The sequence below is a fragment of the Humulus lupulus genome, chromosome 4, assembly GCF_963169125.1.
Source record: "Humulus lupulus chromosome 4, drHumLupu1.1, whole genome shotgun sequence".
In the NCBI taxonomy this organism is placed as follows: Eukaryota; Viridiplantae; Streptophyta; class Magnoliopsida; order Rosales; family Cannabaceae; genus Humulus; species Humulus lupulus.
This window is the reverse complement of record NC_084796.1, coordinates 246035831-246107919: the sequence shown is the minus strand read 5'-3', so window position 1 is coordinate 246107919 and position 72089 is coordinate 246035831. Positions and strand designations below refer to the sequence as shown.

General features: G+C 32.3%; 6 protein-coding genes across 9 annotated transcripts; 2 read left to right on the top strand and 4 right to left on the bottom strand.

Moving 5' to 3' along the window:
* The first annotated feature begins 12264 nt into the window (after positions 1 to 12264).
* On the top strand, positions 12265 to 16840 carry LOC133831559 (DNA-(apurinic or apyrimidinic site) endonuclease, chloroplastic). 2 transcript variants are annotated; one of them, XM_062261919.1, is made up of 12 exons: positions 12265 to 12447; positions 12584 to 12768; positions 12890 to 12990; positions 13161 to 13237; positions 13337 to 13543; positions 13627 to 13946; positions 14041 to 14148; positions 14549 to 14686; positions 14784 to 14831; positions 15575 to 15655; positions 16042 to 16201; positions 16505 to 16840. In XM_062261919.1, exons 1-12 carry the CDS (start codon positions 12399 to 12401, stop codon positions 16624 to 16626), a joined length of 1596 nt encoding a protein of 531 aa, XP_062117903.1. In that variant the 5' UTR covers positions 12265 to 12398; the 3' UTR covers positions 16627 to 16840. The 2 variants fall into 2 exon arrangements, with proteins under 2 accessions (XP_062117903.1, XP_062117902.1); XM_062261918.1 differs by having other exon boundaries at positions 12267 to 12447; positions 12581 to 12768.
* Positions 16841 to 24143: 7303 nt separating this feature from the next.
* Positions 24144 to 28757, top strand: LOC133831558 (uncharacterized). Its single transcript, XM_062261917.1, has 11 exons — positions 24144 to 24547; positions 25397 to 25481; positions 26220 to 26311; positions 26437 to 26555; positions 26762 to 26877; positions 26951 to 27078; positions 27172 to 27258; positions 27635 to 27695; positions 27817 to 27857; positions 27943 to 28063; positions 28319 to 28757. Exons 1-11 carry the CDS (start codon positions 24189 to 24191, stop codon positions 28376 to 28378), a joined length of 1269 nt encoding a protein of 422 aa, XP_062117901.1. The 5' UTR covers positions 24144 to 24188; the 3' UTR covers positions 28379 to 28757.
* A 421-nt stretch (positions 28758 to 29178) lies between these two features.
* LOC133831556 (U4/U6 small nuclear ribonucleoprotein PRP4-like protein) lies at positions 29179 to 34512 on the bottom strand. Of its 3 annotated transcripts, XM_062261914.1 has the most exons (8): positions 34292 to 34512; positions 34108 to 34169; positions 32671 to 32696; positions 31281 to 32247; positions 30414 to 30867; positions 30098 to 30295; positions 29923 to 30004; positions 29179 to 29707 (listed from the first exon to the last, which is right to left on the bottom strand). In XM_062261914.1, the coding sequence occupies exons 4-8, from the start codon at positions 32234 to 32236 to the stop codon at positions 29607 to 29609; spliced, it is 1791 nt and encodes a 596-aa protein (XP_062117898.1). In that variant the 5' UTR covers positions 32237 to 32247; positions 32671 to 32696; positions 34108 to 34169; positions 34292 to 34512; the 3' UTR covers positions 29179 to 29606. The 3 variants fall into 3 exon arrangements, with proteins under 3 accessions (XP_062117898.1, XP_062117897.1, XP_062117900.1); XM_062261913.1 differs by lacking the exon at positions 32671 to 32696 and having other exon boundaries at positions 34292 to 34510; XM_062261916.1 differs by lacking the exons at positions 34108 to 34169; positions 34292 to 34512 and having other exon boundaries at positions 32671 to 34074.
* Positions 34513 to 41577: 7065 nt separating this feature from the next.
* LOC133831555 (uncharacterized) lies at positions 41578 to 43926 on the bottom strand. The gene is made up of 2 exons (XM_062261912.1): positions 43538 to 43926; positions 41578 to 42551 (listed from the first exon to the last, which is right to left on the bottom strand). The coding sequence occupies exons 1-2, from the start codon at positions 43614 to 43616 to the stop codon at positions 41881 to 41883; spliced, it is 750 nt and encodes a 249-aa protein (XP_062117896.1). The 5' UTR covers positions 43617 to 43926; the 3' UTR covers positions 41578 to 41880.
* Positions 43927 to 52751: 8825 nt separating this feature from the next.
* Positions 52752 to 55320, bottom strand: LOC133831553 (uncharacterized). Its single transcript, XM_062261911.1, has 2 exons — positions 54866 to 55320; positions 52752 to 53830 (listed from the first exon to the last, which is right to left on the bottom strand). Exons 1-2 carry the CDS (start codon positions 54951 to 54953, stop codon positions 53064 to 53066), a joined length of 855 nt encoding a protein of 284 aa, XP_062117895.1. The 5' UTR covers positions 54954 to 55320; the 3' UTR covers positions 52752 to 53063.
* An 8718-nt stretch (positions 55321 to 64038) lies between these two features.
* Positions 64039 to 67478, bottom strand: LOC133833127 (uncharacterized). Its single transcript, XM_062263384.1, has 3 exons — positions 65314 to 67478; positions 64921 to 65014; positions 64039 to 64842 (listed from the first exon to the last, which is right to left on the bottom strand). Exons 1-3 carry the CDS (start codon positions 67476 to 67478, stop codon positions 64039 to 64041), a joined length of 3063 nt encoding a protein of 1020 aa, XP_062119368.1.
* Between the last annotated feature and the right edge of the window lie 4611 nt (positions 67479 to 72089).

Sequence of the window (72089 nt, the reverse complement as noted above, 5' to 3'; positions counted from 1 at the left end):
TGGTCACACTCATAGGATATTAAGGGGGCATCATTGGTATACATACCACGAGCTTAAAAAATAAAAAATATATATAAAGTATTTGGATGTAACCGAGTACGCGATTTAGATAGTTCGGACATAACCGAATTATCAAAAACATAATGTATTTGGATGTAACCAAATACGCGATTTTAGATAGTTCGGACATAACCGAATTATCAAAAACATAATGTATTTGGATGTAACAAAATACGCGATCTTAGATAGTTCGGACATAACCGAATTATCAAAAACAAAGTATTTGGATATGACCAAATACGCGAGCTTAGATAGATCGGATATAACCGACCATCAAGAACCTAAAACATTTGGAGTTAACCAGATGTGCAAACACAACAGGTTTGGAACAAACCAGCCAAATTATCGATCGATGATAAATGGGAGCCTAAACCTATTGCGAAATATGTCGAGATCGAGGCTGGAATATCTTAAAGGAAAATAGTTTCGAACTTATAACCTCGGAGGCAAAATACTGAGGATAAGGAAAAGTGACTAAAAAGATAACCAAATCATTCATATTACATACCATATAAGTACTTTCGAGTTCATGGTTAAAGTAATATCCGACCTTGATAAGTAACGAGGTCGGAAGCGGATAATTCGAATACACTATGCATGAATGCATCGAATTTCGAGCCCAAATCTAAACTATGTTTGTATGAATTAAATAAACATAACCGGTTCATCCATTTAAAAATATGCAAAATATTTCGAGCAATGTAAAGCATATAAAAAAAAATGGTAAAAGAAATTGTATCAGCCCCGTGGGCATATATTAAAATAGTTACAGAAATAAGGGGACGCAGCCCCGATAACTGATCTCCCCGAGGTCAGATTCAAGAGAGAGGAGTATCCTTGGCCTTCTCAGCATCAGTGGCACCGGACCCCTCAGGACGAATAGCATGGCTATCCTCCTGAGCTTCCTCCGAAACGGTGCCCGGAGCAGCCTTTTCCTTCTCGAGCTGCTCAGCCTTCTCCTTCTCAAGCCGTTCGGCCTCCTCCTTCTCGAGCCGAGCGTTCCATCGTTCAAGAAACGGCGCCTCGTGGGGACCCAAGAAGCTGGTGTCCAGCTCTTCGTTATAAGCCCACATCCGGTACATGGCTGAGTCGACCGCCTTTTCCTTCTTGTCTTTGAACTCGGCGGTAAGGCGAGCTTTGACATCCTCTATGAAGTCGAAGGTGGCGGCCTTGTCCTCTTCGAGCTTCTTGTTGGTCTCCCGAAGCTGGATGTTATCTCTCTTCTGCTCCTCGAGTTCAGTTTTCAGCTTTCCAAGCTCCTTGGCCATTTCCTCACGCTCCTTAACCACTGACTCGAGCTTAGTATTCGCCGCCTTCAGATCGTCGTTTGCTCTAAGGTGGAGGTCCCTCTCTTCTTGAGCATGAGTCTTGCTCGAATGGATCTCGTTGTTCAGCTCGTAATTGAGCTGGGCAGTGAAGGCAAGAGCCTGAAAAAAGGAAGAAACCACCATTAGTCTCAGGACAGTATGAATGTAAGCAAAAGGAATAAAGAAGGATACTTACCGTGGCAGTGTGTTCGATACCCTTCTCGTACAGGACAGTGCAGTCTCGGGTGCCAGTTAGGCACTGCCACTGAGGAGCCTCGAAACTGCCATAGCTCTGGCCGATCCGGGACATGACATCCGAAATCAGCGTAGATCCATGAGGTCCGGCAGCGTTATCCACCACATATGAGTCCATATGGGTGGAGATGGTTAGCTTCTGAGCTCGAGAAGCAGAGGGTCTCTTGGCGAGCTGAGCAGAAGACGTTTGACCCGCCACAGGAGGTTGGGATTCGACCACGACAGGGATACCAGCTAGCAAGGCCGGTGCCACCGCAGAGACGACAGCTTGCGAGGTCGTGGGGGCGCTGATCTGGCCAGTCGACGTAGCAGCAGAGCTCGAAGCCGGCGGGGGAGGAGGAGGCGCTTTCTTAGATCTCTTGGAGCCTTTCCCCGGCTGGCTGGTCTTCACCGACCCTGCCCTGGGGCGTTTGCTCCTCTTGGCGCCTGCATTGTCGATAAGGGCGTCGAGGTCGGAGTCCATCTCGCCTGCACAAGTCACAACACTGAGTCAGTAAAAGAGAAATTTACAGCAAGTAATTTCGGTATCAGACACAGAGTGATATGGAGGAAACCTAACTGGAACTCTCCCCCGAGCTCGAACTTGGGGACCATGAAATTCCCTTGTCTTCAGAGGAGGCGGGGGGAGTGCCTTCCCTATAAGTAGGGGATAACCTCGAGAGGTCCCTATAGTCATTGGTCCCGTACTGCACCGATATCCCATTCCACACCTCGTCTGTGGTGTACATGGTATCATATTTCCCGAGCCCACTATCGAACCTATGGACACAGTCGTCTACCCAACTCCATATGTAGAAGTGGTATCTATCCTGTGGGCACGAGACTAACCTATTGGGCTTGTGTTCTAGTACTGTGGGGGACCACATCCTCGAGGTAGGGAAGACTTTACCTTCATCTGAGTCCGAGCTCGAGGCTTCATCGTTGGCCTCATTCCCGGACCGCGGACTCCTCAAACGAACTGGGAGTGTTGGCCTCCTCTCTCTCCTCGGAGGAAGGGCGCCTGTAAGCAGGGGCACCTCCTCCCAACGTTCGTATTTTTTATTAGACCAGTCAGAGGTTGACTGGCCTTCTCCCAATAACCCACAGGCTCGGAGCTTGCCCTCTTGAAGAAGATACGAAAGAGACCTCCTGCCATAAGGAAGTCGGAGCAAGGCCTCTCTGTGCTCCCCCATTGCCTTGGTAGGGGAGGGACGCTTAAAATTAGCTGAAAAGCGAAACACATTTCAGCTAAGTACGGTCTTAAGGGCTAAAATTCCGAGCTCAAAAAAAAAAAAAAAAAAAAAGTAACAAGAGTACTTACGAATCCGCCTGAACGATCGATGTCGAGACAGGGACAAACCGTCTGTCCAGAAAAAAGCCTTTTTGGAGTCAGGAGGGTGGTTTGGAAGATCTTCAAAAATCTTCGTCTCTTTGGGGTAGCTCGAAAGATAATAAAAACCATCTCCTCCCCGAGCTCGGAAGGGGTTACTTTTCAAACAAAAGAGATATAAGATCTCTTGAGGTGAAGGTCCTTCCCACCCCAGCTCGTGGAACAAGGACCTCAGGGCAGACAGCACCCTGTATGAATTGGTGTTGAGTTGGAATGGAGCCAACCCAACGAAATCAGCGAAGTCTCTGAAAAAGGACTTCAAGGGCAGCAGAGCTCCTGCCCTCATATGTTCCTGGCTCCAGGCCGAATATTTCACGCTGACGTCGCGGCCCCCAGGGGCAAAACAGCTCCGTTCATGACTGGCTGGAGCTCGACATTTCAGGGTGTCCAAGGAACTAAGGCCATGGAGGGCCAAAATGTCAGTTATTTGGTCGGTGGTGGTAACCGAGCTCTGGTAGAGCTCGGCTTCGAACATCTCTCTCCGAGGCTGCAAGGACGAAGGTTCCGCCATTAAAGAAAATTTGAGTTCCCCTAGATGATATGCAACCGTGACTTTTAACGCAGGGTCGAGGGGAATTGGCCTAGGTCCTGGGTTGGGCTCCGGATAGATGGCCTTCCGAAGAACTCTTCTCTTCTTTTCAATGACCTCGTCTATCTGACGGCGATAGTGGGCTCGAGTGTCCTCTTGCTTGCACGCAAGCTCGTATTCTTGTATCCGACGCTGATTCCGGACGAACAGTGATTCTGGGCTTGGAGATTTGGGCTCGTAAGGGATGGCTCGCAATGACCCCCACCGTCTTTCCAGATTCTATGACATCTAACGAGAAAGAAAAAATGGTGAGGGCCATGCATGCAAGAATCACGAGCTCGATGGTATGAGCTCGGGGATTTAGGAATAAGAAATTAAATATTGAGACCCTTACTAAAGAGTCAGAGCGTGTGTTCCACGGGAGAGAAAAGGAGCGTGGAAGATTTTTTGAAAATCCCAAAATTCAAGGGAAAGAAAGTTGGCGGTTAGCCAGGAAGGGCATTCTCGGTTTTCGTGCATTTGTCAAGGACAAGGGTTTTTACTCGAAAACTTATTAGACAAGAAACATGGCCTAAAATTTTCAAAACCCAGAAAATTGAAACTTTGCTCAAACGTTAAAACTGGATATAAACCAGTGATGCGAAATCCAGCAGGGGAAGTCTAGGAAACTTGAAAGCCTATTGAAACGAAACCCCCTATCTTATTATGCTAAGAACGTAAACTAGTATACACAGCAAAAACAGTAAAAAAAAAAAAACAACAGAAATGGCATACTTACACAGTGATGGTGATTGCAGAGAAATCGTCGACTGAAGAAGAGGTTGCAAGAAAGAACTCACTGACTCGAACAGACCAGGATTTCTTTGTTTCTTGGGTCGAGAAAACATGCGCAGGACAGAAGCTTCTTAGGAGAGTTTGGTTTTCTGGTTGTTTTTCTTTTCTTGCTTACGATGGACAAACGTAAAGAAGAAGATGAAGAGGGGGGGTCTTGTATATATAGGTGGAAAAATGAAATTAATCAGGAGCGTCAAATGAAATCCTCACTAGATCGAACGGATGGGGATCAATGACAAGAAGGCGCCGAAAAGTTGTCAGACGGACGATCGTGGGCATGTTTCCAAGGTACTCAAGTGCCTAAAGTGAGCAATACCCGGCTGACGCGTGTCCATTTTCAAGAGTGTGACGGTACGGTCTCCCAGAGGAAGTAGTTCAAAAGTTTCCTTCTCTTAGGATTCGAACAAATACTTTTGAGGGGGCAAGATGTTATACCCAGATTTCGAGCTATAGTAAATATGACCTCGAAAGCTGAGTTTGCAATAAATGGTCTCGTGAGGGTTAGGGTATGCTCTAGGATTGTAAATCGAGCCTACAAAGTACGATACACGACCTCGAGTATCGTGACCTCGAAATGATCTTGATCTCGAAAGGTAGTTCTGAGAGCACCCTCATCTTCAGGAACAACTTCGGAGCAGGGGTCTTGAGCTCGACGTACTATCTCGAAAGCCACGTTAGCTCGGGAGATGTCACTGGCTCGGGCAATGATGGGAAACTTGGGAGGCAAGAGCCTTAGAGATACGTGATTGCCGCTTTGAATATCAACAAGTATTATAAACATGAGATGTAATCCTTATTTATTAATGTAAATCCCCAAGAATCGTGGGATATTATTTAATCAGTTATGCGTTTCCTGGTCTTCAGGGACGTTTCCTTTTTTATCTGATTATAGGCATTTAAAGCCATTTATTTTATTCACAAAAGAGTAACTACCCAAAATATGTGGGATAGTATTCTGCATCCTTCTCTATAAATAGAGAAGCCATGCACCATTGTAAATGACCGAAATTCTGATCCTTGAGAGAAAACTCTGGAGAATTCATACTAAAGAATTTTACAGAGATAATCTTGAGATTAATAGCAGAGACTCGTGGACTAGGCAGATTTAACTGCTGAACCACGTAAAAAATCGTGTGTTTGATTTGTTTGTTCCGTTTGGCCATTGTCATTTATTGTTTTTGTGCTCTTCTTTTATCTGTTAACGAAAAACGGCGTCAACAATATATATATTTTAAATTGTAACTAACATTTACGAAAATATTTTATAGTTAAGAGATCATAACCAAAATATACATAAAAATATTATAATTTTCCATATTGTTACAATATTGTACCAAAAAATTACAAGAACCTTCATATTTATGCTATATAACTTAAAAATATAAATTTAAGATATTCATTATTTCTAAAAATACTTTATTAAATATATATGTATATATATAATGGTGAAATACAATATTTTTTTAAACAAGTTTTACATTTTTATAACAACAATTTACAAAACTAATTTCACAACCAAAAAATTTATTTTTGTAACTATCATTTACATAAATATTTATAAATTGATTTAACATGATTGTTACAAAGATTTATAAATTTAAGTTTAATTTCAATTAATTCGATATTAACTTGTATAAATATTTATTTATTTTGAGTAATTGTATAAATATTTATTTTAATATTAATAAATATATTCATTTTAAATAAAAATAAATCAATCTACTTTATTGAAGGTAGTATTATTATATTATTTGGTACACCTGAATTCTCATTAAGAATGGAGACAAAAAAGCAACAAAAAAAAATTAAAAAGAGATCAGTGAGAGAGAATAATTTTTACATATATTATATTTTATAGTCAAAGCGTATGGATATAAATACATAAATATAATTTAATTGAAATTATGCATCAACCACACAGAGAAAAAAAGAGCCAACATATATACGGTGGGGGGAGATCCGTATTTTTGTAATTAATGTAATATACTGTATAAAACGATTTTTTTTTAAAATTACAGCGGGACATGTAATTTTTCCAAAAAAAAATTAGACACAATAGAAGAAATAAAAATAAAAAATCAGTCATTTAAAAAAATCAATTTAAGAGTTGATCCCACCATAACTGAAAGAATCAAACACACAGTTGAGTTCTTGATATTGAAAAGATTAAAACTCAGACATGGAAAGAGTTCAAACATTCTTTAAATTATCGAATCTCATTTAATCAATATGTACTTTTTATTTATATAAACATTACTTTTATAATCTACCAATTTATGTAACTATTAGTTTCAAAATAGTATAAATAAATTTAACAATTAGTTCTGTAACCCAATAAAAAGATTATTAGTTTTGTACCTATCACTATATATTAGTAGATACTTTCTACACTACCATCACCGTATTTTTTTTTTGTAAATATTCTCTATTACCGTCAATACTATGTATGAAATTATAAGTAATATATAGTTTTTTTTAAAGGATTTATACTTTTTTGGCCCTGAATTTTTTCTCATTACCTGTTTAGACTCTGTGTTTTGATAAATTACTTTTTTGATCCTATGTTTTGTAAAATGGTTAAAATAAAATCTTAAACCCGATTTTGGTCAATGTTTTCTCAACTAAAATCACAAATAATTTACCAAACTAACAATTCAAAACAAAAATAAAATCATTCTGTTTAAAAATTGTGTTGTTATATTCAATTTTTTCTTCATCAAAATTGAGTTTAGGGTTCTATTTTAACAATTTTACAAAATATAGGATCTAAAAAGTAATTTGTCAAAACACATGATCCAAACAGGTAATGAGACAAAACATAAGGTCCAAAAAGGTATAAACCCTTTTTTAAAAGGAAAATTTACACAAACCGACAAAACTGTCACATTTATTACAAAAATACTGTGAGGGAGGACTTTTATCTATTTTACTATCTGGGGTTTACTTATATATACTTTGGTAAGTTTTTATATTACAATAAGATGGTTTATATTATAATTGAAACCCACATAGGTTTGTAGTCATTTTTTTTCAATATCTCTCTTTAGTCACATCATTCTCTCTTTTCAATAACTTTATTCTTTCTCTACTATTAGACACTTCTAATTTATTGTTTCCCAAACCACTTCTTTCAACTTTACCCTCTCTACTATTATTTTTTTTCCCTAAAAACTTGTGCAGCTTTATTAGTTGCACTACATATTTGGTCATTATATTTTTTTATTGTTTTTTAATTTGTTTGGGTTGCTTTTCAATAAAAGAAAAAAGAATGTCAGTGGAATCATTTTTTTAATTTTTTTTTATATATATTTTTTTCAATACTTATTCATAAAAGTCGGATGTAGATCTTTTTTGTCATTCTTGCATTAAAAATGGCAAAAGTTTACATTTTTATCTCTTTCTTTCTTTTATTGAACCTCCAAAAGTTCATAAATGTCCATGTATATATCATCTCTCATGAAAACTTGTTGATTTAAAAAATAAATCATAAACACGAATAGGCTTAAAGGAAACACAAGAGCTAATGTGAGCAAAACTAATTTCTTATTTTCTCATCTGTTGTTGGACTGATGTTGCGTTGTTTATGTATAATTGTTGTGTGATTTCTTATTTTCTTTTCTGTTGTTGAATTGTTATTGTTCTAGTGTTACTTATGTTGATTTGGGTATTATGACTCAATGAATTTTTCTCTAGATCTTTAATGGTTATGTTAATCTATAGTAGTTTATAAGTTGTTTTGTTGATGCTTTCATCTTTTGATTTATTTTTGTTATTGTTGTTGCATTTTGATTTTATTTATTTTGTTATTTTTTTAGTTTCCCTATTGTTTTCGTGTTGATCTCTTGCTGATGATTCCTTTTATGTTTTTGTTTTGTTGGTTAAGTCTTGTTTTAGGATTTATGTTGGGTTTTTTGATCATTTATCTAACATTTGCAACATAAACTCTCTCTCTCCATCTCTTTCTTTCGTTATTTTTTCTTCTTATTCTTCTTCAAATTTTCATAGCAACAACACCATCATCATTAGAGATCGTTGTTGACTTGATGTTGATTTTGTGTTGTCTACTTGTCTGTGCATGTTGTATGCTAGGATCATTGACAACAACGTCAACACAACATGCCAACAACCCAAAAGCAACATTGTTTTAGATTTTGCTGTTGTTGCTGTCAGATCTAGATCGCCGATAGCTATGGTGTTTAGACGTTGTTTTTTTCTCAGATTGAGATCGGGTTGTAGTTGTGATTTTTTTTTCTTCAGATCGAGATCAGTTGTCTTTGTGGTGTTGCTTTTTAGATCTAGATCATTTGTAGTTGAGGTGTTGTTTCATAACGAAATGTTTTGTAGTTTTGTTGTTGTTTCAGGTTGAGTTTGGCTATTGTTTGAAATCAAAATCGTCGTGGGTCACCCGAGAGAGGTCTGGTCTGTGGTTTTTTTTTGTTTGAGGTTGAATTTGGATGTTGTGCCACCTGAGAGAGGACGAGTTACAACCTGTGAGAGAGAGAGAAAGAGCAAGTGGTATTTCTATAATTTTGAAGTTTTGTTCCGTACAAATGTAAAAAGTTTTGTGCTATAGTAAAAATGATATTTTTTTATTACTTATTGTTTATTTCAGAAGGGAAATTTGAGAAATTATGCATTAAATGGGGTCCTATAACAAAATTATTCCAGCCACTCTATTCATGTCATATTGGTCCTATTGTTTCTTTTAGTTTCCAAAATACCCCTGTCATTTGTTTCCCACAATTTCTCTGTTCTCTCGGTCTCTCTCTATTCTCTCTCTCACTTTCTTAGTCCCGGAAAAAAACCCACATCTAATTTGATTTGTCAGAACCCAAGAAAATTGGAGAAGCATTGTCTTCCACGACCACGACCAAGACCAAGCATCTGTGGCTCGGATATTGTCGGAGTTGACGATCGGAGAAGGCAAAGGAGAAGAATGTCGAGCAAACAGGAGGAAACAACCCCAAAGAAAGTGAAGGTGAGGGATTTCCTTTTCAATTTGCAATACGTGTATGTGTCTGGTTTTTTTGTTAATTTTTATTCATAGGATAGATCAAGGCTGGGGAATGAAGAAATCTGGGTTTTTTTTCGAGATTTTTATGCACCTCGATAATATATGTTAGATTATGGATTTGATTGTGCCTTGATATGACTCAATGATATTTTAGGCATATAACTGATTTTAGCATCTATCTCGATAAGACTCGATAGGACTCGTGATATTAGACTTATGGCTGATTTTAGCATCTGCCTCGATAGGAATCGATAGAACTCGATGATATTAGACTTATGGCTGATTTTAGCATCTACCTCGATAGAACTCGATGATATTAGACTTATGGCTGATTTTAGCATCTACCTCGATAGGACTCGATGATATTAGGCATATGACTGATTTTAGCACCTGTCTCGATAGGACTCGATAGTTACTAGATTGTTTAACATTTTTTTTTTTGTTTTTTTCTTCAAATGCAATATCATCGAGTCATATCGAGTCCTATCGAGGCAGATGCTAAATCAATCATATGCCAAATATCATCGAGTCCTATCGAGACAGATGTCAAAATTCAGCCATAAGTCTAATATCATTGAGTCTTATCGAGGCAGATGCTAAAATCAGCCATAAGTCTAATATCATCGAGTCCTATCGAGGTAGATGCTAAAATCAGCTTTGATCTATCTTATGAATAAAAATCAACAAAAAAAAAACCAGGCACATACACATATTGCAAATTAAAAAAGAAATATCTCACCTTCACTTTCTTTGGGGTTCTCCTTTGCCTTCTCCGATCGTCAACTCCGACAATATCCGAGCCACAAATGCTTGGTCTTGGTCGTGGTCGTGGTCGTGGTCGTGGAAGACAATGCTTCTCCAATTTGCTTGGGTTCTGACGGATTAAATTGAGTTTGAGGGTTTTTTTCTTTTGGGACTAAGAAAGTGAGAGAGAGAATAAAGAGAGACCGAGAGAACAGAGAGACTGTGTGAAACAAATGCCAGGAGTATTTTGGGAACTAAGGGAAACAATAGGACCAATATAACATGAATAGAGTGGCTAGAATAATTTTGTTATAGGACCCCATTTAATGCATCATTTCTCAAATTTCCCTTTCAGAAAAAATCCCTTTTTAAAATTTGCTCTCTAATAATTCATTATAACTTTTGAAAAATTCTAGAGTGCACTCCATGTCTTTAGGAGCACCGATGCACTCTTTTTTTGTTTTTGGTACTGGAATAATTTTCGGCAAATTTTTTTTTTATAATCGCGTACATTGTAGTTATTTAGAACATCCTGCAAATGTTTAGGAAATTCCAAATAATTTACAATATTGAAAATATAGTTCAAACATGTTATCTTCCACGCATATAAGAAAAAACAATCACGCATGCAATTAACTATTTGAACATTGTCTTCTGCACTGTAAACTATTCGGAATTTCCCGAAAATTTACAGGATGTTTTAAATAATTATAATATACATAGTCATAAAAAAACTCACCGAAAATCATCCTGGTATCAAAAAATAGGAGTGGGTGCACCGATATGCCTATTTATAGGGGTGCACCCTAGACGTATCCTTTTTTTATGTGGGATATTGTAAAGCTAAACATTTTTTTTTTAATACTTGGGGATTAGGACCTGCACAACACAGCCAATACATTGCACAAAGAACAAAAACAAAGAAAAACAAGTAATAAAGGCAATTAATCAAACACAAAGTAATCAAAAGTAAAACACAAAAGAAAGAACTCCAAGGAATACTTAGTTCGGATACAACTAGTATAGTTGATCATACATCCAAGGCTATGCAACAATGCTTAAGTCAAATCCACTATATCAGAAAAAATTACACCTTCCAAGCTCTCAAGATTACAACAACACTCATCCAACTTCTCTTGAAACACTCTCACACTTGAATATTACAATGCAGTTCTTGCTCTTAGCTAAAACTCTCATAAATTGAATAGCCTAAGTTGATCAGGTCTAAAACTATATATATGGACGATATATAAGAACTAAAGAGTCTAACAGAAACTAACATCAACTAACAACAATCTATTATTCTGTTATGAACTACTGGTGTCCACGCAGATGCAAATAGAATCTACACAGTTGCAACTGAAACTATAAACTATTGTGAATTGTCATTTGAGTAATATTTTGATTGGTAGAGAAAAGAAGTCGCAATCTTCACATATTTGTATATATATATATATGGTGGTGTTGTTGTTGTCTTCTCTCTAATGTTGTATCAAGGATCAACAGCTAGTATTGCAGATTAAGATTATATATATAGAGAGTGACTACAACACATCCATTTTTTTGCAACACCGATGTATCATTTTTCTATTTCGGCACCTGAATAGTTATAATCTCAATTTTTTTTATATGATAGTGTACATTATAGCTATCTAGAACATCCTACAAATTTTCAAGAAATTCTGAATAAATTATAGTACCGAAACATGATCTAAACTCTCTGTTGCACGCGCGCCTGTTGTTTTATGTAAGCGTGTAAAATTTTACCGTTTGAACTATGTTTTCGGCTTCGTAAACTATTCAGAATTTCTTGAAAATTTGCAGGATATTCGAAATACCTACCATGTACACCGTCATATAAAAAAATTAGGATTATATCTATCTAGGTGTCAAAATAGGAAAAAAATGCACCGGTATTATAAAAAAAAATACATTATAATCATTCCATGTATATATAGTAAATAAAATTGGGTATCATCGACATATGTTTATGCTGCAATGTATAGACATTATTAATTGATTGCAGAATTTAATGATATAGATATATTTTTTTTATATTATCCTTAACAAGCTTTGTCAAAAAATATTTCTAAATTCTTCATAACAAGCCAGCCTAAGAGAATTCATGGGCCTCGAAAGCCCAAGCCTTGACTATTGGGACGTACGTTGTCTTGTGAAGTCCATCATTCGCATGGGAACCTTGTCTTCCTCCTCAACTTCTATGGCTGTTTTCTCTTCCCAAGCCATGCTGATGCTGACACTCAAACAATTCCCTACTCTTCTCCCATGAACCAAATTCAAGCTCTGCAATTTGGGTTCAAGAATTTCCTCAAAGGTTTTGCTTCTTTCTTCTCTACTTGTTTCCACATTTGCTTATATGCCTCATTTTCATTTTAATGGCGGAGGCACACTGTGTTGTTATTTATAAACATTTTTTTATAACGTAATTTATGGATATTATTCTACAGTAGTTCCTTGGATTTTGAGACCTGGGCCACTGGTTTCTTTGAGATTAAGTGCGAGTTCAATGAGTTCTAAACGAACCATTTCGAGTTCTTCAAAACCCATTTCGGCAATGGCTGAAGAGAAGACTGAGGGTAAAAGATTGAAGGCTTTAGTGGATAGTACACCAGATTGTGTGAAGCCTGTTCTCAAGGTTGGAACTTGGAACCATCCATAACCTGAGTAGATTTTGTAAAGTTTTAGTCTTTGATAACCATTTTCTGTTTCTTTTGGTTTGGTATTGTGAAGTTTATTTATTAATGTTTGGCTCACAGGAAAATGGGATGGAGAGCGTTTCAGTTGGAATTGCAAGTTTTAAGGATAACCCTGAAACAATAGAGAAAATGACTGTTCAGGAGCTTAGAACAACATTGAGGTAAAATATAATCATACCCTCCTAGAAAAGATACATTTTTTCTTGTGTTTGATATATTATTTTATTTTTGTTATATGTAAAGAGTGGTATTACCCTAGTTTGTATAGTTTTAAAAATAGAAAATTGCTTTGGAGTTCTTGATCTTACTGTAAATGGTCTTGAAATATCAGGAGCAATGGGCTTTCTGCTAAAGGTCGTAAATCTGAGCTCGTATCTGCCTTGAAGTTGTTTGTGGAGAAGATAAATGGTATAAAGTTTCATACTGTCTTACATGATATTTTGTACTGCATATAATATTCTCTTTGTTCCCTGCAATCTCTAAGTTGAAATTCCCTTGGATGTTTAGGTGAAAGTTCTCAGAAAGAAGAAGAGGCTGAATGTTTACATGAAGAAAACCAGGTTCAAAATGTTAGTATTGTTTCAGAGGTCCACGAACTTAGAAAAAGTAATAGAGCTTCAAAACAATCAGGAGTTGAGGCCAATGCTGTCCAGTTTGATCTTATAGCTGTTACAACAAAGCAGAACTCTTCAGTCGAATCTGTTGAGGTTTCAGGTGCTGATCAATTGTAGTAGTTTTTTTTGGAACTAATGTTTCTCAGATTTGTTTGTGCTTTATTTATTATGTTGTCTTGCTAGGTGGAAAGCTCTCTAAGAAAAAGAGAACTATGTCTTCAGAAACTATTTCTGCTAAAGCTGATCGCAAAGACGAAACGTCCATGATGCAAAATGAGCCATGGACAATGCTTGCACACAAGAAGCCTCAGAAAGATTGGATTCCCTATAATCCTAGAACCATGAGGCCTCCTTTTATTTCTAGCGATACGAAGTCTGTGAAGCTTCTGTCTTGGAATGTCAACGGATTAAGAGCATTGTTAAAGTTAGATGGGTTTTCAGCACTGGAACTTGCTCAAAGGGAGGATTTTGATATATTATGCTTGCAGGAGACCAAACTACAGGCACTTTTTCTGATGTATTAAATTTTCTAATATCTAGTCTATACCTGTAACTCTCTTTAATTTTTTTTTGAAATTCATACACCATTGGGAGCAGGAAAAGGATGTTGAAAAGATTGCTTGTTTGATAGACGGTTATCATAATAGCTTCTGGACGTGTAGTACTTCAAAGCTTGGTTATTCTGGAGCTGCGATTATTTCCCGGGTATTCTTATCTTACTATGTGATTGCACTTGTATTCACACATTTTCTTTGACTGAAGTGTACTGCAACCAGCCTGACTTGTTAATTGATAAAGTACCATGGCTGATATATGGCTGCAATAATGTTTAGTTTTTGGTCAGCTTAAAGTTGTTGAGATTATCATTACATCCATTCTTTTTTTGTCATAGCACAAAGTGGAGCCATTTCTCTTTCTTATACAATATAATCCCATTTTTAAACATACTTCTATAGATGATAGCTGGTTTGGTGATAACTATGAATAGCATTCTAGTTGGCTTAAATACCACTGCCATTGGATAGGAATTTGGATCATTCTGTAGTTTGACATGTTTTTCAAGAATAATACAGTTTGGCTAGTTTTTTAACCACTTACATTGCAGATAAAGCCACTTTCTGTCAAATATGGGCTTGGTATGGAAGATCATGATAGCGAGGGCCGATTAGTGACAGCTGAATTTGATTCATTTTATCTAGTTTGTGGATATGTTCCTAATTCTGGAGATGGCTTGAAAAGACTGGTAATTGATGGCAAACTAGTTGCTTGTTGTAGTTAGATTATGTCATTTTGGAATTCCCTCTCCTTTCTTTTGACTAATAACTTTGTTTAAATTTTAGTCATACAGGACCACAGAATGGGATCCATCCCTCAGCAATTACATAAAAGTATGTATTTTCTCTTGTCCTCGCAATTTTTACAAAAACACCCTTAAGTCTATTATTTTACAAAAATAAGGTTGGTTTCTGACATTCGACGTAGTACAACTTAATGAAAACTTTAAAATTGTTCTAGCTTGGTTACAAATTTGGTTTCTCGCCTTGTGAAAATGACCCTAACACGTGCTTAAAATTTAACAAATGGCCCCAATTTTTAAAGGTTGAAATATCTTACTATTTCGTCTTAAAATTTTAAGAAAAAATATCATTTGGATGGTCTCCTCTGAGCCAGCTTAGGAACTAGTCTGTAGAGTTTTAAAAATAGTTTCTTATCCTTTTTCTAGCTAGGGTTCTTAACACACATATCAAATTCTCTACTCTGTAAGATATTCCAAAGTAATTTCCAGCTTTCATAGTCATGCTTTAGCAATATAAACCATCATCTAATCAATCACCAAGCCTTAACTTTATCGTGCAATCGCTAAACTAAGGTTGTGGGATGTAGCTACTATTTCTATTTGTTGGGTGGTCTGGTTAGAGTTGAACAAAGGCTTTTTTAAGACATTGGGGACTAGGAAATCTATGGGATAAAGTTATATTTTTGGTAGTTATTTGGTTACACACAATGTGACTAGCTTACAGGATTCTTTAGGACTGATCACAAAAGCACAGCCACCCAGAGTACTTAAAATACAGATGTAATTTTACTTTAGTGGAGACTATGCTTATGACTCTTTTCTTTCTTGATACAGGAGCTGGAAAAGTCTAAGCCTGTAATTTTAACTGGTGATCTGAACTGTGCTCATCAAGAAATAGACATATATAATCCTGCAGTAAGTGTGATATGTCTTGTAACTCCTTTCATTATCATCTGGTAGATAATTTAACCTTGGGAAGTGTACAAGCTAAGAAATTCGAAAACTTATTAAATAAAGTTAATGACTTTCTGGTCTCCAGAGAAAAAAAAAGTATTTTGTATCTAAATTTGCATTTTCAGTGGCTCTGTTTCATGAATTATCTCCATTTGTTCTTGCATTTATCTGTATTTGTAATTGTAATTAATTACAGATATGTCCTATGCAAAAGTTATTTTTACTTGATTTTTAAATACTTTTCTCGAGCACTCGGAGGGAGAGACATTGGGAATGTTTAAAGGGGTAAAGTAAGCTGTTAATATGATTTGAATCTTTTCTTTTTTCTTCTTGATGCAATTCATTAGGGAAATAAAAGAAGTGCTGGCTTTACGATCGAAGAAAGGCAATCATTTGAGACAAACTTTTTATCTAAAGGCTTTGTGGATACCTTCAGAAGACAACACCCTGGTGTTGTCGGCTATACTTACTGGGGTTTTAGGCACGGCGGACGCAAAACTAACAAAGGTACTTCCCGCCCTTGTTTCTAAAACGGATCCTCACTCTTTCACGGTCAATTGCAATACATAAATGTATGGTTTGCTTGTAGGCATGTTTACGTGAATTTGGATAGAATCAGATCAGTGATCCATTCTGAAGCATAGTGTTTTAGTAGCATTGTGTTAATCAGTAGTTTCTCAAGATACTTAACTAGTGTTATTATCACATTCGTTTTCCTCGGCACGACAAATGATTCAATTTGTCACCATCTGAACTCGTCTTTTGATTTGATTCTTCGATTCTATCGCTTATTTGGGTAAATTGAAACAGGGTGGCGACTTGACTACTTCCTCGTCTCAGAATCCATAGCTGACCAGGTTCACGATTCGTACATTCTCCCTGACGTGCATGGTAGTGATCATTGTCCCATTGGTCTTGTTCTAAAGTTGTAGCATGGAAAAGCATCAACACTGATACTCGAAATTACGATTCCCTTTTTTGGGTGATAATTAGGATATCTTCAGGGCCAAACCTCCTTATTTCCTGGATGTTTTGTTGTGTATCACCTTGAGAAACTTTCTCAGCTGTGAAAACTGAAAAAGGCAAGCACTTTACAGGGTCCCTTTTTGTAGATTTAACTTAGCCAAAAGCATATTGCCTTTGTTATTCTCTTAGCTGTCCTTAGTTCTAAACACTTTCAGATCTCCACTAGTACAAATTTAAAACAGACTATCACGTAAGAAGAAATTGTTAGTAACACATTTTCGACTTCACTGTGATATTTGAACTACCAACGACATAAAATTACTATGCAAATGTATTAACTGAAGTACTATAGTGCTTGATCAGTTCTTTCCATTTAGTGTATTTTGAGGTGAAATTAACTCGAGGACCATGAAGAAGATGAATAAGAATGCTTTCAAGAATATACAAGACAAATTGGAGCTTTTTTCTCTTGAATGTTTGGTCTATAAATTATACCTGTTCTAGAGACATAAGTGAATATATGTATACTAGTTTTATGATCCCCGTGAATCGAACAACAAATTTTATATATCTATGGTTCTACTAAAAAAAATTATCAAATTCAAATGATTAATAAATTATTTGTTGCCAATCTTTTCTAAAATGTAGAATAAAATATTACTTGTTCTGATTATATGTATAACTAATCTTTTATTTATAAAGCTATTTTGACTTTTTTTAATGAATATTGTTAGATTTATTTATATTTTTACTTTATTTTAGTTACTGTAATATTCCATTTATATTAGTTTTTTTGCCCAATTTCAACATTGAAATGTGATATGTACGTATTAAAGCAATATTATATTTAAAAGACTAATGATTAAAACATATTTAAATTGTATAATAGTAATTATAATTAATTGCAATTATACCATTAAAATGATGTGATCTCCACTTAAAATATTTATAGTTGTAAAATATGTATATACATAAAATTGTCACCACCAATATTAATGATTGGAAGATTAGACGGTTTAGATTAAATGACTTTTCTTATTATTATTATTAGTACATTTTGTAAGTACTTATATAATTTTATTTAAATTTAATTTTTATATTATTAAATGAAATTGTAATATCTAAATATATATATTTAATGTTAGTTTAGTGTGTTTGCATGGTTTATTCTCAAGGCTTCACTTACGTTACTCATTTTTTATTATTAAAAAAAAAAGAATCAAAGAAATAATGAAAAAACACTTAAGTATATTTCTCATCAGGATTTTACATTATAGTAAGAAAATATAATATAACTTAAATTTCTTGAAAGAAAGTACAAAAATATAGATAATTGAAAGTTTGGGTAACAAAAAAAAGTAATTATCACTAAAAATAATAATAATAAACAAATGAGAAGAACAAAAATTTGATAGAAAAGAAAAAAAAGGTTTTGTATAAAAAGATAAATAGTTAATATAATTTTATATATTAATTAATAAATATAATAAATATAGTTTTTTCTAGTGAGTAACTATGAAAATGAATAGCAAATATAAAAGAAAATCCAAATAAAATAAATTACACTATAAAATAGAGAATATACCGATAAAAAGTATAAATAAGATTTTTGTCCTTATTATCATTAAAATAAATATATATATATATATATTACAATCATAATTATATAATTTATAATTTGACAGTTGTACAAATAAATAATATGTGTGATATATATATTTTAGGTTAGATACTTGTGATATTTTGACCCGTCAATCTTTTAAATTATAATAAATAAAACAAATTAAAATTACATATAAAACAAAATAATCGAATCAACACTCATATCCACACTCCTATATATTTAATAAATATATATTTATATATTACGTTTGACCACAACAACACAAATATTTTTAAAAAATTAAATACTACTACAAACAGAGTTAGAAGAAAAAAAACCAATATCATAATTGGCACAAGACTAATAAAAGAATAGGTTGATAAGAGATCAAAATACATTTACAATCTTATATATCTTTTTTCTTTTGGTTTTTAGCACCATTGCCCCTTCAGTTATACCTCAATTGTCACTTTAGTCCTTGAGTTATTTTTTTGAGCAATTACATTCTTATGTTTGTCAAATAGTAGCAATTTAGTCCAATAGTTAAACTACCGTTTAAATTATAATATATATTATATAATATTACATAAATTATCTAATAAAAAAATAAAAAAAATAAAACCCTATATTTTTAACAATAAATTTATAATGTAATATTTTTAAGCTTGAAAGATATATATTATACTTTTAATTTATTAGATTTGATTATTTGAAAACAAAAAAAATATTAAAAATAAGTTTAAACAGGTTAACCCAATCAAACTGCCAAAATTATTGGGAGGGTTAAATTTTTTTTTTCTTATTTGGATGTGTTACAGTTAGTTGTTTGCAACCCAATATTTACATTGAGTTACTTAAAATATGCTATAACCCTGTAAAATCAACCAATGTATAGCCCTACCAAGAACCCAGGAAGGCTCCCAAAATTAAAAAAAATTATATATAGAGAAAAAAAAGAGAATATATATTTGGAACCCTTGTTAGTGTACCTTTTTTTTAAGCTAATATTTAAAAGAAGGAAGAAATTTAGTCATTTAAATTGTACTTGACTGATAGCACAAGTGGTGAAGAAAAGTGTGTGTCCTATAGAGGTAAGGGTACGAAGAACAAATGTGTAAAATTTTAATTTGATAATATATTAATATTTTAAAATTTATTTTTTATAATAAAAAATGTCATTTTTTTAAATTTCGTCCCAGACCCCATAGGGGCATCTGTTATAAATTGGGTTAATTGCAAAATGCATGGTGTTTGAACAAAAAAATCTAAATATACAGTTATATAAAATAATTACAAATTTACGGTATTAACTTTCAAGCTAACACGCTTACTTGCTAACACACCTACACAATTATGCATCACTTCACATTTCCTCAAACTAATATTATATATATATAGATAGATGTTTACATATATATATATATTTATACAATTATAAATCTTACACGCAATTTTTTTAAACTGAAAAATAAATATTTATTTATATATATATATGATAATATTTTACTCTTTTTTTTCTATTCTCTATACTTTAATTTTATTTTTTTTGTCTTTTTCTCTTTAGTAATTTTTTTTTTGGGTGAATAAGAGCATTGTATTGCTCAAAACCAATTTATGTACAAATTCCATATATGATTCCAATTCTATAACTCCCCACTATACCTGTCTTCTATACATCAGCCAGATATTTTGACAAATAGCATGAAACCAATCTCTATCTAAATGATTTGTTTTGTTTGGAATTATAGTGTATATCCGCAAACTAATATCTCTTTGTATTGCTTGGACCGTATGAGTTGTAGACCAAACCTTTTGTGACCATAGCATGTCATTCCTCACTCTCCAAATGTGATAAATCAAGGAAGCAACAACAGCTGTCAAGATACTTTTTCGAAATCTGCTCCATCTCCTTGTTTTCAATATCCATTGTAGCAAGTTATCATAATCCTCTGCTTTTACTTTCCAACTCAGCCATTTTTTCACCTGTAATAGACATTGCTTGCTATATTTACACTGAAAAAAGAGATGATGAATATCTTCATTATGTTCTCACATAATAGACAAGATGGATCCATAGTTGAGTTGTAATTGCGGATGAAGACCCTGGTACGTAATCTCTGAAGCATAACTAACAAAAGTATAAACCTGTGCTTTGGTATAGAAAATCTCTCCCAAACAAACTTTGCCCAATGCACTTTGAGAGGTGAAGCAGACAACAAGTCATGACCTGTTTTAATACTGAATTTCATAGCTGAAAAATATGCCAAATCTATTTTTGCTTTAAAAAGATCCTTAACAGCCACCATTTTCCTCCAATAACAGCTGCAAGCCGAGGGAACTTTATATTCCCTTCAGTAATTAATTCATACATACTTTTAGTGTGCTAATAATAATAATATCAACTATCTTCTACTTTTTTTATTTTATTATCTTAGTATCATACATAAAATTTCTAATTAAATATGTCATTTTTCACTTTTTTTTTCTCCCTTAATATTACTTTTTATATTTAATTTATTTACAGTCCTATTTTTATTTAAATTGATATAAATGATCTTTCAATTTTATTATATATATATATTCATAAATTTTTGTAACATATGTTAATAGTAGTAGGAGGGATAGTGATAAAAAATATTATATTGTTTTGAAAATCATAGCTAGTCAAATCTCAACACTCAATGTTAAACTAAAATCTTAATCTAGTCAAAGTTTAAGCTTTGTTGTAAAAATATATTTTAAAGTTAAAAAATTAATTTTGTAAATTTTTGTAACAATCATGTTAAATAAATTTATAAATATTTATGTAAATGTTAGTTACAAAAATAAACTTCTTGATTGTGAAATTAGTTTTGCAAACTGTTGTTACAAAAATGTAAAACTTGTATATAAAATTATTGTAATTCACTACTCTCTAACTGTATTTATATATATATATAATAAAGTGTTTTATAAATAATGAATATCTTAAATTTATATTTTTAAGTTGTATAATATAAATTTAACGTTTACTGTAATTTTTTGGTACAATATTGTAACATATGGAAAATTATAATATTTTTATTTAAATTTTGGTTACGATTTCTTAACTATAAATTATTTTTGTAAATGTTGGTTACAAAAATATCTTTCCTAGTTATGAAACTAGATTTGTAAACTATTGTTACAAAAATAAAAAAATTAGTTACGATTTTGTTCGTAAGTTTTATACACAAAATAATACAATTCTAAAACTAATTTTTGTAAATATTATTTACAAGTACGTAAAAGATATTTACAATTTTGTAACAGGTATTTACAAGTTTGTAAACGTTGATCACAAAAAATTGTATTTTACCACTTTTATTTAAGATTTAAAAGCCACTCCGTATTTACACTTTTGCCACTCTGTGTTTTTATCCAAAAATTCCGTATTTTTTTAATATACCGTATTTTTCATATTTTTTTTTAACTTTTAGTGCATTTTTGTAGATTTCCCTTATAAGTTTTGGGTGTTATGACAATGTGTGACAAGGGTTCACATGTGGGGTAATCTAAAATTCACCATTTCAAAAGTGGTATCCATGGTACCACTAAAACGTTGTGGGACCCACCACATTCTCACCTAAAAAATGACTCCAGGGTTACTGGTTATCCATTCAGGGTTACAAGGGTTTATATCTATTTTTTTCTTTCTAATTTGGATATTCCTGTTAGGGTTACTGGTTATCCATTCAAGTTTTCATATCTATTTTTTTTCTTCCAAATTTGGATGTTCCCACTAGGGTAATTGGTTACCCATTCACATTTTCATCTGATTTTTTTTCTTCGGATTTGAATGTTTGATGGGTAACTGGTTACCTATTCACGTTTTCATATCTATTTTTTCTTTCCGAATTTGGATGTTTCTATTTGGGTTACTAGTTACCTCATTCAAGTTTTCATATTTTTTTTCCAGATTTGGATATTGCCACTAGGATAACTAGTTACCCATTCACATTTTCATATAATTTTTTTTCTAGATTTGAATGTTTCCATCAGGGTAACTGGTTACCTATTCATGTTTTCACATCTATTTTTTTTTCTTTCCGAATTTGGATATTTCTATCAGGGTTACTAGATATCCATTCAAATTTTCATATTTGTTTTTCCATATTTGGATGTTGCCACTAGGATAACTGGTTACTCATTCACATTTTCATATTATATTTTTTTTTCTAGATTTGAATGTTTCCATTAGGGTAACTGGTTACTCATTCATGTTTTCATATTTTTATTAGTTTTCTTTCTAAATTTGAGTGTTCCTATAAGAGTTACAGTAAAAAGAAAATGCTGAAAAAATTGATTTGATTTTTTTTACATATAGTGGAAAAATATAAAAAAAAATTACAATAATAAAAGATAAAAGATAAAAAAATAGAAAAATAATTATGTAATGTTAAAATATATGTGTTAAAAAAAGGAAAAAAATGGAACGAGAAAAGAATAAGTACAAAAAATGAAGAAAAAAGAAGGAATTAAAATGTTGGAAAGAAAACTAAAAAAATATGAAAAAAAAACAAAACAAAAGAAATGATGAATGAGTAAAAATCAAAAGAAATGATGAATGAGTAAAAATGAAAAGAAAAAAAAAGATGAATAAAAAAATTGGTAGAAAAAAAATGAAAAAATGGAAGAAGAAGAAAAGAAAGAAAAAAAGTTCATAAGTGTGAAAAAAGAAAAAAATGGAAGGAGAAAAAAATAAATACAAAAAAGAAGAAAAAATAAAAGGAAAAAAAAAAGAAAACTGAAAAAATATGAAAAAAAAACAATACAATACAAATGAAATAAAAAAAAAAGATAAATGAATAAAAATGAAAAGAAGAAGAAGAATGGAAAAATGGAAAGAAAAAAAATGATGAAGGAAAAAATTGGTAGAAAAAAAAAAGAAAAAGGAAAAAATAGAAGAAAAAATAAGCAAGGAATAAAAGAAAGAAACAAAAATATGAAAAAGACTAATTAAAAATAAAGGAAAAAAAATTATCTTCAAAATCAAAGAAAACATAACTACAATAAAAAATATGACATAATTATATATTTTTTCAAATTTGTAGGAAAAAAATCCCATAAATATGAATTTACAAATAAAAAAGTCATACAAAAGTAGAAAAATTAAATATTCATATTTTTGTAAACCCACCTTAAAAATTCCATAAATATGAAAAAATCTCTACAAAAAAAGTTAGGGGTCATGGTTGCTCCTCCAAGCCTCTAGCTCTATTATTGGTTAAATGTGAAGCAAATTATGAGAATATACTTATGGGAAAATCTTGGATGCACCCCTAAAAAAGTCATCATAGTAAATCTCTTCTTTAGGTTTTGGTCTGGAAAATATTTTTGGCATAATTTTTGTATGATCGTGTATATTATAGTTATTTAGAGTATCTTGTAAATTTTAAGGAAATTTCAAATAATTTAAGGTGTCGAAAAACAAAGTTTAAATAGTTTGTTGCACTCGTTGATTTTTTTTATGTGCGTGGAAAATAACTTATTTAAATATTATTTTCAGTACGGTAAATTATTTAGAATTTTTTGAAATTTTGCAGTATACTCTAAATAACTACAATATATTATACTATAAAAGTTTTCATACCTAAAATACTACTAAGCCAAAAAATAAAGAGGGGTGTACCGATATGCCCCTCTTTTAGTGCAGCAGAGAACTAATCTATTATTAAGCGTATTTTCCCTAATTTCCATCCAGTTATCCATGTGCCACGTGTAATTTTTAATTACGTGGTTTGCTGAGTTGGCACTTTCTAATTGGTTTAATTGACGAAGGAAGTGAAAATCACACGTCAAAAAGATGGTACAAAACGCTGCGTTTTATTACATACAAAAATTCATTTCATTACATTCCAAAAGGTTTTGGAGAGAGAGAGAGAGAGAAAGAGAGAGAGACCCGCCATGGCAACTCGGAGGAGAGCTTCACCAAGCTCAACCACAGAACCAGCACGGCCAACTGAGAACACAAAGAATACACCCAAAGAACCCACTTCGAATGAGTCTCTAATTGCACCACCCAAATCAGGTGTAATCCTCTTGCTTTCACTTTTCTTCTTACTCCCTTACTTTTACCTGATCTTCCACCATTACAAGATCGAGCGAGAGTTCAAGAATTCCATTTTGATTAATGCGGCCCTTAGCCTTCTCGGGTACTTCATCACCGTTAAGTTGATCCCTGTGGCTTCGAGATACGTTCTCAGGGCCAATCTCTTTGGTCGTGATATCAATAAGAAGGGTACTCCTCAAGGCGATGTCAAAGTGTGAGTCTTTATGTTATAATTTTATTCGTGTTTATGGTTTTGGGGTCCAAATTATGAATTGGGTCTTTATAATTTTGAACTTTTAGCTGATTTTCAGTAGGTAATATAGGCTAGATTTGAGTTTTGAACTAACTAAGGTGTAAGCTGAGTTCCCTGATCTTATTCTATACCTAAGATTTCTAATCTTGTTATTCTAAATTTTGATTTTACCATAATTTTGATATTATTTCGATTTTTTCCCTTTTTTTTAATTCACTTTCTTATAAGAAAAAGCTTGCTGAATTCCAAGTTTCATGTCAATTTGAAACGTACCATTTTTTTTTCTTTATTTTCATATACCCAAAGCGCTTAATTTTACGATAGCTTGTTACTACTACGATACATGCATATTCTACTTCTGAAAATCATTTTGTGTTTAATTTATTTGATGAAATACACTTTAAAACATTACGACTGTTTTAAGGTAATTGTCCAAAATTATCTGGAATTAGTTTGTAGTTTAAATATGACGGTTAATCCTTTAAATGATATCTCATGTCATCAACTCAATCAAGTTCTAAAAGTGATCAATATTATGTTCATGTAAGTACTGTTATTGTGGTAAGGAATGTCATATATTAGGTTCTCTTTCACTGAACTTCCTATTTATGACGTTTCATCTGATTTTTGTGTACAATAAAACTAAAATTCTTCCTCAATAACTTGTCGTAGATATACTGTTGTCCATGGCCAATCAACAGAATGTTTTGTAGGTGGATGCTGATCTTTACCATTTGATTGCTTTAAATCTGATGTTTATTATCTCGTGATTCTTTTATCTTGCTTAACAGTGTCACTTGTGCTTATCAGGCCAGAGTCGTTGGGTGTTGTTGTTGGAACTGTTTTCTTGGTCTTGGCAGTCGCATTTCAGTATTTTTTTACAGTAGATTCAGATGTAAGTGTTATTTTACACACCTCACAGACATTTACTTTGTTTTATTCTTTCAAATTGGATGAAAAGCTTGGATGTCATTTTTTTAATGAGGCTTAGAAGTCAATTATAAGGTGCTTACCTAATCAGTGAAGAAACTATTGCTACTAATTGTAGAAATGAAGGTCACTTTTGGGGAAGAATGTTGTAGAAGAAATACTTTTAGGGTAAAAAATGTAGTAAATTATGTTTGTGCTGTAAAGGTGTGCATTCACTTTCACATGTTAGAAGGTTCTTCTCGCCCTGTAGGCGAGAAAAGAAGGTTTGGTAACCTCCTGCAAGGAGGTTGTTCATTCTGTTCAGATGTGGAAGAGTGGTAACCAATTGGCATAAGTTGGATATTATAGGTTTGAAAATGTGATGAAGAAATGTTTGCAGTACTGGTATGATGATCTAATCTGGTCTGATGAAGAAATGTAAATTAGGTGGAAAATTGAGAGCAGAAAGAGGAATGAATTGCCAGTTGGAAATTAGTGTAACAATTAATCATGTTACATGAAATATAGGTAGATATAGAAAAGAGGATGATTGGACTACTTTTTCTTTTTCTATCTTCTATAATTAGATTAAACTCTCTATGCATTATATTCCATGGCTCATTTAGTTCCACTCTTCAGTTTTTAGTTTTTATATTTTATTATTTGTTGTATCTATATTTTTTTATATGTGGTGGACTAAATTATAAATATTTTGATCATGCAGTGGCTTGTTGAGTACAATGCAGCATTAGCGTCCATTTGTTTTATGTTGTTTCTTGGATTTCTTGATGATGTCCTTGATCTACCTTGGAGGGTGTGAGTATTCAGTATAAAAAAATTTATTCACCTTTTGTATGCTCATTTTATTTTGTGGGACTTGTCTTGTTTTGGCGTGGATTTTTGTATTAATGGAAGAATCTTCTGGAAATTGTGAAGAACAGGAAATTAATACTACCATCATTTGCTGCTCTTGTTCTGCTTATGGCCTATGCTGGACATACAACTATAATTGTTCCAAAGCCTTTTATTCCATACTTTGGACAGGAGGTTTTGCATCTAGGTATTTTTCTTGATGTGAAAAATTCCATAATTTTCATCTTTCTTTTTATTATTAGTGTCATCTATCAATGTGACTAGAAAATAAGCCATCCTCTAGTGTCTATACTAACATCTTAAACTATCATCCATGTTTATATTGGATTATTAGTTATTGGTTTGATAATTAATTTACCTAATTAAGCCTTACAAGCAAGTTTTGATGTGCAGGGTGGATATATAAACTATACATGTTCCTTTTGGCGGTCTTTTGTACTAACTCTATCAATATACATGCCGGTATAAATGGTCTTGAAGTCGGGCAGACAGTTGTCATCTCATCTGCTGTAAGTACAATGGATTTTAAAACATTTGCATTTAGTTTACAACTGTTGTTTACTAACACAATGTATGATTCAGGTTGTAATTCATAATATCATGCAAATTGGGGCATCTGCAGATATCGAGTATAAGCAGGCACATGTATTCTCTATTTTCCTTGTTCAACCACTACTCGCCACCTCCTTGGCTTTGCTCTCTTACAACTGGTGAATTGCTTCACTTTAACTACTCTGTTTGGAATTTTGTCTGTTCTTCTTTCATGGATGTGTACTTAAAGGCTACATTGTTCATGGTTTCAGGTATCCTTCTTCAGTTTTTGTTGGAGATACATACACATACTTTGCTGGAATGACTATGGCTGTAGCTGGGATTTTAGGCCATTTCAGGTAATCCTTATCTTTCATATTCCACTAAATCATTGTCATGTCTGCAGGGAGGTTGATGGGATGGGGTAGATGACTTTCTCTTAGAATGAAAAACAGTATTAAAAGATCCAAATAGAAAAAGAGGACAGTATACAGGGAAGCAACTGATTGCAAACTACAGTAATAAAAAGGGAGAAAGTAGCACAAGAAACTGAGAAAGCAATTTGAAGATAACATCTGGTGACATTAAGCAATATTATGAGATGCCTCTTGAAAAAACACAAAGCTTTCATGTTGTGGCTTGTATTACCAATATAGTTTTGTAGTTTTGTATGAATGTACATATATCAATGCTCATCTCTCAATATACTTTTTCTCCGATTTTTGTTTGTGACAGTGAGACGCTCCTAATTTTCTTTCTTCCTCAAGTTTTGAACTTCCTCTTATCACTTCCTCAGGTTTATTATCTCTCTCTCTCAACCACCCTAGCTTGTTCTCCTTCTATCTGCCTGCATGCTTAGTTGATCAGAATGCTCTGTATGTAAGCATTTTAATTTCTCTGCTGTTATCTTTTGTCAGCTTGCTGGCTTTATTCCATGTCCACGACACCGTCTACCTCGGTAAGTGTCAGTTAAGATTATGCTTAGAACTGTCATTATGTGTAGTGTCTTTTATTAAGATTCTCCATATTCTTTTACTTTCCAGGTACGATCCTACAACAGGACAACTGACTGGTACCAAAGACGGGACACTGGTTAACGTCTTTCTGAGGATTTTTGGCAGCATGACAGAGAAGTCGCTCTGCATTTATCTTCTTGTTTTCCAGGTGTGTTACTTTCTCTTATAACCTGAGCATAACATTTGAGCCCTTTATGTAGCAATATTATGTCCATGTCTTATCAAACCATGTAAGCGGAATTGCTTGGGTTTAAAGATTGAGTTATGGCCTCTTTCGTTTGAGGTCAAGTTCTTTCGGTGCCAAGCTAAACCCAGAAAATTCTAAAACCTGTTTCTAATCTATGATGAGTCGCGTGTTATTCTCCTTTTTGGTGACTCTGTGATCTTTATTTCATTCAAACAGGCTCTTGCATGCTGCTTTTGCTTCCTCCTGAGGTACCTTCTCGCCGGTTGGTACAAATAAGAGAGCAAGAACAGAAACAAGTTTATATATCTTCAATTCAGGCAAGCATTAGAAAGAAGCTTAATGAGCTAAGATCATTGCTTATTGAGTATTTTCTTCTTTACACAATTCTTGGTGTTGAAAGAGCAGCTTAATGCCTGGAAAATAGAAATGATTTCTTATTGAGAGGTGGAGATTATTTTAGAATTTCAGAAGAAATAAAACAATTGAGATACATTGAGTTACGTTTAGAATTTCATTTTGACTATTGAAGTTAAGAAAAGTTGATGAGTATTTAACCATTTTGGAATCTAGAATGTGTCAAAACTTGAAATCTACCATGTACTTTTTCTAATGTAACAATGTAGTTATGAAATGATTATAGATGATTTTGCTTGTACCCTCTTTTATAAGTGCTTTTTTTTTATTGCTTTCAAGCTTGACAAGGATTTGAATTTGGTTGGAACATTTTGGCTAAAATTGCTTATAAAATCCATACCAAACAAACCAAATATAATCTTAAAAAACGGGTTTTAACAGTCTCCAAAGTTTTTTTTTTGGTGCAATTGTTTCTTAAAAATATGGTATAAATAAATATATTTGCTGAGTTTTAAAACATGAGTAATCTGTTAATTAATTGAATTTTTTCAGCAAATATTCAGCATTTTAATGATAAGGTCTGTGGTACACTATCGAATATTCTGTCAAAAAATTTAAGTACTTTATAAATTGGATTTAATTGTTGCTTTTATTTTAAAAGAAAAAAACAAGGCTTTACAGCGAAAATACTAAATATTTAGAAGCATTAACACAATCGTAGATAAAACATAATACAAGGAATTTTTTTCCATTTTAGTAAAAAAATGTTTAATTAGTACTTCTTCGATCACAAAATAAATTCGAGAAATACACGTAATCAGTACAAAATTCAATTTAAAACGACAAGATGCCAACAAATTGCACAGCTTTTTTACTTCACAATCTCTGATCTAAAACAGAGGAACTACTTGTACTTGTTTGTCACCATGGATTTCATAAAAAAAAAAAGGTGTTAAATTATTTGGTCTGTGTTAGTAGCTAAAATGGGAATGGTAACTCACTAACTCAGCATCGAATAGAGAAGTCCTAGCAGGCACGATCAACTTTCATGTCTCTAAAATGCTGTTCTTGAGTCAAAACTTCAGTCTTCAATGATTAGGACGAACCCAAAATTTTATAATCTCTTCAAAGAGGTCAAAACATTTGATATCTAGTCAACCTCCATTTCAGGACGATCGTCCTCTCCGGTGCCACTGCTGGACCAAAGCTTGATTGTCCGGTCATGCGACACGGTAGCAATGCAATTTCCATCTGCCATCAACAACAATATTCCTTTTACTTAAACAAACTCAGCTAAAAGCAAAGCAATTGAAGAAGCTTTTTAAATAAAACCAAGTGTGGACAGAAGGTGATATATAGGTAACAGAAATTTTGGGAGTATGAATGAATCTTTCTAAGCAATAAATTATAGGTCACTACAGTAGAAAGCTAGAAATGTAAAAAATTTCACTATATAATGTACTTACCTCCCGATACATCTAATGAAGTAACTTTAGCTTCATGTCCAGAAAGTGTTTTCACAGGCTTAAAATCTCGTGCTGACCAAATCTGGCACATGTACATGCAACATATAGTAGTTTAGAAACAAAATATGAAATAAAACCACATAAATTTTTTTGTAGTTTAGAAAGCAAAAGTTACCTTGGCTGTCATATCATATGAGGCCGTTACCAGAAAGTATCCTTCTTGAGGCTCAAATTTGACCTGAGAAATGAGGTTCGAGTGGGCTGGAATGGTGTACAAAGATTTTTTCTTTCTTAAATCCCATATGCGACATGTGTTATCTTCTCCCCCTGATGCTAAATAATAGCCATTTCCTGAGAAACTTAAGGCAAGAACCTGAAATGATAAGAAAAGCGTGAAAATGAGAGGCCGGAGACTTACTTAAAACTAAATCTATTATCCTAACTATTAAATCAAGAAGAAAAAAATGAGAAGTTTAAGTTCCAAGTCTCACTGGCTTAACATGGCCTTCCAAGGCAAGAATACTTCGGCCAGTTCTGAGATCCCAAACACGTGCAAGGGAATCCAGACCACAAGATGCTGCCAGGGATCCATCTTGGTTAAAGGCTAGTCCGTAGACACTTCTGCTGTGGCCTTCTTGAAGAAGCAACTCCACACCAGTATCTACATCCCACAATCTCCACGTCTTATCAAAGCTAGTTGTGCCCAAGTACTTTCCAGATGGATGGAAATTGATCCGTGCAAGACGGTCTAGATGGCCCTCAAATGTTTTCAAGAGAGATCCGTCAGTGTTCCACAGCCTCGCAGTCCGGTCAGCAGAGGCAGTTGCTACAATATTGTCCGTTGGAGAAAATATGACATCAGTCAGTCGCTCTGTGTGTCCCTTTAAGGTGGCAACCTTTGTCACTTGGGGCATGCTCCACAGCTTAGCAACTCCACTCAAAGCACTATTAAAAAGCAAATGGAAATAAAAATGACACTTTTAAAGAATGAACTTGTGAACACCAAACACTAATAAATTCAAATATTACACCCATCAAACCAAAATTTCGTTAGCAGTTCAACTAGGAAAAGGTTATGTCCAAAATTTTCCATCTCAACAGGTGCCTATTTCTTTAAACTAGGAATTGAAAAGAGATCTATCAACTAATTATACAAATAGCATTTATAACCTTAAAACACAGAAATTATCATGACCAGTTAAGTTCCTTGACCAACCAACATAGCATGTTACACTAGCAAAAGACACCAGAATTAGTGAAGAGTTCTAATCATTTTACACTATGAATGGGGCTAAGAATTGACCAAACAATTAAAATAAATCTGGATGGTAGTTAAAACTAACGAAGTGTATCCTTACCAGGTGGCAAGTAGTTTTCCATCTTGCGAGAAGGAGCAACCAGAAAGTGGACGATCATCCCCAATCTCACTGCAATCAAGGGCTAAGGTCCTTGCCTGATTCAGAACCCAATCCATCTCTGCATCCATGTCCTCATCAGGATCTTCTCTTCTCCTCCGTGCACGTTGAAGACGTGAGGCTGCCCTCACTATTGAATACTTTGCAATATCAATTCTAGCATCCAAAAGAGCTTTAGATCCTTCAGTGTAAAAAGGGTATTGAAGCATTTCTTCTTCAGTATCTTCCATTGCAGCAGAAGCTGCAGCCTCCTCTTCCTCGTGAGCTTTCATCAGCTTCTCCAGCTGCCCTTCAGCATCTAACTTTGCCATGATCATTCTCAGCCTATCCCGTCGTTCCATCTCTCTTTCTCCAAATAGTGTAATGGGTTCGCCAAGCCGGCGTAGACGTGCACGAACAGACGCATCGTTAGTAGGAACTGCGAGGGCAGAAGCACGTCGCTTCATCATCAGTTCTTGCATTGCTTTTTCCTGCCGCTCTCTTATTTGTTTGCTCTCCTCTGATATCTCATACTCCATAGTTGAACCAGGAGCAGAGCGGGAAGGGCCTGAGTCGTCGTCTGAATCTGAGTCACTTGTTACCACCTCACCATTTTGTGGTACGGGGGGCCTAATAACAGGAGGGCGGACTGGTAAAGGTGCTAATGGACGAAGAATGGGGGGAGCTGGAACCGTAGGAATTGGAGCCATTGCAGGAACCGTAGGAATTGGAGCCATTGCAGGGACCATGGGAGGTACAACTGGAGGCACAATTGGGGGAGGGATTACTGGTGGAATAATAGAGAAGACTGGTTGAACTGGAATAGTATTTGCAGCAGATGTTAGAGATTCATCATCAGGAATTGGAGAAGAAGATTCCATTGGAGTTGGTGAAGGGCTGGTTTCCTCTTCCGCCGCCATGTTATCTTACCCTAACAAATTTAAGAGGTCAACAAAGTAAAAAAAAAAAAAGCATAAAAGAATAATGTTACACACCAAAGTAAAAATATTAAACATAATATTGAAGAAAAAAAATGCAGCAGCCATAACTCTTCATTTTGCAAGCTTAAAAAAAAAATCAATTATGATTCCAAATAACAAAAAAAAAAGTTAATTTTTTTTAGATAATATAATATTTTACAATCTTATAATTTGCTTAAATTCCCTGTTGGACCTTTTTGTATTAATTAATTACCAAATAGCCCCTCTGTTTTGCAAAACAAACAAAAATATTCCCTTATATTACCATACACGGCCAAAGGTTTTCTGAAAAGTAAAGTTATCCTATGAAAATAACAGTGAAAATTCTAGCTAGAGTATTAGTGTTAAAAAAAAACTAGTACAAGAAGTTGTACCTGTACAGCAAACAATGTGTTTGCCCCTGCTCATGAATCGGAACAAAAGATTGAGCTCTCAGTCTCATCAAACATCAACTCAAATAAAACCATAGCACTTGCAACTTAAGGAAGTTGAAAATGCACAACACCGGTCTGTGTTCTAATAGTGGATTTAATGATACAAATAATATTAAAAGAAGTCAAAATTTTAAGGCCAGGTGGATAAGGATAACGCCAAGACTTGCATTTGGGAAAAAGCCAAATGGTGGCTTTACAGAGCAACAATAAGAATAACAATACAACTACATATTTGGACAAATTGATTATCAATATTACTACTATAAGTACTAAGGATCCCATCTTCAGGAAGTAAAGGGTACAAATTAAAAAATAAACGGCAATTGAAATCAATACTGGTCAAGAAACATATTGGAGAAAGAGAGAGAGTCTCATAATCATACCAAATATTTGGATCAGTTTCTCACCTTTAAGTTGAATTTTAGTATATTTAGCTAGCTTAAGAAATATGCTTTTGGTGTTATATTGTTCAATAGTTGTAGACTATTGGAGAAGAGAAGCTCGCAGAAAGAACACATTGGCATGAATGCTAGCTTATTTTTTCACAGCTGGAGGCTCTAAGAGCAATAGTTCGTGATTCTGCAGCATTCTACATGGTTGAATCTTCTAGTAGTAGTTTATGGGATCGCTAATATCAAAATTGTAGAGCAAAAATTTGTTTATCACACATGATACAAACAGAGTTTAGCCTACTCGTAGAAAGATAAAATGAAGTTTAGTTTAGGAATTTCATCAAACACATGGATTGCACGAAAACAAGTAAGGAAAGATGAAGACCTAAATGTCCATCCCAAATCACCAATATATCAAAAAAAAAAAAATCTTCTTTTTATTTGTATATATATTTTTGGAATATTAATTTCAATTCAATTGTTTCATATTTACTAGGAACTTGCCTCAACACCTTTGGCTGACCCAACTATTACCAAATTACAATGGATATGAAGATTTCCTCAGATGAGTGTTTCCATTTACGAAATCTCTGGTGCCAAAGTTTGCTTCTTGGGCAAACTCTTACATATAACTTTATCTATAGTTTTCCTATTTCAAGTTTTCATTTTTGTCCAATTTAAAAAGCAACAAAAAGAAAACCCCTAATGCAGTTCAGTTGCCATAGGTCAACAATCTGGCACTAAGATGAAGGCAATTGAAAACACATAGCTATATCGTCACAAAAGTTCGTAAAGAAAATCAATACAGTTGAAAATTTTGAAAAGTAAACAGATACCAAAAGAAAATGATTGGAGAATAACCCAGTCAGAGATTGAATCTCTCCACGAACACTAAAGCAGTTTCCAAAATGATAAGCTAAAATAAACATAAACTAAACCAGAGCAAAATTAGAGTACTTCTCAACGAAGAATTAAAAAAACTTACTGAGAGAGAAAGAGGAGAAGATTCAGGATTAGAGAGGAAGAAGTTGAGCTCGAATCGAAGTACTGTTAAGAAAAGAAAAACCCAAAATCAATATGCAATTAGTAGAGTGATATATATAAATATATGTATATATATATATAGTAGCCGAAGAGAAGAGACTCTAAAGCAAATGGTAGAGTCTAACCTAGAATTGAAAGGGATCAAACGAGGTGAAATCAGTACATGAAGATTCAAGGAGAAAGCCCTGAGACAATGGCGCCAGAAATCTTGAGTAGAAAATTTTGGTGTGAGTAGGGGATATCGTGAGCGAAAGAACGCAAAATGGGACTGATCAGTGAAGAAAATGGAAAAGGGCAGAATCGGTAATTTGAGTAAAAAATATTAATACACCATTTTAGAAAAAAAAAATTTTAATTAATTAATAATAATAATACTAGTCGTGGTTCAGTGATTTGCCAGAAAAGTTTATTAACAGTTTTGCATGTTGTTCACTTCATATAGCAATACAATAGCAACTGGCTGATGCAGAAGAGTGTGGAGGATCTTTACTATTTAGAGTAAGGAGATAGTGAAACTCTAATGGCAGTTCTTACAAAATCCATACATAGTTCACCAGATCCACAATGTAGACTTATGTGTGGCAACATCAGGACTGACTTCGAATTGGCCCGATTCTTGGCATAGACGGGTCAGGCCTGTGTCTATTGTCACGGGCCGGCTATTTGGGGATTCCAACTAGACGGAACGTGCGGCACTTGCAGACTCTTCAAGCTAGCAAGTCAGCCTACAACACACACCTACAGGCAAACAAACTCAGCGGTTAGCCACATACACATCTCGGACATGCAACGGGCAATAACGAAGTATGAGCAAGCACAAAGCAAGTCATTCCTAGGAACGTCCACACAACACAAAGCACACAACAAGGCAAGTGGCACACAAAGGCCCAACGAAGGTAACAAACAAGTAACACATAAGCAACAAGGAAGTACACAGGGGCAAATATGGATAAATGTTATTTCATTAATATATAGCCTTGATAGGGCAAGGGAGTACACAGCTTTGGCCCCTATCTGCTGATGGCCATGGTGCTTCCCTAAGTCACCAGGTCACCTCCCCCTAAGGAGCCTTCTAGGGAAATAAAGTCTTCCCAGGAACATATATGATTTTTGTCTGGGAGACATATGCAATATTACAAAACTGCCACTACCCTATCCCATGAGGTTGCTTGGTGCAAGACTTGACTAATAATCAAGCACCAAGGCATGCTCATTACAAAATGGCCCCATGTGGGTGTGCCAAAGGGGCAGCACGCCACATCTATGACCCCACCCACATAATAGAATTCAATTATTTTGAAAAATACTACTTTTTTACATGTATAAAGGCCGCCAAAATTTAAAAAATATCATTTTATATATATCTTTTAAAAACAACAAATTTTGTATAGGCCCCCCTACCACTCAGGTCCGACCCTGCTTCGAATCAGCTACATGATATGATTACATTCAGATTATGGGAGAAGGTGTGTTCAGAGCCATGGAAAGTATATTATTTATATAATATAATGTTTTAGATTAAATAATGTGACAAAGTATTTGTCACACATTGTAATATAAAAATACATGAGAGTTACAAATTGGATAGTGTGTATATCAAAGTGTGTAACATATTTTGTAGTTATGAAATTAGTTATAAATTTATAACTCCTAAATATTACTCAATAATGTGTAGATTGAGAGTTACACATTTGTATTTGAATTTCATAGACATTTTGTGATATGGTTGTTGAAGATATGTTTTTAACTTCCATTATGTATATAGAGGTTACAAAATCATGTGAGAAGGGATTTAGACAATTTGGAGAAAACTGAAAAATTGGGAGGCTGAAAAAGGTCACTGGTCGCGGCCTGGTGGCACTGACAGCCAAATTCCATTTTTCATTTTCTTCAATTTTGAACGTTTTAACATCCCAACTAACTCTCAATTCTTCATTTTAATTCCATAAACATCCAATTAAATATTGGTAACATCAAAGAGTTAGTGTTATTTAAAATTCAAAATGTGTCTTAAAACTCTATAAATAAGAGCCTAATGCTCACTTATAAGGCATACTATTTCTATCTACTAGAGTACTTTGCTAGAAATTCACCATAGACTTGATTATTCCAGATAGCTATTTCTTGTGAGGTCTCTTAGTGCTTGAGATAGGGGAAATAAACTTTTGGGCAAATGTCTTGAACCTTGTTCAAGTTGGTGATCTCCAATGCTCTTCACTTTGGTTGTATGAGTGATAGAGTTCTTTGCTTTGTTCTTATCTTATTTCTTCTATTACTTTTGTTTCATCTTTCAACTTCTTCTTTATATATTTAGTTGTATCTTTCGCTATAGAGTTGTATTTTCTATTTACCTCTTTTATTCTACATCTCTCTTGTTTATTTGTATCTTTTGCTATAGAGTTGTATTTTCTATTTACCTATTTTATTCTACATCTCTCTAGTTTACTAATATCTTTTGCTATTGAATTGTATCTACTCATCTATATCTTTCTCTATTTACTTGCATTTTTTGTAATAGAGTTATAATTTTTTTTTATCCTTTTTATATCAAAAGTTGTACATGTCTTTCTTATTTCTATCAAGGCAATATTATTATCTCTAACAGAAAATGATGGCTCTGATCACACTTTCAGCTACATGCAACCTATTGAAGAAGGAGAAGGGGAAGGAACCAACCTCCCAAGCCCAAGACAAGAAAAGACATTCGATTTTCTTGTGTTCGAATATATAGTGCTTGTATAGATAATTTACTAAGAAAACAAAGACAAACCAATCTGGAGGGAACCGTTCAAGATTACTACAACCATGAAAATGGGGGATAAGAAGAGATCTTCCACAATGGTATAGGTCATATAACCACAGAGTGCAAAAGCTTCAATAATCAAATTCAACTCACGATTAGGAATGAAGGTTTGGCACAGTACATCAAGAAAGTACATGAAGCTACTTCACATGTGCAGATCCCCACAGCCCCAGCTCTTCTGGAAGTGGGCAACATGCCTTGAAAATGTTCCAATGATCTATTGCTCAAGAAAATAAAAATAAAATTGGGAAGATAATGGAAGAAAAGGTGAAAAGATATAAGACTTTGGGACTGTGGATCTACCACACAAAGATCCGTTTGTCATCAAGTTTCAACTTGAAAATTTCCAGTTGGTCAGAGTGAAGCATACATTTTCTTCTAGCATGCCTTTCAAAAGATGGGGATTACATGTAAATTTTCCAAAATAATAATCTTTTAAGAAGAAAATGCTTAATTGAGATAGAATAAAGGGTTTATACTTTTTTGGACACTGTGTTTTTTCTCATTACTTGTTTGGACCCTGTGTTTTGACAAATTACTTTTTGGACCCTATGTTTTGTAAAATGGTTAAAATAGAACCCTAAACCCGATTTTGGTCAATGTTTTCTCAACTAAAATCACAAATAATTTACCAAACTAACAATTCAGAATAAAAATAAAATCATTCTACTTAAAAACTGTGTTGTTATATTCAATTTTTTCTTCATCAAAATTAAGTTTAGGGTTCTAGTTTAACCATTTTATAAAACATAGGGTCCAAAAAGTAATTTGTTAAAACACAGGGTCCAAACAAGTAATAGGAAAAAACACAGGGTCCAAAAATGTATAAACCCTAGAATAAATTTGATTTTTTTTTTCTACTTTAATTGGTAGCTTTAAAGATTTGACATGATTTAAATTACTAAGTCTTAGTTTAATTTTGTTAAATTATGTCCAAGGTAGCTTACCGTATATTGACGCGGCACTTCGGACACTGATGTGGTATTTACACATGTGTAATTCAAAATATAAATAAATTTAAAAGATTATTGAAAAGCCAAATTTTTGTATAAATTTATTTCTAACTTGAAAAAATATAAAAAGAACATTTAAAATTCAATTTCCTTGAGAATACTAAATCCGTAACTATTCTTTCTCCTTTATCATTTTTGTTATTGAATATACATACACAACATCACCAGATTAAATAAAAATTACATTTATCCATGGATCTGACCTATGCCAAAATCACAATTGCAACAAAATCAAAATCACAAAACTCATTAATTTATGAACCTAGAACAAGATTATTGTCTACCATTCTCATTCTTACTTTAAACAGTGGAAAGTTTATTCAAAAGAAGCAATTAAACTGAACTTTGTAGCTGCTTATAGGACGTTAGAAATTGACTTCACAATCATTGATTCGTACTCTAGCCATAATGCAATCATGGGCAAATGCTGGATCCACAAAATGAAAGGTGTTGTTTCAACTTTGCATCAAGTAATGAGATGTAGTTCTTGGATGAAAAGTATATATGATTGATATTGAAGGATGTCAAAAGCAAGCCAAATAGGGTTGTGTGATTTTAAAAGAAGTAAATGTCGTCCGAGAAGGAGGTTTTTCCTAGACAGAAGAGGAGAAATAACAATTGGAGGACAAGCTATCAACATACTTGAGGACACTAGAAGAAGGTGATGAATTAGAAAAGCCTCAAGTGACCATTGATCCTTTAGAAGAAGTGGTTATGGACTCGGCCAAACCTAATTAAGTCATGTTGGCATGTGCCTTAATGTCGCCTATGAAGAAAAAGGAATTGATATAATTTCTTAAACATAATAGAAGACCTTTTTTAACTAGGGTTCGATTTGATCCGAGTGTGATGACCAACAAGCTTAATCTGGATTGCAAAACCAAAGAAGGTGCCCCACAAGTCAAGGAGTGTCAATACTCATATGGATTGCAAATCCTGTGGTGGTATCAAAGAATAATGGCAAGAAGAAGGTCTGGATTGATTTTACGAACCTTAAATTTTTTTTTCCGAAGGATAGTTTTCTTTTACCAAAAATTGATCAGATAGTAGATGCCACATCTCAGTATGAAATGATGAGCTCTATGACGCTTATTCTTCCCATGACAGAAGAAGATTGGAATTACACATCATTCACAATAGATGCATGTTGTATTGCTAGGTGATGTCATTTGGTTTGAAGAATGCATGAGTTACTTATTAGAGGCTAATGAAGAGAATATTTTCAGAATAGCTTTCCGAGATTATAGAAGTATGTATAAATGACATGGTGTTCAATTCGAAGCATGTAGGAATCATTTAAAGCATTTAGAAAAGTGTCATCGTTTTGAATAAATATCATATGAAGACTTTGCATTTGGAGTAGCTTTTGGACAATTTTTCGGACATGTGGTAAACAAAAGGAGGATCAAAGCAAACCATACATAGGTTACGTCATTTTCAAAAGTGAGAGAGTCAAGAACTGTCCGAGATGTGTAGAGGATCACTAAAAATATAGTTGCCCTCAGTAGGTTTATTTCCAAAATATTCGATAAATGTCAATCGTTCTACCTCCAGTGTACCAAGAAAAAGTCACAAGTCATGTGAGGGAGATGAGCATAAGCAAGCATGGGTGGAGCTAGACTCAAAAGCCAAAGGATATATAAATATATATATATATATATATATTAATAAATTTCCATGCAAAAGAAGAATATTATAATAAGGGTATTACGCATAACCATTTAAATGATGTTCTCTATCATGCATGGATAATATTAGGTTGTAGAAAGGCAAGTTTAAATAATTTTCCATTTGGCAAAGGACTTATTTATGGTGCCCTTATAATTTCTATGAGTAGCAAAATAAAAATTGATCTGGCATGGTTTTTTAATTTTTTTTTCGAATTTTTCCAGATCTAAAATTTTGAAATATGTAGAAAATTGACATTGCTTGATGATGGTTCGATGGTGCTCGATGCCAGCTCGATGGGGCCTTCAAAATCAAGATTTTCATGAAAAAGACAACTTTGCTTGATGGTGGTTCGACGGTACTCGATGCCAACTCAATGCAAGCTCGATGGACATGATGCGATTTTTGCAAAAGATATAATTTTTTACTCGAGTTTCCGTTTATGGTGATTTTCTTTTTTTGTATTTTTTTAAGATCTACATGTTTGACATGCTCATATGCACATTTGTGAAGTGTAACACTTTAAAAAATACAAAAATGCAAACATACCTCATGTTTAAGACATGTTTTAGTATGCTTTCAAGTTTTAAACTTCACAAATGTGAATATGAGTCTGTCAAACATGTAGATCTTAAAAAAAATACCAACATAAAAAAAATTACCCCAAATGGATATCCGAGTGAAAAATTATGTATCTTACAAGAATCGCATCGAGTCCATCAAACTTGCATCAAGCACCATCGAACCATCATTGAACCACCATCAAACAAAATCATTTTTTTAATTAAAATCTTGATTTTGAAGGCCCCATCGAACCACCATCGAGCAATATTGATTTTTTATAGATTTCAGATTTTTAGATAAAAAAAAATTGAAAAAAAATCCAAAAATCTGTTCGAAATATAATATTTAATGTAGTAGTGATGCCACGATGTGAACCGAGAGAAAGAAGGAAGAGAGGATAATATTTTTGATAGAGTGTCAAAAATTAATATTATTTTGAAATCTTTAATATGCCTAACATATTTTAATTAACACCTAATATTAAGCATCCAATGTGAAATTTCACTAAACAAATGTGAGATTTGTCCCCACGAGTACATCGTACCCAATTGCTAATTAATATGTTGGTCATTAATGCTGATAATACCAACAAACGTGATTTATGACTATAAAAATAAGATAACATCTTGTCATGTAGACCAAACCTTTGATTTTCTGTTCTTTGAATAGCAATTATACCTTAGTCGGTATACAGTCTTGACTTTTCTTTTAGTCCTCTTTAGTGGCTTAAAAGTTTTTAAAACCAAAATAGACATACTTTATTTATCACATGTGCTATTACTGGCCTACAAAATTAATATTCAATTATCTTTGTAAAAAAATAATATGAGAAAGAAGAACTTCCAAGATTCCCTTCACAAGACAGATTAGTAATCAGAACATCCATCATTTCAAAAGCAACAATAATATATATATATATATATATAGTGCGGAGTTCTCCAATCCGGCTTCATTTTAAGTCCTACCGGTAGCGCTTTTAGTGTTTACAATCCATGAACAGTTTTCGGTGCGATTTTTTTTATGACTGTGTATATCGTAACTATTTAGATCATCTGCAAATTTTCAGAAAATTCTACAGTACCGAAAACTAGGTTCAAACATGTTGTTGCACGCGTGACTAATTTTTTTTATGCGCGTGGAAAACATGTTTGAACCTAATTTTCGATACGGTAAACTATTCAGAATTTTCTGAAAATTTGCAAGATGCTCTAAATAGCTACAATATACACAGTTATAAAAAAAAGTCGCGCCGAAAACTGTTCACGGATCGAAAAACACTGAAAGCCCTACCGGTAGGGCTTAAAGTGAAGCTCCTATAGAAGAATTGTCCTATATATACATATAAAATAAAAAAGCAAAGATGTATATGCAAAATATGTTTATTGTTCAGTAAAATATCCTAGTAAACAAATTTACCAAGAAACTAATAATAGGAATTATTCAAGAGCTCAAAAAAAGTAGTAATGTCTTCCTCAACCAATGTGAAATTGGAACCAAAACTAACTGCCCCAGTATATACTGCCCTGAGGCTTATGTATATACCCTTCATATGTATATTCTTTTTTACTTTCTATATACTATAAAAAATATAGTAAAACTCTTGTTATAGCTATAATACTTTTGAATAGCCAAAAAATATGAATGAAATAGCTCTTGATGACTCTATTTACCAAATTTGTTTTTCCCAACCCCAAGCATTTCCTCCTCTGCCGGATCCACTTTGGTTGTTAACTGGTGTGCAGTTCCACTGCCTCCTCCTTCCTCTGTACCCTTGATCTCTCTGCTGCTGCTGCTGATAGCGATTGCTGGAAAATCTTGATTTTCGATATCCGGAGTTCTGCCAACCAGGGTCATCATTTTTCCAGCCGTTCGTACCCCATGTCTGGCTGCATTCCCTGGAAGTATCGGCCTTAAAATCTTCTTCAGCATCGCCCCATCCAGTGGGGGAAATGTGGTCAAGGCTCAGGTCAATATGGTTGAGGTTATGAGAATCACCAAGAATCAGAACCTTTCCATCATGATTAGTGTAATCAGATGGTTCTGGTTTTCTTTCCAAATCCAGAAATAGCTCAGGATCAATCTCAGAGTTCCAATCTACTTCATCAATGTAGATATCTGGATCAGGCAATACTACTTCAGATGCAAGGCCATTAATGTGTGCCCAAAATCTGTTTTTTGCTCGTCTGAACGCCTCTTCTGAGGCAGAATCGTTCCATTTGACGATATTTTCGTGCAGATGAATGTATTTCTTTGTGTCTAATATTTTCCTCCATGGAACTAAACCCACGGTCGAACAGAAATCTTTCTCCCATTTCGGGATAGTTGACTGCCAAATCTCTGCAAAACAAAAGGAGTGTAGTTTCAGTAAGAATGAATCTCAAAGATGCAGCTACATGTTGTTGAAAACAAAACATAACCGAATCAGAGAAAAATCGCTGCAGCTGAGGAAACCAAAACAAAAACAAGATGTTCACAAGACATTTAGGCAGATACAGATGACAAAAATAAACAACTAAAGTTAGCTAAAAAGAAAGAGCAAACCAATTGCATACACCTAACAACTATCACTAATTCAGACAATTTGTTTACTCTTCCCTACCCAATCACATTCCTGTTTTGGCATGTTTTTCTAAAGAGAAAAAGCACCACATTTATCATCAGTGCTAATGATCTGACAATTCAGGCCTAGCAAAGATAACCAAAACAAATTCAGATTCAGCATTGGCTTTCCCAAATATAGACATTCCAAAATAAGATTCAGTGCTATTCGTAGTAAAAACAATCTGATCAAGGACTCTATTCTAACCTCTCCTATGGCAAATTTCTCCTTTAACATAGCTTCTCCAGGAGTTTGTTTGCCAATAACATTGATTCGATTCGAACACTTATGCACATGATCAGTAACAAATAACAATCTATAAATTGCAATATCCTTAAAAGAAACATGATCTGATTTTAAGCAATTCTCCATAGCTGTGGAAACAGTCAATAAAGGACTAAACTTTAAAGAAATAAAAACAAAAACCAATAAATTTTTCCCTACCCCACAAACTAAAACGACAAAATTAACACAATAACATATATTTTAACATGGGATTCGTTGAATTCATTCGAAATCTCGTCCGAAAGAAAACATCAGAGAAAACAATAATCCAGCTTCTCAATGATGAAAAATATCATATTAGAAAAAGAAAATAAAAATCAAATTAAGGGATAAACTCACTCAAGAAATAAAAGACAATCTTTAAGAGAATCTACTATTAAACCAATAAAAGGGCTGAAAAGAACAGCAACTCAGAGACCTAAAAGAAACATATGCATACCAGGAGGTTGATTTCTGGGCTCTGATCTCATTCTGTGATTGTAAATTTCAACTTGTTCTCTTCTTTTCCAACTACCCATAATAGCTTCCTTCAAAGAAACAAAGACTGCCCAACAAGGATTTTGGTCTCAGAAAAACTTTTGTTGATTATAATGATCAGAAAACTGGAGTTTCAGGGTGTTGGGTGAAAAGGGTATTCGAGTTTCTTGACAGAGATCGGATTAGAATCTTAAGGGAGGTAGAGGGTGTGAGTGGATTTTTGTATAAGATGTGATCAAAGAAAGAGAAACTCCCGAGGTTTTCGAAAGAAAGAGATTTTTTTTATCATCATTATGCTTCGTGAACTTTTATTTCGGACAAAGTCTGTGGTTTTGGTGTTGTGTTTATATAGTCAAGCCATAGCCGCCCCCTGTTTTTGTTTCTTTCTCAAATGGTAAAAGTTTTATGTCAAGCTATATACCGACACGTTTAGAATTAGAGAAAAGAAATGGTTTATATTTATAGAGGCCCCTAATCTTTCTCAAAATTATTACTTAGTCCCTAAATTTTATTTTGTATTATTTAGGGTTTATCTCACAAATATCTACTTTGTTGGAAAATAATTTTGAGAATGGGTAGCACAAAATAATTTATGTTCTTGTTAATTAATTTTTAGAATATACTTCTATTTAATATTTTTTTTGCAATTAACTTGGTCATAAATTATATTATGAAAATTATATACTAAATATGTTTAATAAATTTAGAGACTGATACAAAATTAAATTTAAAGATTTAAATAATAATTTTCAAAAAAATTAAGCAATTTTGTTGTTATAAATCCTAAAAGAAAAGACAAAAATAAATTTAGATTTAGGAAAGAAAATAATTTTATTTATTTTAATTTTGGCAAACCAAAATTTCTGCCCACCATAACCGAGCGAGTTCATATCACTGTATCAGTCAAATAATCAAATGATTCGCAATCTAAACTTTTATAAATTGAAAAGATAATCATGGTACAATTTTTTATTTTTTTTTAGATAACAATAGTTGTGATTAAACTTTTATTATTTCTAATAGAAAATTACTACTTTAAAAATCTATTGCTAAATTTAATTATGTGTTAAAAAAGTAAAAATAATTTTTTTTTGTGGGGATAAATTTTCTTATTTTAAATAGCCTGAATTTGTATATTTTTAGTTAAAAGTGTTTAAAAAAATATAAAATATTCTCACTTAAATTTAGTTTATGTATTTAACTTTTAAAATTAATTAAAAAATAAAAATTATACTGGTCATAATTTATGAACGCTAACCCATCACATATTCTCCTTATATTTATAATATTTTATAAATAATTCATATATATTAATTAATTAATTAATCCAAAATTAAATATAGTTTTTTTAATGTATTTTAAATTTTGTTAATTAATTTTATAATTTTATTTTTATTTATAAAAAATAAAGATATTAATAAATTTTAAGTGGAATATTTTTTTTTACCAAAAATAAAATTGTATTTATTTACATGCTTATATGCTCATGTATGTTTACGAATTATTCACAATTATGATTAATCATAATGTAACGCTATAGATCTAAATATATTGTGCCGGGTGGATTAATCAAGTATGTTCCATTTTAGTATCACTGGTATTTCTTAATTTGATTATAAATAATAGAGTTTTGTGTTTTGTCTTATTATTTGTTTAAATCATGTGTTTTGACAAATTATTTTTTAGACCCTATGTTTTGTAAAATAGTTCAAATAGAACTCTAAACATAATTATTGTGGTCAAAGTTTTCTCAACTGAAATCACAAATAATTCACCAAACTAACAATTCATAACAAAAATAAAATCATTCTGCTTAAAAACTGTGTTATTATATTCAATTTTTTCTTTATCGAAATTGAATTTATGAGTCTATTTAAACTATTTTACAAAATATAAAGTCAAAAAATAATTTTTTTAAAATATAGAGTCCAATTAAATAATAACAAAATACAGACTCAAAAAAAAAAATCCTAATTAATATGTTGGTCCTTTGGCCGGATAAAATTAGAAAAACATTTTTTTATATATAAAAAAAAGAAATAGATAAACATTGAATGGGTACTCAAAAATAAGATATGATGCCACGTGGAGGGATACCTATAAACATTGAATAGTAAGTAGTAGCTTTTCTTTTTGGTTAGTATCGAATAACTTGTGTAACTTAGTATGATCTTTCTTTTAAGCAATCTTTAGAGAATCTTGCCAAATGTTGGAAGCCCAGTCAAACTTTACATGAGAAGGAGAGTTTCAAATTTTATTGGAATGCTAATCGTTTCATTTCGACATTTTTGAATTTATTTTACCGCAATATACTCATTTGGTACCTTATATTTTTGCATAGTATTATTTTGGTACTTTCTGTTTTCAATAATACTCATATGGTACCCTGTATTTTAAAATCGTACATATTTGATACCCTAAACTCAGATTTGATAGATAAAATTTTGTCAATTTAATCAAACTGCTGTCAATTATGTAAGTTACAAATTTAAATTTAATTACATAATTACATATAACTGATGACAGTTTGATCATATTGCAAAAATTTATCTATCAACTCTAAGTTTAGGGTACCAAATATGTACGATTTTAAAATACAGGGTACCATATGAGCATTATTGAAAACAGAGGGTACCAAAATGATACTTTGCAAAAACACAGGGTACCAAATGAGTATATTCCCTTTATTTTACCGCAATATGTTACTTAGCCACTTGGTAGATCTACCATGACGAAACCGCCTCTTTGGCATTATTTTTTTTTTTCAAAATTGTGTTCTCAGAAATAAGAACAAAAAACTGTTTTGGTAGTTTTAAAAAAATAAGAGGTGTTTGGTTAATGTTTTCTAAAAATAATTTTTTAGTTTTTTTTTAAATCTTCAATAAAAATTTAACAAATATATTTACAAAGAGAAATTTTTTTAAAATTTTATCATAAATAATGAGATAAAATAATTTGAAATAAAAAAATGATGAAAAATAAGAAGTGAGAAAGTAAGGAAAGAAAATTTGAGAACAACAGAAAATAATTTTTTGTTGTTTTCAAAATTTTCTGATTTTTGTAACTTTGTTTTTAAAAATTGTTTTCTGAAAACAATGCCAAACACCTACACTTGTTTTCAAAAAACAGTTTTTAGCTTTTAAAAACAAAAAACAATTTTTTAGTTAAGGTGTCAAACACCCTCTTAGCTTTCGAATTTTTCACATTATTAAAAATTCCTCCAAACTATTTGAGTTAATAAGTTATGAGCATTTAGTTAGTTTACGTCTTACCTAACTAACATATGTCTGATGTGGACGCCATGTATATAATTAAAATAAAAAAATAATTTAAAATTTAAAAATCAAATTTTTTATTAAAGAAATAGAATGAATATGATTTTTGACCCTCAAACTATTACCACTGCCAAATCATGCCTTCTATATTTTTTTTAAAAAAAAATTCTCCACAAATTATTACCACTGCCAAGTACCAACTCATTTTTTTGGCATAAGTTTTGATGCTTTGGGTTTATGAGTAAGGTTGTTCACCCAATCCAATCCGCACAATTTTGCTCATAATTTATCTGATCTGCACTAAGTGTGAATTTCATATTTTAGATATAATCTAATCTGCACAACAACTCAAATCAAATCCAATCCTATCTGTAATAGTGCGGATTAGATCAATTATTTTAGTGCGAATTTTTTTAATATTGAATTATTTAATAATTTTCACTAAAATATTTATATTATTTTTCTTATAACCAATAAATCATGTAAGTATTAAAATAAAATATTATTTTTAAATTTAAATATCCAATAATTGTATAAACAAGCTTCAATTACACATAACATCAAATTCCTTGCTTAAATCTCCAACAACAATATATATATATATAAGCACAAAATTTTTCAACAACACAATTATTTAAAATATCATATTTTTATTTTTTTAAATATTAATATTTTTATTTTTAAATATTTAAAATATTAATATTTTTTATATATATTTAATATTTAAAATATATATATATATACATTGATGCAAATGAGATTTTATCGGTTACTTTTACAAGTGAAAGTGCATCTATTTCGTACAAGTGCGAAATTTACATTTTCCAATCCAATCCACACAAGTGAGGATATCCACATTTTGTAGACTAGTTTGGATTGGGCATTTATTTGAACACCCCTATTTATGAAATTGTTGATTTTAATTTTTTTGTTCTACTGATTTGTTCACGTAAGATTGGAAGTGGGTTTTTGAGATCATGGTATTGAGTTAATTGAATATTAAAATTGGTTTTAGTTACTAATGTACTCATGCTATTTTTTTTTGTTTGGGCAATGATATTATAATAAAAAAATACGTATAACCTAAGTTTCCCTAAGAAAAGATGAGATGTCATCTAACCACACAAGTTGTCTATCCATCCTAAGAGCATGCACACTTATTCATGAGCAGCCATAATTGTTGACCAACGAACATAGATTAAGGACACTACTGGTAACAAACTTGTTATATCCTCTAACAAATACCCAATATCATTTAAAAAGGTTGCTCTCTTAGCAAAAGTAGACATAGCTGCAAGACAATTTGTTTCGACAACATGAACCGAAGGTCCTAATGAGAGAATCCAGTCCAAAACCACCATTAATGTCGCACATTCTGCCTGTATAATTGTAATGCAACCTACAAAATAGAAATATCAAGAAAACTGAAGAACATTAGTGAGGAGAAAGAAATAAAGTAGGGAGACCTAAATATAACAGCTATATTGAGATTGATATATGTAGATAAAGATAGATAATACCTCTTTATTAGGCTTAAATCAATAACTAAATGAAATAATTAACTTATTTATAATTGCAACTTTTGATCCGTTGATGATCTATAATAACCAATAATTTAATTATAATACAATAACATCAAATAACAAATAATAAATAGCTAAGAATTCATATAACAATCTCTCGTAAAGTTAATCATTCTTGATATACTTCAACACCATCAAACTCTTCCTCTTTCATACTTCACTTTTTTTTCTTTCATAATTATAGGCTAAATATTAATATTATAGATTCAATCGGTGTCATGACTCAAGATACTCATCAGCATTCAAAAGCCTTTAAAAAATCAAACTAATACAGATTATGTATAGCCTATAATGATCCAAAGTTTTCTAAAGATGCTATACATAATATATATATCTGGTCTTCCCATTCAATCATGTGTTAAATATATGAGAATTCTTTTATAGGGGTTTCACTTTAAACCCTACCAGTAGGGCTCTCAGTGTTCTCGATTTTTGAACAGTTTTCGGCACAATTTTTTTTATGATCGTGTATATTGTAGCTATTTAGAGCATCAGCGCAATTTTCAAAAAATTCTGAATAGTTTACAGTACCGAAAACTTGGTTCAAACATGTTGTTGCACGCGTGACTAATTTTTTTTATGCGCGTGGAAAGCAATATGTTTGAATCTAGTTTTCGGTACTGTAAACTATTCAGAATTTTCTAAAAATTTGCAGGATGCTCTAAATAGCTACAATATACACAGTCATAAAAAAAATCGTGCCGAAAATTGTTCATGAGTCGAGAAACACTAAGAGTCCTACCGATAGAGCTTAAAGTAAAGCTCCCATAAAAGAATTGTCCTATAAATTTATAGATTTTAGTGAAAACAAAACAGAACACAAAGGAAAACATTCCAAAACAACGAAAATATACATTCATTATTTAAATAATTTATATAAAACATAAGTACTTGCGGATAAAAACTAGTTGCACCATTATTATAAGAAATACTTTTAAGAAAAATTAGTGAAAATGACTATTTTTAATAATTTTTATTTAAAATTCGATTAGTTATTTAAATTATGAAAAATTATTTTATAAATAACTATTAAAATTATGTTAGAGTGCAAAATAACTTTAATAAATAAGTCATTTTTGTCAAAATCCTACATTTTATTTTATAAGCAGTAATTAAAATCCAAACAAAAGCATAAAGATACGGTTTGTACTTATATTTAGTGTCCTTGTGATTTCTCATAATCAAAAACCCTCCTGAAACTAAAACTATATAAAGTACAAATATTTTCATATAAACCAAACAAAAAAGTGATAAAAAACTGAACCTTCGAATGTTGATTTCTCTACACAAACACATACATAATAGTGATTTCAAGGTGAAATCAAATAATTAATTAACACATAATATTAAAAAAAAAATTAAAAAAAAAATAATAATAATATTAAAACAAATAATTAAAAAAAAAGTTAATAATTAAAAAATAATAATTAACACATAATAATTAATATTAAAATTAAAAAAAATTAATAATTAATATTAACACATAATTAAAAAAAAACACATATGTTAATATTAATATTAAAATTATATTCTTCAAATAATTTTAACACATATGTTATGTTTGGTAACACTTAAAAAAATAATTTTTTATTTAATTAATTAAAAATTTGACAATTAAATATAAAATATGTTTGGTAATTTTATTTTTATATATTATTTTTTAAAATTTTAATTAAAATTTAGTAAATTTTGAAAATAGAATTTTTTTTTACTTTTAAAATTTTTTAAACAATTTTCTATTTTTTTTCTTCTTCGAATTAACACCTCATATGTTAAATAAAAAATTAAAATTAAAATTATCAAACGAGTTTATTATTTTTTGTTTTTAAAACAAAAAACAAAAATAATTACCAAACATACTTTTAAAATATTTTCATTTTTATGTTTAAAAAATTCAAAAACAAAATTTTTACCAAACAGCTATACATTTTAATCAATAACAAACACATATACATATACATATTGATTTCAAAGTTGGAACAGAGATATATTTATATACTCTCTATAGAATATCAAAATTATAATCTGACAAGAAACATATAAATATATATCATGAATATTTTTATATTGATATCATCAATGTATTTCATCTCAATGAAGATGATGAAAATGTGGGAATGAGTTAATGGCACATAACACACCACATTAAAATGGATTAACTGCATTATACAGCCCAAGGAAAGTAATGTAGTGGTAAGAGTAATCATAGAATGAGAAATGAAAACTAGAAAAGAAATGAAACCAAATTTATATTCATATCTCTTTTATATAAAAAGTGTGTAGACATAAATGGTTGATTTTAACCGTTTTTTTTTAATCTATTAACTTTAACGGAATATTATTATATTTAACATAATATTTTTATATTTAATGGTAAATTATAAACGTGAATTAAACTTAGATTTAATAAATAAAAAATTAAATAAATTAAAATAGTATATTTTTGAAATATTGACTTAAACTTAAATAAAATTAAATAAATAAATAATTAAACAAATTAAAATATAATATTTTTGAGATATTTTACAATGATAATTATTTACAAATAATAAAACCATATATTTTATAACTTAAATAAAATTTAATTAAACTTAAAATAATATATCATGTTAAGCATATACTATAATATAATTTATTATCAACTAGCAATAAATTTAACTTTAAAATCTACGTATAATATTAATATTATATTAAACTGATAATATAATTAAAAAACTAGAATAAACATAAACTTAAATAAAAATTAATTAATTAATCAAAATAGTTGATGCATGCATACTATTCTATACTATAACTTTTTCTATTATTATTTTATTTTTATTATTAATTTCTTTTTAAATATTATTGTAATTTATATACACATATCATGTAGCCATGTAAATATATATATATCTCAATATTATATTTAGATGTCATTTATGTAGATATTATTGATATAAATACATATTTGAATAAACATATTTACAACTTTAAAATTAAGTATACGTGCATTGCATGTTGCTTCCACCTAATATATATATAAGTGTGTGTGTGCGAGTGTAAATATGTACAACATAAAGATGATCAAACCAAATTAAATCATCAAACCTGGAGATGGGAGGAGCACCATGCCGCTAGAAATCACACAGAGAGAAAAAGTTAGGTCTTTTATTGAATTTCCATGATAATCCTAAAAAAACAACCACGATGCAAAACAGACAGGAGATGATAGCGTGAGAGATGTTCTAAATTGGTAAAAGAAGAAGAACTTGAGAAAAAAAGTGACCGGGGACATGGAAGAAGCCAAAGGAGAGTCTAGAAAAAATTACAGAGAAATGAAATAACTATTGTTTAGTTTTTCGTCTTAGTTTAGGCTTTTTTGTGGCACTTAATTTTTGAGAGAAATAGATTTAGGTTTTTAATTGGAAACCCTAGTAAAAATATTCGGGTGTTTTTTGTTTTGCCTTGGCTAAGATTAAAAGTAAGTTTTATGTTGATTAGATTTGAATAATTGATTTACATCAATTTTTGTATGTACTCATGGTACTTTAATTCTTGGTGATTTGAGATTGTGATAACAAAATATTTATCTTTTTCTCTTAGGTAACGAACTTAGTCATTTGAGATAAAGTCTTTTTTAGTTTTAATTTTCTCTTTTATTCTTAATATTTTAAAAAATTTCGAAGAGATGATGTGTCAGTTAACAATGTAAAAAATTTGGAGGATGTCATAATCAAAGTAAAACCTAGGACTGAGCATAAAATTCGAAAAACAAAAAAAACCGTGTACACCGACCTTCCGAACACCGAAAAAACCACCAACGGCACAAACCACAACTGTTTGGTCGGTTTGAAAATTTTGTGTGGACCGACCGGCGAAACCGAAACCGATCGAACAATATAATATTATATAATTATTAATTATTAAATAAAATATATATATGAAATTATGTTCTATATATTTATGTTTTAAAAATGCACAAAAATGGATTCCAACAATCCAAAATTTTTAATTTTTTAACTAAAACTTTCAAAAAAAAAAAAAAATAATAATAATAATAAATTTGGTTTGGTCGGTTATCCAAAACGGTCAGTTTTTTCTTTTAACTGGTTTGGTCGGTCGGTTTTTGAATTGCACCAATCTGGACCGAAAACCAAATTCTGAATTTTATGTTATGAAAAAACCGCCCAAACCGAACGATACTAACCCCTAGTAAAACCTACCATAACGGGATTCTATTTTTTAGGAGAAAGGGAGAAATTTCGTTGCCTATTTATGCATATGCCTGTCATAAAAGAAACGCTATGCACATAATGTAAGTTTATTGCACACTAAAATATGATAGGAAACAAATTTATTGATAAGTGAAAAACATTACTTGCATGCCTTGATTATAGAAAGACACATACTTTTAACTAGCAAATAGCCATTAAAGGGCATTCTCAAGGCTCAAGAAAACTAGAAATGTCTTCTTCAACCAAAGGTAAAATGAAAAACCAAAACTGCCCCAGTTCATACTACCTTAAAGCTAATATATACCACTTCATACACTTTCCTATATACTTTAAAAAAATAATAAAACTCTTATGATAGCTATATACTTTTGAATAGCCAAAAAATATGAAACAAATAAAGCTATTGATTACTCTCTTCACCAAACTTGTTTCTCCCAACCCCAAGCATGATTTTCTCCTCTGCCTGAGCCACTATGGTTGTTAACTGGTGCACATTTCCACTGCCTCCTCCTCCCTCTATGCCCATTATTCCTCTGCTGATGATAGTCATTGCCAGAAAATCTTGATCTTTGATATCCAGAGTTGTGCCAACCAGAGCCATCTTTCTTCGAGCTGTTCATGCCCCAAGTCGGGTAGCGCTCCCTGTCAACATCATTTTGAGCAAAGTTGTTGTTCCAGCCATTATAATCATAGTTGTGCTCCCAAGCATGTTTACCATCATCTCCAGGATTCAGAGAAGGTATGGAAGTATCTACTTTGACTTCTTCTTCATCATCACCCCATCCAGTGGGGCAAATGTCGTCAATGCCAAGTTCAATATTGTTGAGGTTCTGAGCATTACTGAGAATCAGAACCTTCTCATCATCACTGTTGTGATCGGTCTGTTCTGGTTGTCTTTCCAAATCCAAAAATAGCTCAGGATCAATTTCAGAGTTCCAATCTACTTCATCAATGTAGATATCAGGATCAGGTAATGCTATTTCAGATGTAAATCCATTAATGTATGCCCAAAATCTGTTTTTAGCTTGTATGAATGCCTCTTCAGAGGCAGAATCGTTCCAATCGATGACATTTTCATACAGATGAATGTACTTCTTTGTGTCTAAAAGTTTCCCCCATGGAACTGAACCCACAGTAGCACAGAAATCTTTTTCCCATTTAGGGACAGTTGACTGCCAAATCTCTGCACAATAAAAGTAGTGTAATTTCAGTAAGAATGAATCTAAAAAGATGGCAGCTCCATGAAGAAAGCAAACAGAGAAAAACCGAAAAGTCCAGCTACAACTGAGTAAAGCTAGTAACAAGGATATTCACAAGACATTTAAGCAAAAACCAACATCGAAAATAAACTGTTAAAGTAAGCCAAAAACAAAAAAGTGCTGCAAACCAATTGCATACACCTAATTATCCCTAGTTCAGATAATTTGTTTACTTTTTTCCTGTTTTGGCATGTTTTTTCTAAATCAAAAGGACTACACATTTATCATCAGATTAAATAAGCTGACAATTCAGGCCTAACAAGAAAAACTCAAACAAATGCAGCATTGTCTTTCCCAAATAGAGACATTCCAAAATAAGAATCAGTGCAAGTCTTAGTAAAAAATCTCAACAAGGACTCAATTCTCAGTGCTTCTTCAGGAGTTTGTTGATTCGTATCGAATAATTTTTCACATGATCAATCACAGATACCTAAATGCCCTAAAAAAAAGTTTATAAATGATTACAAACCACTCTCTACAACTGTTGAAGTCTTCCATAAATTCTAATGATGTTGAAACATTACATAAAGGACTAATGTGCACATTCAAATAAATTTTTCCCAAGCTCACAACATAAACCACCACATTAACAAACACACCAAGCAGGAGTGATCATCAATACTCAAAATTGATAATGGAAACTCTGTTCTGACCCTAAATTCAGAATAAACATATGAAAATATTTTTGTCTTTTACCAAACAAAAAACAGGGGATTCATTCAATTCATTCGTTAAAACATCATCCAGGAACACAAAAACTAGAAATCTTAGCAGCATCGCCTCAAGGACCAAACACAAACCAAATAATCGATACAAAAACACCCAAGAAACACTACCAAATTAGAAATAAAATCAAATTTTTAAAGAGAATCAAAACTTTAAAACAATAAGTCAGATGAAAAGAAAAACAACCCAAAACTCTTTTTTAAAACATATTATATATATATATTTATATATACCGTGAGGTTGAGTTTTGGGCTCTGATCTCATTCTGTGGTAGCCTTCTTGCTTATGAACACCCTTTTCTCTTTTTTTCCCAAAACCCATGAATACCTTCCTCTGGGGAACAAAAAAAAAAAGAAAACAAAGACAACCCAACAAGGATTTTGGTCTGAGGAAAACTTGTGTTTATAATGATGAAGTAGAGGAATAATAATAAGGCTTCGGGTGAAAAGGGTATTCGAGTTTCTTCACAGAGATCGGATTGGAAAGTGAAAAATGGAAGAGGGTATGATTGATCGGGTGGAATGATTATGAAAGTTGAGATTTTTGTACAAGGTAGGAATGATCAAAGAAAGAAACTTTGAGGTTTAATGTTATTATGATTATGGTTTGTGAATTGTGAGAACTTTTCGAAAATGGAAGCCTGTGGTTTTGGGTTTGGTTTTTAGTATTTATAGAAGAGTCCCCAGATTTAGTTTCCTTTTCTGACTAGTAGTAGGAGTATTTACTTTAGGAGAGTCTATCGCACCAGATTTTGTTAACCTTAATTTTATTTATTTATTTATTTTTAAATTAAAGATTTTATCTTCATCTTATTCGAAGATATTTATATTATATTTGATAATCATTTTTGAATTTAAAATTTAAAATTTAAATAATAACATAGAGTCCGGATCATGAGAAACCAATTCTAATAAGATTGTTTCGCATATTTACCGTGAAAGTTTTAAATATTTTTCAAAAAATTATATTTAAGATTTCTTTATAATTAAGTTAAATTATTCTAAAATTGATTATGTTGTATAGCTCAAATTATGGAATAAATTATTGAATAGTAATATATTTTTTTAAATTTAAGAATTAAAATGTATGTGTAAGGTAATTGAATTGAATAATACCTTATATTATTTTTTATTAATTATTTTTTAGTACCGTATATGGAATTCATTTTTTTAAAAAAGCAAAGTAATTTTATATTTTAAATAATTTAATATTTTGAAGTTTTTTTAATATATATATATATACACACAAATTATATACACATAGAAATCTCAAAAAAAAAAAAACCTATGCAAGTTTAATGTGTATTTAACCGTTTTTTTTTATTGTTTTAACAAAATATTATAAATATTTAATAGAATATAATTTTAAAGTTAATTAAAAAAATACAGTAGAATAAATATTTAGTAATTATATTAATGTAAATTTAAATATTATACAATATTATTATTATAATAATATTTAATGCAAGACTATATATTTAATAATCATATTAATATAAATTCAAATACTATAAAATATCATTGCTATAATAATGTTTAATACAAAATTAAATATTCAATAATTATATTAATATAAATTTAAATGTTATAAAATATCATTATTATAATAATATATAATACATAATCTTAATTTTTATCATTTATATTTAAAAAGAAAACATGATCTAATTTATATAAATATATATATATATTCATATTAAATAATAATAAACATTATATATATGTGTTGTGTGTGTATAAATAATATGGTTGTGTAATTTCATAAAAATCTTCGGATATCCACAACGAATCTCCAAATCAAACCCCATTTCTTCAATCATCTTTTTCTGTTTTGAGACCGCATCTTGATAGCGTTTAAACGCATCATCAGAAACAAACTTGGTTGCATCATAATGAGGCCCGGATGAGGATGCATCTTGAGCATTCTTTCTACATCTCTCTAGTGCCATAATTCATAGCAAAACTCACTAGAAAACTTTCTTTGAACAATAACAAGCACTAAAAAGATCAACCTAAAACACCCCAAAAATACAAGCCTAAAATCCAACCACAACTCCAACAAAGTATCTACTAAGTAATTAAAGGCTTCATCTTCAAAAATTTCTAACCAATTCCTTCAAAATCTCAATTACACTTCTTTTAGACCTTTTATCAAACACTTGGTGGGCATAAACTCAACCAAGCTTTGAAAATGTTGTTCTGGTATCTCAATCTTCCCAAAAGTCAAACAATCACCAATACAACAACACAAATACTCAATCCAATCCAACAATCACAATATAAAATAAATTCATCTATCAAAAATTCAAGAAATCTTAAATGCCCCATTCTTTGCTCTTGAATCTTCAAAAACCCAAAATTACACAAATTATTTACTTTTTGAAGACAGTGTAGACTGCTTAAAGCTTAAATGTGCCAAAAAAACACCTTGAATGGATTGGAGGAGCCTTAATCTTCAAATTTTTGGATTTGGGGTTTTAGGTTTAGAAAGGGGAAGATGGTGATTTAGGTGAAAATGGTTGAAATTGGAAAATTTTGAAGATTGATGGTTGATTTATGGTTATTTGGGGAAGAAAAATTGGTGAAAAGAGATGAAAATGGCTAAAAATAAATGGGATTTGGTGAAAAGAGAAGAGAGAGAAGTCAGAGGTGTATAAGTGAAAAATGAACTTGGGCCTTTTTAATTTTTTTTGCTGAATTCACACAGTGGCCGCGACCAGTGTTTATGGGCAGTCGTGGCTGCTAGGCATGGTCGACCAGGCCGCGACCTGGAATGAGGCTGACCGCGACCACTACACCTCTGACCCTTTTTTCACGTTTTTCATGGTTCTAAATTACATAAAAATATTAAAAACTAAGTTCAAAAGAAAGAATTACAAAGAAAAATAAAATAACCGAAAATTTCTAAAAATAAAACAAAAGTAAAATACATGAAACTCTTCATTCTTCATTGACATATTCCGGAACAAAGAGGTGAATCACATTAGGTTGTTCCTCCTCGATAGACTCATAATAAGGCTTCAATCTCTGACCATTAACCTTGAATATTTTCCCGTTGATGGACTTGTAATTTCCACCGCTCCATGAGGATAATGGTGTACCACTTAAAAGGTCCAACCCATTGGGATTTTAACTTACCCGGAAAGAGTTTAAGACGCGAATGATACAATAATACTTTTTGTCTCGCCTCAAACATCTTCCGAATAATTCTATTTCGATCATGAAAGGCTTTGGTTTTTTCCTTGTAAATCTTAGAGCTCTCATAAGCATCGTTTCGAATTTCCTCAAGCTCTTGTAATTGAAGCATTCTTTGTTGCCCTGCAGTGTCCAACTCCATATTACACTTTTTCACAGCCCACTGAGTCTTATGCTCTAGTTCAACCGACAAATGACAAGACTTTCCATACACCAAAAGATACGATGATATACCAAGTGGTGTTTTATATGTTGTGCGATATGCCCATAGAGCATCATCAAGCCTTACACTCCAATCTTTCCGGGTTGGATTCACCGTCTTTTCAAGGATGGATTTGACTTCTCTATTTGATACCTCGGCTTGGCGATTCGCTTGTGGATGGTAAGAAGTGGTTACTTTATGAGTCACTTGATAACACTGAAATAAAACTTCAATAGTTTTATTGCAGAATGAGTACTTCGGTCACTAATTATTTGTAACGTCCCAACTCCAGGGACCATTACGGCGTGCCTTGTAAACAATGCTAAACTCACTAATTGAGTCATTTGGCCAAAATCGTGTAACTAAGTATGATTAGCGGTTTGCATCTCTTCTGGCGGTATTCTCTTTCCAGATTCTTTCCTCGCTCCTCTCAGCAGTAAGAGCCATTTCTATAACTTGGGTGTATGTGAATGTGCCCCTCGAAACAATCTCCATGTCCCGAGCGATCATCAGTTTCAATCCTATGACAAAACGATATGCTCGTACCCTATCAGTAGGTACCAAATCTAGTGCAAATTTCGCCAATCGATCAAATTTCTGTGCATAATCTGTCACCGAGAGATTTCCTTGCACCAATCTCATGAACTCATCAGTCTTTGCTGTCAGGATCGCAGAGTTATAATATTTTTTGTTGAAAACTTGCTTGAACCCAGCCCAGTCCATGGTATCAACATTATGTACCTGCTGCACCAACTCCCACCAAAGACGGACATCCATTCTCAGCATATAAGATGCACACAACACTCGCTCATTGCCCTGGACCCTCATCATATTCAGTATGTTTTCAATGCGGCTAATCCATTCTTCTGCTACAACCAGATCCGTGCTCCCATCGAACTCAGGTGAATGCTGCTTGCGGAATCTTTCAAACAATGGCTCTATTCCATCCACGGCAACAAGAGCTACCATTAAAGCTGGTAGTTGCCTGTTATTTTGCACCTGTGGCTCTGCTTGTACTTGCGGCGCAGGCTGGTGTCTTAGTTGATGAATCACCTCATCTTGCCTACGAATGGTTGCTTCCATTGCGGCAAAACGTTCCTCCCATCCCTGTGGTGCTACCGGTGGCTCAGCGTTTACTCCTTCACCTAGATCTCTACCATGGCCCCGGCCTCCACCTCGGCCTCGGCCTCCACCTCCATTTTGTCTAATAGATCTTCTAGGAGGCATTTTCTAACTCCTGAACCACGCAGACCAATAAACATAAGGAAGAAATATTTAATGCCATCATGAAATCATATTTACGAAGACAATCGCTTAAATACAATTGTGTGCAAAACATTAAAGCAAATTTCAAACAAGTAAGAATTACCACTTACAGTAAAGTGAGTCGAGCTCATCCTTGGTTGTGTATTTTACATGTTAGGGTTTACCACAGACTATTTAGGACCGTATGCTCTGATACCAATTGTAATGCCCCGATTTCCCAAGACGTCACTTATGAAAGTCCATTTAAATCAATAAATTAAATAACAATTTAAAATACTATTTTATTGAAATAAACAAGGCATGAGATCTCACTATTTCTTCAAAATAAAACATTTTCAAGTCTTAAGACTTAATCCAACAAAAAAAAAAACATAGTCCAAAAGTGATAAAATTTCATAAGTCTTTAAAACATTAAAACGTTGTGAACCCTCCACTAACATGTAACATCCACGCCTCGAGCCCGCTTCACTCACTACGCTGCTTTGCCTTTACCTGCACACAGAGTACCCGTGAGCTAACGCCCAGTAAAAAGAGCTATGTAGGACATAACCCGCCTTAACCAGATAATACAACATAGCTTAATCAAAACCTTAAGCAATAACAATTCATATAATACTGATACAATGCATGTTATACTCACACACATAATAAACAAAGTCTCATACCGCACATTATGCTCACATACGATAATCAACCATACATTCATGTTGATCAGACATGAAATGTAATATGCCCTGCCTCGTGTTATTCTCACACTTGGCATCCAACGAGGCATTCACTTATCGCAAGTTGTACTCACCAATAATAAGCTCTTAGTGTACCTGCAAGTGTTATGCTCACACAAGCAGCGAAAACCCTAGCATTATTCTCATGCTAACAATACTAAGTGTATACAGTAATCAACCACAATACATAACATAAATAAATACAAACTAAGAAACAAGGTTGTACGCTTAAACATACACCCCGTGCACAGACGTCCACTCTTCTTACCTCAATTGCAAAAATATTCCTTTATTCTACCTCGAACCCCTCGCTGAGTGTCCTTGTTGAGAACTAGATCCTAAACACCCAACAATACAATGACACACTCAAAACACAATTATGAACCACATCAAGGTTTCACCACAAAATTACAACCTATAATACTAATCATCACATTTCTTATCATCTTTATTCACAAAACAAATAGATCATAATCAACTAATCAAATAAATTACCACAATTTACTAAATCAGATTCTAAGTTTATTTTTATGCCTATAAAGTCAGATTAAACTAATTATTTCCTTATAATTATTTATTTTCAATAATTATCATTTTAATTACACATAATTCCCAAAATAATTGGATACTCAATAAAATTACCCAAACCAGAAACTAACATGCTTCCTAACCATTTATACAGATTATGAAACATGATTAAACAACTTAGAAACTTATACAAATTATTGTAATTATTTATGCATAAATTACCCCTTTTTTTACATGCATAAAATACCAAATAATTAACTAAAAATAACAAATTAACCTAACATAGTTCAAATCAGTACCAGACACAAAGATACCATTTTAACTTCATAAGAACAGTTCCCAAACAGTAAACAATAATTTTAGCAACACCAAGCTATTTTCTATAATTTATCTACGTAGATAACCCATTTTAATTCAAATAATTCAAGATAAATAATAAAACAGTAAATAATTATCCCAAATTTCACAGAATAGCTTCTAACCCTTAAATATGCTTACAATAATTATTCTGAGTTATTTATATTAGCCTAGGTATTTTCTATAATTATTTAAGAAATAACTAGATAAATTCATGAAAATTACAAAAAACGTTTAAATCTTCAATCTAAACATACAAAACAGTTTGGTATCAATCACATATCATATAAAATTATCTAAGAATTTTCTGAATAGTTTAAGTATTTTTCATAATTATTTCCTAAGAAAATTTAAATAATTCATAATAAATCAAGGATTTATCAAAAAAATACCAAACTTCACCAAAAACTCTAAGTTATCATGTAGAATCTAAAACAAGAATTTGAAGAAAAAAAAACCTCTGGAAATGCCCAGATCGGGTTCGCCAGAGATATCGCCGGATTTGTCTTCTTTTTCGACGGCGGAGACACTACAAGAAATTAGGCCTTTACCTACCTATATTATTTGTGGGTAAAAGTCGTGCATGTGTAGGTAAAACCCTTTACCTACCAATGTTGACCAATAGCATATTGGTAGGTAAAAGTTAGTCGAGAAAGGTACTATTACCTACGATTAGCATATTGGTAGGTAAAAATCGTGTGGACCCCACAAAAAATGAGTCAGCGGCATTTACCAACTGTTTGACGAGGCATCCTACGTGTCAAGTGACATGACATTCCACGTGCCACATGATGTGGCAATTATTTAACGATGTGGCAGCCACGGTGGCAGATGACGTGGCAATTTAATATTGGGCCACGTGGCATTGACATTTACTTACACTTTTTCATATGTAGGTAAAAACATAATATATTAGTAGGTAAAAACATATAAATTTGGCTTATGATTGGGCCACGTGGCTATGATATTTACCTACACTTATACATGTGTAGGTAATAGTTTATGTTATTGGTAGGTATTACTTTTACCTACACTTAATTATATGTAGGCAATAATGTAATTTATTAGTATGTATATATTGAAATATTATTTTAGAAATTAGGCTGAATTTATTATTTATAAATGATAAATTAATTAAAAAACACACAACTTTTATATAAGAAAATACATATATAACCAAAAGTTCATACAAATAAACATAAAAGATAATATCGTTCATCAAAGTGCATTGGTCATATTAATTATAATATTACAAACATTAAAAAAAAACTATGAATCATCTTGTTCATCTTGAATTGAAGGGACGGGAAAATTTTGGACATGTGCATCGGAACATTGATTTGACAGAGGTGGTGGCATCATATTGTTTTTTCTTAATATTTCCACAACAACACTTAGTTGGTCATTTGTAGAATCAAGTCGATTATTTGCTTCATTAAGGCGTTGGGCTAGCTCTTCGTATGTTGGCTGAGTTGACTGAGTTCGATTGGGTTGGGAAGTAGTTGTACTTGAACTAGATCGACCCCAACCTTTCAAGTGTACAGAAGAGCGTCCAAGAATGTGCTCCATAATATCTTTATCAGTCATTTCTTCTGGAGTGTGTTGAGCCCTTAACTCCATCATTTTATCCAATATATTCATTTTAGGGTATCATTAGTATAATGATAATTATAAATAAGTTGTAAAAAAAATTAAAGACTCATACTTACATATATTTCTGCTAAATCTGGTCCAGTCCATGTTCACTTCTTCTCATCATAGTGTTTTAGACGCCAAGTCTCGATTTGGCCCGTGGAAGATGTTAACACCATTCCCCTTCTAATGTGATGTCGCGGTGTTGAAACTGATCCATTTCTAGACTCCCACCTTCTCTTTGAACGATTAACAGTATTCTTCAATGATCTTTCCTGAAAAAGAGAATAAGAAAAGTTAGTAAGACAAATAAAATTATAATTACAAGAAAATAAATAATTACCTTAATTTGGTCGGAAAACCAACGATCACACAACATCTCCCAATCTTGTTGGCGATCATCCTTCAAATCAGGGTGTCGTGCCCTTTTTGCCATTTCCAATTCTTCTTCTCCTCCAATATCTTTGAAATATCCATGCAACTTGTACTTGAAATTCTTCCAAGCTTTTCTCATTTGATCGTCAATGCATTTTATAGTGGTCTCATCATGCAAGTCTATATCAAATGAATCCTACAATTATGTAAAATAAATTAATATAATTTTTATATTATTCTAATTTATAACATAAAATTTTGAATATAAAGCTTACCAGAAGAAAGTGTCGTAATGGAGCTCTCACATCCTCGGGGACAAATCTCCAATCCTTGTAATGAAATGTTCCGTGGTTGCGAACAATAAATCCAATTTCGTTATTAAATTTCTCAGCATTTCCACAAATAGGCTGACGACACTCAGCTTCAAATACAACAGGCAACTTCCCAATTTGAGTTACCTTCGCAGCACTAGCAGTTTTGTATCCACGAGTAGCACCACGCGTTTTGCTAATACTAGGACCACTTGATTCTATAAAAAAAAATGTAAGTTTAAATTCATCATATTTTCAAAACTACAAAATTTAAACTGCATTAGATATACCAGATGGTGTTTGAGATACATTATGTTCAACATCAGAGTCAACAGCGGATGCAGCTTGTTGACTCTGAACAATGGGGGGGATGCTAACTTCAGGTGGTGCAGGTGGATCTCTATGAATAGTAAAGCGGGTGGTGCGAGAATTTGGTCGAGGTGGTAGAACATGAATAGTGGAGCGAGTGATACGGACTTCTTGTTGTTGACTTGCTTGCTCAGTAGGAATGGTGGAACGAGTAGTGCGATTAACTTGTTCACTGGTATTATTAGACTCGTCAATTTGTACAGAACGAGTTTTACGACGTCCAGGTGCCATGATAACTAACTATTTCATAAAATAAATGTTGATTAGAAAATTATAAAACTGCTTATAGTGGTCATCATCAAATTAGAATACATCTAAAATTAAATACAATATTTTCAAAATTCTGTTTCATCATCAAATTAGAATGCATCTAAAGTTAAATACAATGCTTTCAAAACTCTGTGTCATCATCAAATTATAATGCATCTAAAATTAAATACAATGTTTTCAAGATTCTATGTCATCATCAAATTCTTCTTCGAAGTCAGTTTCTGCCTCGCTATCACTAGAACATATCACATCTTCATCAAAGAAGATATCTCCATCATCAAAATCTTCGTTAACTTCGATATACTCATCTTCATCTACGTCTCTTCCAATATTCATTTGAACAAATTCACTTGAAAGACTTAGAGGTGCAACATCAGTACGTACTAAAGAGGAACTATCAATCAAATCCTCAGTTGGTTGGAAAGGTGGCAGCATAAATGAATGGTCTTCTTGGAAAATATCATTATTCAATGAGTCATCCTCGACATGGGATTTTTCTGGAATGTCATAAATCGATCGATGATTTACTTTTTGAACAATTCTCCAATTTGAACCACGCTTCATTTCACGCAAATAAAAAACTTGTTGTGCTTGAGTTGCCAAAATGAATGGTTCGTCGAGAAACCAATTTGTGGATGTGTTAATGAATGTCAAATTATGATCCACATAAATAGAGTTTCCTTTAGGATTCGAGTTATACCACTTGCAACGAAATAAGAACACTTTTCGATCAAAAAGGAATGACAATTGTAAAATCTCTAGCAAAACCCCATAATACATAATAGTATCGTTGTCATGGTCCCCTTCAGTGCAAACTCCAGAACATTGTGTACGAAGATTATCATCACGATCCTTGCACCGAAATCGAACACCATTTACAATACAACTATGATAACTCATGTATCGTTCTAAAGGACCTTGTGATAGAGAATATAAATCATCGTTTGCAAGAGAAGATTGTTGAACTCGGAGTTCAGATATCTATATGAAAAAAGAAACATGTTACTTAAAAATTTCTGAAATAAGGAAACAATTCTAATGATAATCCCATATATATACCTTTGTCTTAAACCAAGAAGGGAATTCTTTCATTTGGGCAGTAAGAATTTGTTCACCAGAAAGGCCCCTTTCTTCCAACAATGTTTTATGCTCGCTACATATATATTGGGCAGTTAGAATTGGGAATTAATATAAATTGGTAAGTGAAAGAAGATATGAATTGGGAATTACTTACTCGAGATAGTCTTGAATAACTTCAACACAATTATTCAGTATATACCATTGAACAGTTTTACTGAAAGAATCCAACAACTTCGCAGATGATGCGCCTATTGGACGAACATTGGAATTGAAAATGTCAAATTGATGACTTGTAGAAGGAAAATCCCAGTTACGCTCGGGACGTGTGAATCTTGTCTCTATGTTAGAAACATATCTTGACAGGAAAGTTACAGCTCATCAATAACAAAAGCTTCTGCAATTGAACCATCAGGTCTTGACATGTTTCTGACATACTTTTTGTACAACCCCATATGACGTTCAGTCCCGAACATCCATCGTGAAGCAACTGGACCACCTAATAATACTTGATCTGGTAGGTGGACACAAAGATGGACCATTACGGTAAAAAATGAAGGAGGGAATATTTTCTCTAATTTACACAAGATAATAACAATTCCATCCTTCAATTTTGTTATGTCATCAACTTGAATAGTTTTGGCACAAATCTTTTGAAAGAATTGACATAGCTCAATCAAAGCTGTTTGAATTTCCTTTGTCAGAAAAGGTAATAGGGCAACTGGTAATATTTTTTGAAGTAATATATGACAATCATGGCTTTTCATGCCTCCTAGTTTGTCATTATCAATTACACATCGACTTATATTCGAAGCATATCCATCCGGTAATCTAACACTTCGAATGAATTTACAAAATTCCTTGCATTCTTCTTTAGTCAAAGTATAGCTTGCATGGGGTTTTTCAATCTTATTGTTGGATGACTTCTTCAACCAAAGATCAGAGCGAATATTCAAATTTTCTAAATCTTTACGAGCCTTCAACGTGTCCTTTGATTTACCCTCAATATCTAAAAGGGTTCCAATAATGTTATCACACACATTTTTCTTTATATGCATCACATCAAGATTATGACGCAATAAGAGTTGTGACCAATACGACAATTCAAATAAAATACTTTTTTTACACCAATTCAATTCATTCTCTCCACGCTTACGCTTGCTTGAAGAATTACTTGGGGCCTTACCAGTTGTACGAGTTGGAACTTGTTCAAGTTGTTTTAAAATTTCAGCACCAGTAAAAGTTCTAGGTGGGGGACGAAACTCAGTAGCCCCATCATACTCTCTACTCTTTCGCCAAGAATGGTTGTTTCTCAAATAACATTGATGCCCCATGAAACATTGTTTGTCAGTTATTCTTTTAGATCTCGTATCTTCCAAACAAACAGGGCATGCTAATTTCCCAGCAGTGCTCCATCCCGATAAGTAGGCATAAGCTGGAAAATCACTGATTGTCCATAAGATAGCGGCTCGAAGTTTAAACATACACCCTTCATATGAATCATACGCCTCAATTCCCTCCCATAACTCCTTAAGTTCTTCAATCAGTGGTCTCAAAAACACATCATAATCCTTTCCAGGAGATTTAGGCCCTGGTATTAATAATGACATGAGATAATTTGTTCCATTCGGAGAAGCCCAAGGCGGCATGTTATATGGAATTAATATCACAGGCCATAAGCTGTACATGGATGTCATGTTTGAGAAAGGGTTAAACCCATCTGACGCTAGTCCCATTCGCACACTCCTCGAATCCACTGCAAATTCAGGGTATGTCTTGTCAAAGTGCTTCCAAGCATCCCCATCAGCTGGATGACGTAATATACCGGGTTCATCTTTGCGCACCTCTTTATGCCATCGCATAACCTTGGCAGTATGCTTTGAGCTAAACAAGCGTTTCAGTCGAGCCTTGATTGGAAACCATCTAAGTTGTATATGTGGAATTTTATTTCGCACATAACGACTAGATTTGCATATAGGGCACATTGTAGCATTTGCATTCTCACCATAAAACAATGCACAATCATATTGGCACACGTCAATTTGCTCGTACCCCAAGCCAACTTCAGATAGAAGCCTCCTCGTTTGATAATAACTTATCGGGCAATGATTACCATCGGGTAACATTTCTTTAAGACACTTTAAAAGGTCATCAAAGCCTTTATCTGTCCATTTGTTAATCACCTTTAAATTCATTAACTTTACGACAACACTTAGGACAGAAAACTTTGTACAATTCTCATACAAAGGATTATGAACCGAATCTAACAAGGCATCATACTTGTCATTAGAATTGCGAGGGAATTCATTGTCAATGAAATCACTCGTTGGACCGATATCAAAATATGGACCACCAAAAGCATCTTGTAAGCCTGCAGACAAATCATCGGTTGCTTCAGCATCCTCAACATCGGCTAGCACTTCATCTTCAACACCCTCTATTTCCTCACCATGGTGGGTCCAAGTAGTATAAGTACTAAGAAATCCATGAGTGAGCAAGTGTAACTTGATCACATTCAAAGATTGTGATTGTTTATTCATGCATCGCCGACACGGGCATAATACCATTCCACTAGAGTTTCTGAACTCACTTGCAACACTTATGAAATTGTTTATACCAGCACCGTATTCTGGTGATAACTTATCAAGTATGTGAATCCACCTACGATCCATAAGAAATCAACCTCTGCTGGTATTTTGACACTCCTCCTAGTAACAAAAACTAGCAAGAAACAAAAAAATTACTAAGTTTAAATTTTATGAAAAATTTATATAATTAGTACAAATTTATGATTTGTGTTTTATTTAAGAAATTATAAAAATGTCTTAATCTTATGAATTACACTTTTTCATAAACTAATTATGAAATTTTGTTAATCTTACGAATTAAACTAATTCGTAAACTAATTATGAAGTTTTGTAAATCTTATGAATAGATTCAAATTTTATCATAAATTAATTTTAATTTAAAATTAATTAATGATTTGACAACTATTAATTTCTAAATTTTATGACCAAATTAATTCATCGTATAATCTCTTTATTTAAAATTTACTCTTAGAGGCAAACTATTTTTGGTTAAATTTATTCATAAAATGTCATTATTTTATTTTTTGTTAATTTCTAAATTTTATCACCAAATTAATTTATGAATACTGTCAATTTCAAAATTTTATTGTATAATCTCTTTATTTAAAATTTACTCTTATAGGCAAATTATTTTTGGTTAAATTTATTCATAAAATGTCATTATTTTATTTTTTTGTTAATTTCTAAATTTCTAAATTTTATCACCAAATTAATTTATGAATACTGTCAATTTCAAAATTTTATTGTATAATCTCTTTATTTAAAATTTACTCTTATAGACAAATTATTTTTGGTTAAATTTATTCATAAAATGTCATTATTAAAAAAAAAACATTTTTAAGTTGATTATTGATAAAAAAAAATACTCATTGAAAAGAAAAAAGTTGATTATTGATATTTTTCTCAATTAAATCTATAAAAGCAAAATATATATATATATATACATAATGTTGGTGGCACAAATTATCCTTAATAATTGAATTTTTTTTTCATTGTTCAAACTTAATACAATGATAAACTAAATATAATATATAAAAAATTCCTATTTAAACTTGTCATTGTTCAAACTTGATACAATATTACATGAAGATTACAAATAAGATATCCCCACTTTAATCATCATAAAGATTTCAGAAATTTATATAATATGAATTATTATGGGCATTTATATGACTAGGTATACCAACAAATACATATGGGCACAAGAAGCCACATAATCACCAAACATAACAATCACAATCATTTGTGAACATCATAGGCCAAAAAAATATATAAAACAAGACAAATAACAATTATATATATATAAATCAAGAAACTAAAAAAAATATATAAAACTAAGACAAAACATATTATATGTGACAACCAAAATGTCCCTTTTCTATATAGAACAAAACCCCAAACCAATGACAACCATATTATAACAGTGAACAAAATCAATAAAACCCCAACAAGATTAAAACTCAAACCAAATTTCAATGAACATGAACATATTAAAACCCCAACAAGATTAAAACCTAAACCAAGATTAAAACCCCAAACCAGTGACAACCAAATTATAACAGTGAACAAAATCAGTAAAACCCCAACAAGATTAAAACTCAAATCAAATTTCAATGAACATGAACATATTAAAATCCCAATAAGATTAAAACCTAAACCAAGATTAAAACCCCAAACTAGTGACAACCAAATTATAACAGTGAACAAAATCAGTAAAACCCCAACAAGATTAAAACCCAAACCAAATTTCAATGAACATGAACATATTAAAACCCCAACAAGATTAAAACCCAAACCAAGATTAAAACTAAACATGAACAAAAACCCCAAAACAATATAGAATCCTAATTGGTAAGACAAACCACAGTGAACATATTCTATAAAATATACATCACAGATTATACTAAACACATTATATTAAATATACATCACAAAAAAATATTGAAGGCCTCAGAATAATGATCATCATTAATCTTTCAGATTAGTGGGGATTTAACCAAAATAAATCACAATGTTATACCTCAAAGCCGTCACCCAAGCCGTGTGAATCTCAAAGCCACCTAGCCTCTTTGAATCTCAAACATCCAAAGCCCTTAATCTGATGATCGACCCAAAACCCACAAACCCACTGACATAGCAAAAACCATAAGCCAGGAATATCACAAAAAAACCAACAGAAAAAATTATCAAAAAATAAAACCCAATACCTAAACAATCAAATGACTTCAGAAAGGAAGGCCACAGTTTAGAAAGAGAGGCCACGGTTCAAACAGAGGTCGGCAGCTCGTCAAATACAGAGGGGCGGCGACTCATCGATTACAGAGGGCGGGGGCTCGTATAACCAATCGGTCGAACGAAGAGGAGATAAACAGAGAGATGCTCGGGGTAAAGAAGAAGAGGAGAGAAGCAGCGAGTCGGTCGGGGAGAGAAGCAGAGAGGCGGTCGGGGTAAAGAGAAGCAGAGAGGCGGTCGAGGGAAGAGGAGAGAGGAACTCGATTGGGTGTGAGGAAGAGAATTAGGGTTAGGTTATATTAGGGTAAGGGTGAAGGATATAAAAAAGGATTTTATAAATCATTTATTTTAAAAAAATTTAAAAAAATAAAAAAAAAATAAAAAAATAAAAAAAATGATACACGTGTGACACAATAAGTGGTCCATATGTTAATTAAGGGGTGAGTCAGCAGTCTGGTCAGCGTCCACATCAGCTTTATTGGAGGGAAATATTGGTGGGAATCAACATAAAATTTCCCTCCAAACATAATGGTAGGTAAAGCCTTTACATACGATTAGTAATGGTAGGTAAAAATAAAATTTATAACCCCACCTACTTTAACTGAGAATTTCCTACGAATATTTGCTACAAAAATATAATTGTAGGTAAATAATAATTTATCTACCCATAAATATTGGTAGGTAAAAGATGATTTCTTGTAGTGAGACTCTAGGGCTGAGTTTTGCTGCGTTCTAACCCTTCTCTTGCTTGGAAAATAATCCCCTTGTGTCCAGAACTTCAAAACAATAGACCCCAGCCCAAAAAGATGTCCGTAACCCCTTGTTCCGAAGTCTTCTTCTCCAAGTCCGGTGTACCGCAAAAAATGGAGCAAAAAAATGCACTTTGCGTTCTAAGCCTTTAAACTCCAATTCTTTATGTCCAAATTAATTCTTGGAGTCCCCTAAGCTTTTACACACGCCTCCATACACCCAGAATTCATCTAAACACTCTCAAATTCGAAACTATGCAAAAACCCTAACTTTAATGGTGAAAAATGGTAGATTTCGAAAACAACACTTCTAGGTCCTTTTATCACATCAAAAATCTTTCTTAGATCATAAATAATGTATCTAAAATGATCAAAACAACCCAGATTTTCCCTAAGCTTCCCAAACCTGAAATTATACTTTCTCTCTCTAGGTATTGTGAAAAAAATGGTCCTTTCTCTTTCTAAGCTTGCTTCACACGATTTCTCTCCCTCAAAACTCTCTTGATCGTGATATAACAATAAATAAATGAGTAAAACATAAATTGTTGATATTAGAACGATTCTTCCTCAAATTCCCACAAAACTAGAGATTTTTCATTTATTAAAAAAAATTAAACAACTAAAATAAATAATATCTTGTTATATCATGAATTTTTAATCAGATATTTGGGATATTATTTATCATAAAATGTCCTCAAAATATCCCTCAACAAATCCCAAAAATGAGGACATTATAGTCATTTCATAATTGCTTATAATTACTATTATTTAATTCATTTAAATAATAATAATATAATAACTCAAAAAAATAACTCATACCATAATATTATTATTATTATTATTATACTCATAATAATAATATTCATAAAATAAATAATAATTTTAACCTGAGTCATTATTTATTTATTTGAAATTATGCACATGCTGGGATTTTACAATCATTTCCGAGATATTTAAACATAAGAAACCATGAATTTTATCGCTATTGGAAATCATGCATATCCAATATTCCATCAAAGGAAAAGAAAAAAAAAATGACAAGGATGCACATAGTGGAAAAAAATTACGAAATTATCCTTCTAGAAAAACGGATATTACACAAATGAGTAAGAAAATTTCTCTCATTTCCTTTATCTCTCAAAACCAAATCCTCAGAGGCAATCTCCCATAGTGGCTTCCCTTGATACTCTTCTCCACAATTAAGCCATTGACTCACAAAAAAGGAAACACAATCCCCCCATTTGGCTGACTCCCACTCTCCCCCACTCTCTCTTTATTCGGCTAGGTGTGACTCACACACACACAATTTGACAACTCACACCTTAATGCACTTACCTTATTCATGTTTATTTGATTTAAAATTTTAAAAAAAATGGAAAAAATGATTCCCTCTCTTTCCCTTTCTTCTCACGCCCATTCTTCTCCGTTTCTTTTTCTTTTTTTAATTAATTAAATAAAAGAAAATAAATATAAAAATAATGAATGGGAAAACTAATGCATGTTCACCATGCATGCTATGCACATGCACATGCACATACACACACACAATCGCTTAAATGCTTCTCTATTAACCATGCACCTT

Bases quoted from the DNA above. Each gene is read 5' to 3' on its own strand.
- LOC133831556 (XM_062261914.1), bottom strand. From the start codon at position 32,236: ATGGCGGCGGAAGAGGAAACCAGCCCTTCACCAACTCCAATGGAATCT. The intron at 30,868-31,280 runs GTAAGGATACAC...GCTTTTTAATAG, and splicing joins GGAAAACTACTTGCCACCTG to TGCTTTGAGTGGAGTTGCTA. The intron at 29,708-29,922 runs GTAAGTACATTA...TGTTGATGGCAG, and splicing joins TTCATTAGATGTATCGGGAG to ATGGAAATTGCATTGCTACC.
- LOC133831555 (XM_062261912.1), bottom strand. From the start codon at position 43,616: ATGGGTAGTTGGAAAAGAAGAGAACAAGTTGAAATTTACAATCACAGA. The intron at 42,552-43,537 runs GTATGCATATGT...TTTGTTTTGCAG, and splicing joins GCCCAGAAATCAACCTCCTG to AGATTTGGCAGTCAACTATC.
- LOC133831553 (XM_062261911.1), bottom strand. From the start codon at position 54,953: ATGGGTTTTGGGAAAAAAAGAGAAAAGGGTGTTCATAAGCAAGAAGGC. The intron at 53,831-54,865 runs GTATATATAAAT...TTTATTGTGCAG, and splicing joins GCCCAAAACTCAACCTCACG to AGATTTGGCAGTCAACTGTC.
- LOC133833127 (XM_062263384.1), bottom strand. From the start codon at position 67,478: ATGAATAAACAATCACAATCTTTGAATGTGATCAAGTTACACTTGCTC. The intron at 65,015-65,313 runs GTAACTTTCCTG...ATATATATGTAG, and splicing joins GCTTTTGTTATTGATGAGCT to CGAGCATAAAACATTGTTGG. The intron at 64,843-64,920 runs GTATATATATGG...TTTTTCATATAG, and splicing joins CTTCTTGGTTTAAGACAAAG to ATATCTGAACTCCGAGTTCA.
- LOC133831558 (XM_062261917.1), top strand. From the start codon at position 24,189: ATGGCAACTCGGAGGAGAGCTTCACCAAGCTCAACCACAGAACCAGCA. The intron at 27,259-27,634 runs GTAATCCTTATC...TGTTTGTGACAG, and splicing joins GGGATTTTAGGCCATTTCAG to TGAGACGCTCCTAATTTTCT. The intron at 27,696-27,816 runs GTTTATTATCTC...ATCTTTTGTCAG, and splicing joins TCCTCTTATCACTTCCTCAG to CTTGCTGGCTTTATTCCATG.
- LOC133831559 (XM_062261918.1), top strand. From the start codon at position 12,399: ATGAACCAAATTCAAGCTCTGCAATTTGGGTTCAAGAATTTCCTCAAA. The intron at 13,544-13,626 runs GTGCTGATCAAT...TTGTCTTGCTAG, and splicing joins CGAATCTGTTGAGGTTTCAG to GTGGAAAGCTCTCTAAGAAA. The intron at 14,149-14,548 runs GTATTCTTATCT...CTTACATTGCAG, and splicing joins GAGCTGCGATTATTTCCCGG to ATAAAGCCACTTTCTGTCAA.